Below are 72,089 nucleotides of genomic sequence, written 5' to 3'. Positions count from 1 at the left end.
ATTTTTGAGGGTGTACTTCATAAGCAATATCACAATAGCAGCATAATTATTTTCCCAATGTCAGCCCTCAGTTCTGGTTTTCTTTATTTTTCCTTTTGAGCCTTATTGGCTGATAAGAGGTCTTAGAGTAATAACACTAATGAGAATCTTTGTCACAGTGTGAGTTCCCTAGTGCACGACCTCTTCCTTTGAGCTCATCAATAGTCCACAGAACTAGTACACCCACTTGACAAAGTGACTCATCATCATTTGCATTTTGCTTTGACAGATTGATCATTAATATAAAGCCACTCCTGCATGACTTTCTGAAGGACATATGAAGATGTTCATGGGCCATTAAGCTGTGAATTTCTCAGAGAATTTAAATTATTCTAAGTTAAACTTCTAGGTCCTGCAGTGTGATCTTTGGTTGTCTTAGCACATTTTCTCTCTATAACAGAGTACCACAGACTGGGTCACTTATACAGAAAAGGTCTGGAGTCTGGTAAGTCCAAGGCTGAGGGGTTGCATCTGGTGAGGGTCTTCTTTCTGCATCATAACATGGCAGAAGGCATCACATAATGAGAAGCACTTGCACAAGAGAGAAATTGGGCAGAACTCCTTTTTATCAGGAACTCACTTCCTATGATAACTAATCCATGCCTGTAATAATAGCGTTAATCTCAGGGGTGATAATGGATTACCTTTAATCCCCTCTTAAAGGTTTTACCTTTTATACTATCATATGGCAATGAAATTTCAACATGAGTTTTGGAAGGGACATTCAACCATAGCATTGGTTAACTGCAAAAACAATTGGGAAAACGAGCCCTATAAAACAACTCAATTTCAATCTACTTGAGAAAGGACTCAAATAGGTAAGGAATTATTAACTGTGGTGCAACTTGCATTTAGGCAGCCTCAAGGTTTTGAGAAATTTTGGAAAATACGAATCAGCAGAAGGCATTTATTTATTTATTCAGTAAGTATTTATTGAGCCCCTATTAAGTTCTAGGACTGTTCTAGATGCTGTGTATATGGAAATAAACTAGATAAACAAGGTACTTGCTCTTACGGAGTTTATTTCCCAGAATATATACTTAGATGAGGGTAAGACAGGTAATAAAAATGTAATCTAACAAGTGAGTAATTTGAGATAGTGATGAGTTATGAAGAACATATAATGGAGCATTGGGACAGAAAGTACACTGAGAATGGGGCTGCTTTACATAAGTTGTTCTTAAGAGATGATGCTTGAGCTGAGCCATGAATAATGACAGTTGCAAGAAAATTTAGTAGAAGACCATGTCAGACAAAGGAAAAGCAAGTTTAAAGGCCAAACAATGGAAATGAGCTTGGTTTATATGGGGACATGGCATCCTTTCAACCTGTTAGATATTTGCTGATTCACAATGACCAGTCAAAAAACTGAAAAGATAATTGGAGTTTTTAGCCTTCTGAAATAAAGATTGAGATTTAAAAAATTGGAATTCAAAACTAGGATGACTGTCCAGTTTTCATGGGACTGAGGGGTTTCTCAGGATTTGGGGCTTTTAGTACTACAATTGGGAAAGTCTTAGATAAACTGGAAGAATTTTGTCAATCTTTCAAGGCCTAGCAAGATGAGTCCTCCTTAATAACCTGAGCTTTCATTTTGGACCCCTCAAAAGCTATATATAGTCTTTGTTGTCATGAAGGCTGAAACCTAGTCTTAAATAACATCCATCCCTATTCGGATTGCAGTAGTCTGCTTCTAGCCTAAACTGCAGCCTGGAAGGCTGAAAAGTGAGCACACCTTACAGCAGATTCATGCAGTTGGGGAAGATAAAAATTGGAGTCCTGGGATTTCCAAGGAATACTAGCCTTGATAAACCAAGGCTTCTGGCTGGGACCCCTGAAAAACTACAATCAGGAAGATGTGCAAAGTGAAAAATAGACCAGCTCTCATAAAGACTAAAACCATGCCTCAAGTCACTCCAACTCCTGATTGGATTGGAGCGATATGCTACTGCCTAACTGCCTTACAGAAACAGAAGTAAATTATTTCTGAAAGAAGATAACATCATTCACATCCTCAAATTATTTCTATAATTTTTCAAACACTATTCCAACATTCAATCAAAAATTATAAGGCAAATGTAGAGATAAGCCCATCAAAAAAAATCAAACAACATAAATAAATTCACAGGCAATCCAGACACTGGAGTTAACAAACTGGGGCTTAAAAATACCTGTGAAAGTTACGTTTTTTAAAAAATCAAGAATTAGATTCAGAATCCTAACAGAGAACAAGAAGCTACACGAAAGAATCAAATGGCTATTCTAGAACTAAAAAATTCAGTAAGAGAAATTAAAATCCCAGTATATTTAACAGTGGATTAGTCACAACAATAAAGAGAGCATTAGTGAACTAAAATATACCTCAGTAGAAAATTGTCATGAACTCTGAGTGTTCTGAGATTTTAGCCTACTTGCAAGCTAAGTTAGGCTGTCACAATTTCACAGATGCTGAAAGAAAGCATCAGACTGCTGTGTCAGAGACAAAGATACTACTCAAGGCTTTAGTTCCCCTGTAACCCACTCCCCATCCCCAGTCCCATGGGAGTGATACAGAGGTGAGTCTAAGTAGAGTCTGTGGACATAATAGATCTGTGTCACTGCTGAGGAGTCTCAGGCTTAGGAAATCCCCAATCTTATGCGGGACTTCTAGCAAACCTGACCAATCTTTGTCTCAGAGGAGGACATTATCTTTATGATGCTGATGAAACAAAGTTACCCTCCACCCTAGAAGGAAACACTACTTCTATCTTGCTTTGCTATACAAACATCCTTGAAAAGATCTACAAAATATATAGAAATGTCATGGAGAATAGTCCCTCAATAAAAATATATGAACTAAAAAACAGAAAGTAAAAAGACAGTCTCTAGAAATGAAAGAGAAGAAGCAATATTTGAAGAGACAATGGCAGAAAATCTTCTAAAGCTGAAGACATCAAATTTCAGATTTCAGAAGTACCACACATCTCCTACAGAACTAGAAAAAATACCCTATGTATAAAATAAACTATTGAAAACTAAAGACAAAGAGAACAACATAAAAGCAGTGTGAAACAAAAGATGTATTACCTACAAAGGAGCAATTTTAGGACTGACAGCTAACTTCTCAACAGAAACAATGGAAACCAAAAGACAAAAAAAATAAAGTTTAAAGTGGTACAGAAAACAACTGCAAACCTAGACTTTAAAAAAAAGTTGTGAGAAGATACACATAACTAAAATTTACCATTTTAACCATTTTAAGAGTAAAGTTAGGCAGTATTAAATATATGTACATTATTGTGCAACCAATCTCTAGAACTTGTTTGTGTTGCAAAACAGAAACTCTACCCCTATTTGTTTTAATTCAGGCTGCAATAGCAAGATATCATAGACTGGGTGGCTTAAACTACAAACATGTATTTCTCACAGTTCTGGAGGTTAAGAAGACCAAGATTAGAGTGCCAGCAGATTTGGTGTCTGGTGTGAGTCCTCTTGGTTTGCAAATAGCTGCCTTCTTGCTGCATCCTCACATGGTGGTGAGAGAGAGATCATCTTTCTTATGTCTCCTCTTATAAAGGGCACACTGGTACTACTCATGAGAGCTCTACCTTTGTGACCTAACTACCTCCCAAAGGTCCCACTTGCAACTACCAGCACAATGGGAATTAGGGTGTTAACATGGATTTGGGGTGAACATAGCATTCAGTACATATAATTAAACAACCCCTTTTCTTCTTTCTCCTCCCCCCAGTGACCTGGCAATCACCATTCTACTTTCTGTTTCTATGTATTTCACTGCCTTAGATATCTCATATAAGTGTAATCATGTACTATTTGTCTTTTTGTGACTGGTATATTTCACTTAGCACAATGTCCTCAAAATTCATCTATGTTGCAATGTGTCAATTTTCTTCTATTTAAAGGTTGAATGATATTCTATTGTATATACATAAATAAAATTTTTAAACTATTTATTAATGTGTACTTGGATTCAAACCTAGAATTTTATACATTGTAAAAATATCCTTCAAAAGGGAATGTTAAATAAAGAAATTACCAAACAAGAACTAAGAGAATTTGTCATCAGCTTACCCATACTAAAGAAAATACTAAAAGGAGTTATTCAGTTAGAAGGAAAATAATTCCAGATGAAAATTCAAGAAAGAATAAAGAGTAATGAAAAGGGTAAATAAATATGTAGATAGAGCTAAATAAACAATAACTGTATAAAACAATAATAATGTATTGCTTAAAATACAGACAGAAGGGTTTAAAATATATAATTAAATGTTAACATATAAGGCAGGAGAAAGATAAATGGAAATAAAGGTGCTTGCATTATCTTGAAATAGTAAACATAAGTACTAATTTATATTAGATTTTAATAAGTTAAGGATTCCTGTTATATATTCTAGGTTAAACAGTAAAAGAATAGTAAAATACTATATAATTAACAAGCAAATGTAAGAGCAAAACAAAATTTTTTAAAGAAATCCAGAAAGGAGAGAAAAGGAACACCATAGAACAGATGAAACAAATAGAAAACAAAACATAAGTGGTAGATTTAAAACCAAATATATCAGTGATTACATTAGATGTAAATGGAACCAATGTGCAAATAAAGACAAAGATTACCAGATTGTATACAAAAGCAAAGCCTAAACTGTATGCTGCTTAGAGGAGATGACTTTCAGTATAATGATATAGAAAGTTTAAAAATAAAATTGCAGAAAAATATATCCCACAGAAACAAACAAAATGGTATAAAAGCTATAATAATTAAAATACATAAAATAATTAAAATACATATAAATATAATAGTTAAAATACAATACAAAACAAACATGTAGCTGTATAAATATCTGACAAAGTAGACTTTAAGAAGACAAGAAAGGGCTAAGAGCCAAGATGGCTGACTAGACACAGCCAAGAAAAGCTTCTCCCACCAAGAGAGCCCATTTTGGTCTCCCAACAAGACCATCAGGTAAACTGGCACGCTCTTTGGAAAGAGGGCATTGAGAGTGAACAGAAAGAGGACACAGACCGCAGAGTGAAAGGGGAGGGAGGATTAGTGGGGCATGCCTGTAATCTGTCTATTCAGGAGGCTGAGGCAGGAGAATCGCTTGAACCCGGGAGATAGAGGTTGCAATGAGCCAAGATCGTACCATTGCACTCCAGCCTGGGCAACAAGAGTGAAACTCTGTCTCAGAAAAAAACAAAACAAAACAAAACAAAACAAAAAAATTTAAAAAGAAAGGAAGGAAGTTGGGAACCCTGCATGGGGTTGCTGAGCCTCAGGACTTGTTCTTGGCCCTGAGCAGCCCCTAGGGAAGGAACGAGTGAAGTAGACATGGAGTGGCCCACTCTCACCATCAACCTCTAGAATCCTAAGCTGCAGGAGACCCCACACCCCCATGGACATCTGAGCTGGCAGAGAGAACTACCCAGAGAGTTGAAACAGACAGCACTCCAGCCTGTGCAGAGCCCAGATTTGGCATGGGAACAGCTGCAATGGAGCACAGCCATAGGTGTCAATCCACCAATGATAGCCATACTCCTGAAGGTGACTTTAGCCTTTGTTAACTCTCAGACCTGGACAGAGCAGGGCACCTGTGGTGCTAAAAGTTACAATAGGTGATTACGTTTGAAGAGAAAGGGGCTAGTGACTAGAAGGTGGTATGAGGGGGGCCTTCGGGAGTGCTGTTGAGATTCAGTTTCTTAATCTGCGTTGTTATAGGGTGAGGTCAATTTGTAAAAGTTTGTACATTAATGTTTCCTGCACTTTTCTGTATGTATTTTATCTTCAATTAAAAAGTATATTATATGAAAAAAGGAAGCACATCAAAGCATGACACTTACATAGTAGGACAGATGTAAATTGGGGTAAAATTATCAGAAAAACAGTTTAAATGGTATAAAAGCTATAATAGTTAAAATGCAATACATTATTAGTAAAACAGACAAAGGAATCAACAAAAAGACCATTAGGAGATAGAGATGTTCTTAACAAAGTTCTGAGAGTTAGAAGTGCCACCTCAGTGTTGACCCCCTGTAATATAATTGAAGGGTGTAGAACCAGAGCAATAGAGTAGAACCTTTATCCTTCTACATACCCACTACCATCCTGTCCTCCTCGTATGCCTAGGAGTCTATTTTCCCCAATGTATCTAAAACCACAGTGGGGAGAAATTTACAAAGCAAATAGCCACAGAGCTTCAAGGCAGCAAAAGCAGCAGTTTGGTCATAGCAAATTTTCTAAGCCATCATTATCTCCATATGTTCATGAACCTGAATTATGCTTGATTTGAGCTTCGAATTGAAAAATACCTGGAGATTGTTTAATCAGAATTCTAGGAATGTGGAAAATTTTAAAATCATTAGATCATAATGGGAAAATTTTTGTCTATGAAAATTTTTACCAAATATAAAAGAAAGGAAATGACAGACAATATGACTGAATAAAGAGCCAAATTGTAAAAATAAGTCTAAGTGGCTAGAAATTCAAAAAATTTAACTTGTTTTGTAATTTAAAAATTAAAAAATGACATTTGTACATACTTAATTGAAGTAACATATAACATTACAAGGAACTTCAAGACTTTGTTTCCTAATATGGGTTCAAGAAGTATCACAAGAGAAGATGGAATATTAAAATAATCTTTAGCTGAGTAAGAATTTTCTGTCATTTTTGCATTTAAAGCAAAAGAAGGAAGGGACAAGTAAAATGAATACCTATATAATTTCATATCAAGGTTCAAATAAGAAAGATGCTGATTGATTTTTGATGCTTACAATTTTACAATTTTAACTTTTCATTTTACTATCAAAAACCAACAGCTTCTGAGCAACTTTTGAAATTATTATATTACCATTTGAGATTGCAAGAGGAATTTTTTTTTTCAGTCTTCAAAAACAAGTCCTCAGTTTAGAGAAGGAAATTGAGGGTAGTCCATTCCCTTATGTGTTTTCTTTTGAGACACACCCTGCATTGTATTTAGCCTCTCTAAAAAGCTTTGAATGTGAACAACTGTAGGGTGAGGACTTGTCCCGGAAACTCTTTTTTTCTTTTTTTAAATATTTATTATACTTTAAGTTCTAGGGTACATGTGCAAAATGTGTAGGTTTGATACATAGGTATACGTGTGTCATGCTGGTTTGCTGCACCCATAAACTCATCATTTACATTAGGTATTTCTCCTAATGTTATCCCTCCCCTAGCCCCCCACCCCCCAACAGGCCCCAGTGTCTGACGTTCCCCTCCCTGTGTCCAAGTGTTCTCATCATTCAATTTCCGCCTATGAGTGAGAACATGCGGTGTTTCATTTTCTGTCCTTGTAATATTTTGCTGAGAATGATGGTTTCCAGCTTCATCTATGTCCCTGCAAAGGACATTAACTCATCCTTTTTTGTGGCTGCATAGTATTCCATGGTGTATATGTGCCACATTATCTTAATCCAGTCTATCATTGATGGGCATTTGGGTTGGTTCCAAGTCTTTGCTATTGTGAATAGTGCCACAATAAACATATGTGTGCATGTGTCTTTAGAGTAGCATGATTTATAATCCTTTGGGTATATACCCAGTAATGGGATTGCTGGGTCAAATGGTATTTCTAGTTCTAGATCCTTGAGGAATCCTGGCTCTACTTTGCATAGATTATTCCATGATGCCAAGCAAAACACAGTTAGGAGAAATCCTGGTAGTAGAAATTCTTTATAATTCTGAGAGTCTGTAGTTCATTTTTTTATCTGAAGGGCTAAGGGTTTTAGAATTTGTATTCCATAGAATTCTTACCCTTTGATGCACAAAAGTTTATTATAGTTTCCAAACTTTATTTGGATAACCCTATTTCAAACAAAATTTGGTAGAACTTTTGTATAATAATAGCTAACAATTATTTAGAGCTTACCATGTGTCAGACTGTTCACAAAGCATTTGACACTGGCTATCTCATTTCATCGCATACAAATTCTGTGACTTAGGTAATGCTATTATCCCAATTTTATAGATAGAGAAACTGAAGCAGGAGGATTAATTAACTTGCCACATAATAGAAATGAGTTGGTTTAGTTGTGGCCTGCAATTTGGGCTGCTCAGTCATGGGAGCTGGTCCTAAGGCCCTTGGTGAGAAAACCATGATGAAGAAGGAAGTGCACAGGCCAAGAAGTCACCGTGCCTGATTTGATCAGAGAACCTGTGAGCCAGCTCAGGGAATTTAATCTATTTTTCCCCCCTAGAGTCAGGGTCTCACTCTGTCACCTAGCCTGGAGCACAGTGGCTAGATATAGCTCACTGCAGCCTCGAACTCCTACGTTCAAGTGATCCTCCTGCCTCAGCCTCCTGAGTAGCTGGGTCTATAGGTGAGTGCCACCATACCTGGCTAGTTTATTTTTTGTAGAGACAGTCTTACTGTGTGGCCCAGGCTAGTCTCAAGCTCTTGGCCTCACGTGATCTTCCCACTTTGACCTCCTGAAGTGATGGTGACAGGTGTGAGCCACCATGCCAGGCCTCTCAGAGTCATTTTTAGGGAAAATGCAGATGATTACTATTCTTATCCACTTCCAGAAGTGCCATGGTGGCACCTGATTTGATCTACCTAAAAGTACTTTTTAAAGTGCTTGGAGACTAGGTACCCCACAGGTATCACTTTCACTGGGAGTCATATGTAAACCCACTGACATTTCTATATTCCAAAGCTCAAGTTGCCTCAGTTCTTCCTTTTTAAGAACAAGCAGTACTCTGTGACACCCTGTGAGCAACTTTTCTTACCACAGTATATCCCATACATAGGAAATCCTCCAGTTTCATAGTTGGCAATTCTCCATCTACCCTGCCTGGCTACAAAGGTGTCAAAGGTGTGGCAGTCATAGATCCATTGACGTGTGTGCTTTTTGCTAAAACTTTGTTTGGTGGGTTCCCCTAGCTCCCACACTCTACCACATTATAGTGGATATAAGAGGATTACTCCAGGTAAGGGATATTCAGAATGAATGCCCCTGAAATAGGGAGAATCCATGTAGTAGTATAACATTTGTTGGAAGGGTTGATTATCAAACAAAACAAGTGTTTCCATGTGACAGACAGAATTCTGACTGTTGTAGATGTAATAGCAGCTAATAGAATCATCTTGAAGTAGGTGTAATCATTATCCCCTTGTCATATGAAGCAAATGAAGCATGGAAAATTAAAGAAGAGCTTGCCCAAGTTTTGATTGTAAGTGATGCCTCCAATCTGGGGCCCAGAATCCATTCCACCTCTTGTTTGTTTGTAGGTCTTAAAAACAATGAATTTGAGATTCCTAATAAGCAAGTAACCATTCATGCACTCTACCCATGTTTACTGAGTGCCCAAGAATGTCATGCATGATGCTAAGAACTAGAGACAATGCTAATTATTAGGGATTCAAATATGAAAGTGATATAGTTTCTGTCCTCAAGGACTTTATAGTGTAATGAAGGGAAACATAAGTAAATGGGTACTATAAAACATAAGGGAAACATAAGTAAATGGATGATTGTAAGTATAAGTACTGTCATATAGCTATTAAGTATAACATCCATGGCATATGTTAGATGAACTGAAAGGGACAATGAATCTATACTGGGGTCAACAGAGAAGGCTGAAGGAATGTACCTAACCTGAGCCTTAGAGGAGAAACAGTAGTTAGCATGGTGGGGAATGGAAGGGCATTCCAGGCAGGGAGGGTAATATGAGGAAAGAGGGAGTTTGTAGTTGAATGTGCGGGGAAAGTTTGTGCAGAATGGCTAAATCACTGGATTGGATTATAGAGTAGGGAGCTGAATGGCAATAGATGGGACTGGAGAGGTAGACAGAACCAGGTCATGGAGGGCCTCATGCACAAAATAATAGGTGGTTGGACTTCCTCATATAGGTAATGGAGAGCCATGTGCAAGACACACACCCAGGGGAAAAGTATTTGGATTAGATTTTGAAGAAGGATATGGGATGGGGTTCAGGGTGGGCAAATGGAGACTTGGCTAGTTAGTTGAGACCACTTCGCTTAGAATGATGAGAGGGCAAACTAATGTAGTACAAGGAAGGAAGGGAGGAGAGGAAACTGTTTAGAACAGGGTTTCTGCACATTTCGGGCCACATATTTCTTTGTGGTGAAGGGCTGTCCTGTGCACTGTAGGGGCACTGTAGGATGTTTAGTAGCATCCTCAGCCTCCATCCACTAGATGCCAAGAGCAGGCCCTCCTCCATTTGTGATCACCAAAATGTCTCCTGCATGGCAAAATTACCCCCATTTGAGATCTACTGGTTTAGACACACTGGTATTAGAATAGAATCAATTGGATTTGGATGGAGAAGGTGGAAAATCACAGTCAAGGTTAACTTTAGGGTTTCTGTATTGACAAAATAGGTGAGAAATAGATGAGAGAACAGGTTTGATCTTTGAACAAATTAAATTTGAGATACTTGTGGGATATCCTAAAAAGAGATCCAAGAGATAGCTGGATAGATGGATCTGTGCTCAGAGAATTCTCAGCTGGAGATACAGATTTGGGGATTATTTGCATATGGATGGAAAAACATACCATAGGGGTGAATGAGTTCACTCGGGCAGACTCATGAAGTAAGAAGAGAACCAGGCAGGAACTCTATGGACAACCAAGAGTTAAGGGTGATAGAGCATTGTTTAAATCACAGTTTAATTCTTGCCAATGAAAGGGAAAAGAGAAGTATGTATCATTATGTCATTTTTAATCAGTAATGAAGACCTTGGTATCCCATGACTCAAATAGAAGGTAAGATCTCTTAAAAAAATGTGTGGGAGTAATCGGGGAAATGTTCACAAGATGGTCAGTCTTAAATTAAATGCAGTATTTGTTGAATTTATTTTTCCCTGTGCTTTCAGTGCAAAACTAAACAAAACCTTAAAAAGCCTCATAGTTTCAGTGTGGTGAATGAATACCTAGAAATGCAAGGTTAAATTGAAAAACCCATTATATATTTATTAGCAGTGTTGTTTCACTACCTTGTCATCAATGTTCAAAAACAGTACTGCAATGGAAAGCTCAAGGGAAATGCAGGAGCTTTATATGAAGACATATTCTTTAGCCTTTGATAAGGTTCTACAGTGATAATTCTGGAAAAAGTAAAATGTCATGAAGCAATGAACAAAAAGAGCTTACAGGATAGAAAGCAAACCAATAACAAGAACTAGTATCATTTTTGGCAGGCAGGTCAGTGAAGTAGGAAGATAATTTCCTACCGGTGACATGATTTCCACGAAGCTAATTGCCTACAATGCCAATTATGGTGAGAAGCCTTAGACTAGGGCAATCGCGACCTGTGAAAAAGGAATTCAATACTGAAAAGACCAGATGCTTTAGGTAAGTAAGTGATTACCTGAATATAAGTTAGATACCCTTGTGAGAAACATTAACTCTTCAGGCCAACAACGTACCACCAGAGGTCCACTCCCAAATAACTCTCTGTGTCTTCCAAAGGGACTTACAACCAAACCAGCACACCTATCCAAAACGCAGCTTCCACACACCATGGCTCTGTGTGTTGAAAGAAAGACAAACCGAATGAAGTTCATAAAATAAATTCCCCATCTCACTCATTTGTCAGAGGGAATATCTGCCAGTATTCTCTGCAATACAGGACACTGTGCTTACCCGATTTCTACAGGGAGCTCTGGACTGTCTTCCTGATTCCAGACTCTGTCAACCTTTTCTCTCCCTCCCTTTGCCAACATTAAAAAAGAAGTTAACAAATGGGTCTAATTACCACAGTGGTTTCAGGCTTCTCAACAACGTTTTTATTTTTCCCTTCCAGCTGTAAAGATGTCCTCAGACAGAGCTTTCACATTCAGAACTGCTGTCAAACTCTCACTTTAATGGGCACTTAAATTTAATGTCAAGCTGATGCCTGTGGAAGACCTTGATTAAATTTGCAGAGTAGACTCTAACTGAAACAGAACTTTAGAATTGTCTCATTTCACCTTTCAAGCTTAAATCCCAGAAGTTTTCTTCTCTTCTTTGTAAAGAATTACAGAAGTTTGCTTGCAAAGACCCTGAGTATTAATAAGACAGCAAAGTGTAACAAGCAAAACACCCTGCATGCTTTTAGAGAGAGAAGAATTCCCTTAGCTTATTAAAATTCTATGTGAATTAAAGATCTTTCCCATTGCTTTATTCCATTCCCAGCTCATTTGAAATCTATAACTATTCACTTTTATGACTCTACAATATTATAAGCAGTCCTAAAAAGTTTACTTAAAACCTTCCTAGTGTTCTTTTATGCACATGGCAATTAAGTTTTGTACTGTATGGACAGAGTGAAAAACATTATGGAAAAACAACTTGAAAGAAATATGACAGAATTTCTACTAACAATGTCATTGCTTCAACCAGCTACAAATTTCCAACCTAGTTTCTTTCTTTTGCTGTTTCTTCTTTTGTCTTTGATACAATCATACAGCCTCTCTTCCTTGAAGAGATAATAAAAGACTAACAGTTAAAAGATCTGGAAGACTCATATTCTTTTTCACTGGCTACGGTTTTGAAAAGAGGCTGTTGGCTTTTGATTTTTTCTTTTGGGTTCTTTACATCGCCCAATTCAAACAGGTCTGCTCTCAAAGAAAACAAATCAAAATTGTGAAGACCTGTGAAGCATGAAAAATAATAAATTGCTTCTTCCAACTCCAAAAAGCACCAGAAAAGCATTAATTTTGATCTTCTTTTATAAACCTCTATCCCCTATGCTCTAATCTATAGATTTCACAGAATATTTATATATTCTTCTGTATAATACATGACAGGAGATCAAACCTTATTATGAATAAATTGAATTGAACCTGTAATACAACTAATATTTAAACTAGTGTTATTTTGGAGTTCAACTAGACACATATAAAACATTCAAGTAAGATGACACAAATTCCTGGGGCTGCCAGTATAAAATAAACAGTCCAGTAAGCTGCATCTACCATGCCGTTAATGACTCTGTCCTTTTAGCTGGTGGGAGCACAGGCTTCATAAAAGAAGGAGAACTTGAAGCAGTAGAAAAAGACAGCCTTGCAAAATGCTGCCAGATACAAAACATTCTATCAGAAAATTTCTCATTGAACTACAGTGGCGAGAATGCTTCTAATATCTCCCTTTTAACACAAAGAAGACCTACATTTCTATGCTCGGCTTTCTAAAGCTAACTTAATCTGTGGTTAAAACAGCTCCAGGTAGCACTTGTTCTTTTTTTTTTTTTTTTAAAGGACTTGTGGTTTTGCAGTCCATGGATAAAGTGGTAGGCAATCATCAGATTCCTGTTGAGAATGACAAATGATGAAGGTAGTAGCAGATGGCTTCAGAAGGCAGAGATTTATAGAGGTAATTTGTAGTGGAATAATAAATACTATTTTCTGCACTAGGTAATAATAATTCACCAAGACAAGTAAAAGTTTAGATAGTATCTCATTTAATTATATGTTGCTAAATATTCCAAGAAATCTTTGACTCAGAAGCCTAAAATGAAAACTCAATTAGTTGACATTTTTAGTTTCTGATGATCTGATCCTGTTTAATCCTTTTCATCGTGATGCAGTTTATCACATGATTAAAAATATGGTGCTGCTAAAAGTCTAGTTTTCTGAATACAATGTGCTCTTTTCAATTTAGTTAGTATCTGATTCAAAAGGATAAAAGTATCCCTCTTTACCAGGAAAAGAAGACAGAAATAGACTAATACTTTTCACATATTCCAAGGTAATAGATGAGGAAGAACTATGTTTCAGACAGGGTTTCCTGAGCACCCCAAATCCTATTGGTGAGTGAGTAGAGCCCCAGGAGGAAATCACTATTTAGACGAGGGTATCCACAATGGCACTGCTCCACAAGGCATACGTGCCAGGGATCATCAACTTCACCTTACTCCCTTGACAAAAGCAGGCAGAGAGAACAGGGCATTGATCTCGTATGTCTGTAATCATCCACAACATTTATTAAATTCTATTGCTGGCACTGAAAGGAGGGGGTTACTATAAGTAAGTATCACTATTCATTGCTGAAGTTAATTAATTTACCAAATCTATTTGGTAATTCACAACAACTACAGAAGTAATAAGGTATGGAAGTTGGAGGGTAAAATAAACACTTTATTTTATATGTACAACCTTCTTGCTTGGTAATTGTCTATTCTTCATGAACCTGTCCCCAGAGTAATGGCAGCAGATAAGACGTGCCATTATTTTACATAATAAAATATCCCTATTATTCCTTAATAAATATAACTGGCTATACTTTATTTTAATTCCCAAGTCACAGTTCACTCAGGAGAGTCTGGTGCCTGATGTAGAATAACCACAAATAGGTCAACTCTTAAAAAAAAGGTAAAGAAAAGTTTAAAATCTTCATTAGTGATCAGCAGTATGTTGGATACTTCAAATTACCACTTTAAAACTGAAGTAATGTCCAATCTGTTACGACATAAGACTCTCCCAATTATACACAGACACTGTCATGTACACTTTGATATTTATTAACAAAAATGGTCCAGGAAAGGATTGAGTCAAAATTACAAAGCGATTAAGAGTTAAAACAGAAGTTGTTCTTTATTGTAGTTTCTGGGGGACTTTAACCAGTCCCCAAAGCTGTTTTTATCTCCTAAAATAGGACTTAAATGACATCACTCAAGTGACAGATTTTGATAGAAACTCTTCCTCTTTCCTTCTGTCAAAGTAAAATATAGTGAAAGTCTCTGTTGTTACCTCAAACCTGCTTTCCTATTAAGTGTGCATGCCTGTAGATGGATTGGGTTGCAGTGAAGAGAGAAGTTAAACAAAGATGTTAAAAAAAGAAAGGCCAGGCACAGTGGCTCACAACTGTAATCCCAGCACTCTGGGAGGCTGAGGTGTGAGGATCGCTTGAGCCCAGGAGTTTGAGATCTGCCTGGGCAACATAGGGAGACCCCCACCTCTACAAAAAAAAAATTGAAAAAAATTAGCTGGATATGGGGTGCACACCTGTGGTCCCAACTACTTGGGAGGCTGAGGTAGCAGGATCACTTGAGCTGGGAAGGTCGAGGCTGCAATCAGCTGTAATTGTGTCTCTGTACTAAGCCTTGGTGACAGAGTGAAACCCTTTTTCAACAACAAAGGCAAAATCTTAAAAACAGGAAACAGGCTATTGAGGAAAAAGGGTTACAAAACTGCCTAAGAATCTTCACTAAAGTAATCTTCTAGTCCTTCCATATCCATTTCCAGAGAGGAATTTAAAGAGGCCAGAGCAGATGATGCATCCTTGGTTTTCTGGACACTTGTTTTGGGTTGAGGAGTTTCTGGTTGGAAAGTTTCCTTCTTTATGCCTTTACCACCATTTAGAATACGTTGGCTCTCACAAAAGAACTGATTAGGATGATTCAAAGAAAAGCCACAATCAACCACCTGTAAAGGAAGGAAATTTATATTGCATTAATACATGGCAAAGCTATAAATATATGAGTTTCAAAAGCTGTTTTAGTACTTGTTTAAAACTTAATACCTGAAACATGGATTCTAGCTGTATGCATTCTAACACTTAATCAGCTACTTACACAATTTCATTCAAAGAGAGCTTCAACCACTACCCAAACCTAAATGGCTCCCACATTTATATTTCTAGTCTGAGCCTCTGTGTTTGGCTCCAGTTCCCTATCTAGTTTCAGTCCCATATCCAACACCTACTCAACATCTAAGATGGCTCAAAGGCAGCTCAAACCCAACAGGAAACATATCCTTTCCCCTCTCCCCATCCTTTGCTCTCAGTGACTGGTATCACGATTCATCCTTGGGGCATACTAGACACCTTTCTCTCACCTCCCCAGCCCCCAACTCCCACCTGCCACCTCCCATCTACACCAAGCCCTCAATTCTGGCAATACCCAAAACATTACCAATTCTGATTGACAATTACGTCAAAACAAAAAATTAGAAAACTATAAAAATATGTTTGGAATACAAACCTCTGTGAGTGTGTGTGTGTGTGTGTGTGTGTCTCTGTGGGTGTGTGTGTGTGTGAATGACATTGTATGTTAGTGAGGCACAGGTTAGGGACCTGTGTGATTCATTATTGTATCCCCAGTTCCAAGCAAAAGGCCTACCACATTGTAGGCCAATAAATATTTGTGGGTTTTTAATTGATCGTAAAATCATTTTTGATCACTTTGATACTGGTCCCTGATACCACTTGTGTTTTACAGCTGACTTGTAAGTCTGGCATATGCACTCATTTAGTATGATATAAACTGAAAAAGCAACCTAAGTCAATGTAATTGTTCATTCTAATCTTGGCCTTTCCTTGGTCTTTTTACAGAAAATCTCTTCTTGTAAATTTCACTGTGACTGAATACAAACATGCCTGGTTCATAACTTATGTTATTTTTTCTCAAATACTATCATTAAACTTTAATTTTGAGTATCACTTCAAATTATGCACTCTAGTAATCTCTCCTTATATTCAGTTTCACTTTCCACAGTCTCAAATCCCTGCCTTCTCGCCTTCTGCAGTTGGAGTTGACAACAAAAATATCATTTTGCTTGAGTGAGTGACTGTTGGTTTCTTGGGTGGTATTTTCATTTATCAAGTTTTTGGAAACTGAGAAGTGATTCCATTTCTTTTGTTCATCTGTCTTGTATTAACTAATCCTTTTATGTCTCACCCTTCGTACTGAAGTGACTTGCACACTGTAGGTATCTAATAAATATTTGGTGAAGTGAACCCAGAAATAGTGTATACCAGTGATAATTTTGCATATTTAATTAAAGCCTTACTATATAAAAGACTGTGTTATAAACTATTTGCTATTCAGCATACAGGAATACATTTGACTAACTCAAATTTCCAACCCAGTAAGTCATATACTTAAGAACCTCTACCAAGAATGGAGAACTGATGAGGGTCACAGATGAAGGCCTATTACACTCCGCAGTAGAGAGAAATTTTGGCTGAGGAGATCAAGGAAGGCTTTGTAAGAGGAGTGCTATTTGAGTTGCATCTGGAAAGATGGAGAGAGTGAAAAGCTGGGATGATGAGGGGAAAGGCAATATTTGCAGCAGGACCACATGAGCAAGGTAAAGAGGGAATGTCCTGGGAAAGCAAATATTAAATAGTTCACATAGCCTACTATGAAAGGCACATACAAGGAAACAATAAGGAATGAGGTTGGAAAGACAGGCAGGGGCCAGCCTGAGAGAGCCTTGAAAATCAGGGTAAGTGGTCAAGACCTAATTCTCTAGGCAACATAGAGTCACCAAAAACCCTTAAAAAGAGACGTGGTGTGATTAAAGCTATGTATAATCTTTTAGTAGATTAAAATGAATTGGCCAGGGAAAAAGGGGTTGCTGCCATGGTCTAGAATGAACCCTACTGATGGACGGACCAGCAGACAGAAACATGAGTCTTTTCTGGTAATACTTATTTAAGCACCCTAGGAATCTCTGATTCTCTTTTGCTAGTTGTTAATACATGTTAGGCTAATTTTATAGTAATTCCAGTGTGTAACAGATGGATAGTATACAGACTGATTTTAAGAGTTATAGATCATTAAGAACAAATTTTTATCTTTGCTTTATTTTTTTAACTTAGCTGCTTGATTTCAAAATGTTTCTGAAGTGTTTTATAATTTTTATTAACAATGGAATCATTTATGAACTTTTTTATTACATTCAATTTTCACCCAATTCATTAAAAACTGGGAAATCCAATATAAATTTTGCATTTTGCAGTGTATTTCACAAAAAGTATGCTTATTGTCTAATACATTTTAATCAGAAGGCTTTATAGTTTGTGAAATAGTTTGTAAACAGAAAATTAGAGATTAGAAAGACCTTGGGGAATCCATTAAATTCAATCTCCTCCATGTACAGAGGCCTAAGGAGAATAGATAGTTTATTCAAGGTCATAGAATTAGTAACTGGTTTTGTCTGAATTAAAATTCAAGCCTTCTGACTAGATCATTAGTTGTTCTGAAATCTGTTTTAAGAGATTGTATGCAAAATCATACTGATAATGATATCTCCATTATAAATTTTATTTCTAGAGATAAACTTGGCTACAAAGATTATAAAAACATAGTTGTATTATTTCATGCAAAAATAACCTAGTATCTTATGCTATAATAATATCTTGGCATTTTCTATACCTCGCTTCAAGTTGTCAGTTATCAATACATTTATTAGACTTCAATGTGCACAAAATAGGGTAATCTTTTTAAAGTCTGAGTTTCTCCATCTATGAAATGGAGATAACAGTGTTAGGTCATAGGGTTGCTATGGGAAAAGTAAATAAAAATGAATGTAAAAAAAAGAGTTGTTCTATGAAATCTAAATAAAATGTTTTTAAAGAGTCAAGAAAAGCAAGTCACTTAAAAAAAGGTGGGAGTCACAGAAGGAGAGGGAGAAAGATCCTATTGCTTTGCATATATCAAGTTCCTTTTCTACTTTAAGGAATCCAAACTGGAAATTGCTGATGCTGTATTATGGGTATAGTTTATAAAAGAAAGATAAAATCAAATTCCAAACACTAAACGATACTCAAAAGACCCTGCCCTAACTAATAAATGGCATTTAAATGTCTTAACTTTAAGATATAATATTTAAGGTATGTGCATATTGTTAATGAATCCTCATTTTAATTAATATTTTTTAAATTATACTTAAAGTTCTGGAGTCCATGTGCAGAACATGCAGGTTACATAGGTATACACATGCCATGGTGGTTTGCTGCGCCCACCAACCTGTTATCTACATTAGGGACTTCTACTAATGCCATCCCTCCCCTAGCACCTCCCGCAACAAACAGACCCTGGTGTGTGATATTTCCGTCCCTGTGTCCATGTGTTCTCATTGTCCAACTCCCACTTATGAGTGAGAACTTGCAGTGTTTGGTTTCTGCTCTCGTGTTAGTTTGCTGAGAATGATGGTTTCCAGCTTCATCCATGTCCCTGCAAAGGACATGAACTCATCCTTTTTAATGGCTGCATAGTATTCCATGGTGTATATGTGCCACATATTCTTTACCCAGTCTATCATTGGTGGGCATTTGGGTTGGTTCCAAGTCTTTGCTATTGTGAACAATGCCACAATAAACATACCTGTGCATGTGTCTTTACAGTAGCATGATTTATAATCCTTTGGGTACAACCCAGTAATGGGATTGCTGGGTCAAATGATTATTTCTGGTTCTAGATCCTTGAGGAATCGCCACACTGTCTTCCACAATGGTAGAACTAATTTACACTCCCACCAACAGTGTAAAAGCATTCCTATTTCTTCACATCCTCTCCAGCATCTGTTGTTTCCTGACTTTTTAAGGATTGTCATTCTAACTGTCATGAGATGATATCTCATTGCAGTTTTGATTTGCATTTCTCTGATGATCAGTGATGATGAGCATTTTTTCATATGTTTGTTGGCCACATAAATGTCTTCTTTTGCAAAGTGTCTGTTCATATCCTTCGCCCACTTTTTGATGGGATTCTTTGTTTCTTGTAAATTTGTTTAAGTTCTTTGTAGATTCTGGATATTAGTCCTTTGTCAGATGGATAGATTGCAAAAATTTTCTCCCATTCTGTAGGTTGCCTGTTCACTCTGATGATAGTTTCTTTTGCTGTGCAAAAGCTCTTTAGTTTAATTAGATCTCATTTATCAATTTTGGCTTTTGTTGTCATTGCTTTTGGTGTTTTAGTCATGAAGTCTTTGCCCATGCCTATGTCCTGATTGGTTTTGCCTAGGTTTTCTTCTAGTGTTTTTATGGTTTTAGGTCTTATGTTTAAGTCTTTAATCCAACTTGAGTTAATTTTTGTATAAGGTGTAAGGAAGGGGTCCAGTTTCAGTTTTCTGCATATGGCTAGCCAGTTTTTTCAAAACTATTCATTAAATAGAGAATCTTTTCCACATTGATTGTTTTTGTCAGGTTTGTCAACAATCAGAAGGTTGTAGATCTGTGGCATTATTTCTGAGGCCTCTGTTCTGTTCCATTGGTCTATATATCTGTTTTGGTACCAGTACCATGCTGTTGTGGTTACTGTAGCCTTGTAGTATAGTTTGAAGTCAGGTAGCCTGATGTCTCTAGCGTTGTTTTTTTTTTTTTTTTTTTTTTTTTTTTGTTGCTTAGGATTGTCTTGGCTGTGTGGGCTCTTTTTTGGTCCCATATGAAATTTAAAGTAGTTTTTTCTAATTCTGTGTAGAAAGTCAGTGGTACCTTGATGGGGATAGCATTGAATCTGTAAATTACTTTGTGCATTATGGCCATTTTCACGATATTGATTCTTCCTATCCATGAGCATGGAATGTTTTCCCATTTGTTTGTGTCCTCTCTTATTTCCTTGAGCAGTGGTTTGTAGTTCTCCTTCAAGAGGTCCTTCACATTCCCTTGGAAGTTGTATTCCTAGGTATTTAATTCTCTTTGTAGCAGTTGTGAATGGAAGTTTACTCATGATTTGGGTCTCTGTCTATTAGTGGTGTATAGGAATGCTTGTGATTTTGCACAGAGATTTTGTATTCTGAGACTTTGCTGAAGTTGCTGATCAGCTTGTGAAGTTTTTGGGCTGAGATAACGGGGTTTTCTAAATGTAAAATCATGTCATCTGCAAACAGAGACAATTTGACTCCCTCTCTTCCTATTTGAATACCCTTTATTTCTTTCTCTTGCCTGATTGCCCTGGCTGGAACTTCCAATGTTGTGTTGAATAGGAGTGGTGAGAGAGGGCATCCTTGTCTTGTGCCGGTTTTCAAAGGGAATGCTTCCAGTTTTTGCCCATTCAGTATGATATTGGCTGTGGGTTTGTCAAAAAATAACTCTTACTATTTTGAGATATGTGCCATCAATACCTAGTTTATTGAGAGTTTTTAGCATGAAGGGATGTTGAATTTTGTTGAAGGTCTTTTCTGCATCTATTGAGATAATCATGTGGTTTTTGTCATTGGTTCTGTTTATGCACTGGATTATGTTTATTGATTTGCGTATGTTGAACCAGCCTTGCATCCCAGGGATGAAGCAGACTTGATCATGTTAGATAAGCTTTTTGATGTGTTGCTGGATTCAGTTTGCCAGTATTTTATTGAGGATTTTTTGCATCGATGTTCACCAGGGATATTGGCCAGAAATTTTCTTTTTTTGTTGTGTCTCTGCCAGGTTTCAGAATCAGGATGATGCTGGCCTCATAAAATGAGTTAGAGAGGACTCCCTCTTCTTCTGTTGTTTAGAATCGTTTCAGAAAGAATGGTACCAGCTCTGCTTTGTACCTCTGGTGGAATTTGTCTGTGAATCTGTCTGGTTCTGGGCTTTTTTTTGGTTGATAGGCTATTACTGCCTCAATTTCAGAACTTGTTATTAGTCTCTTTAGGGATTTGACTTCTTCCTGGTTTAGTCTTGGGAGGGTGTATGTGTCCAGAAATGTATTCATTTCTTCTAAACTTTCTAGTTTATTTGTGTAGAGGTGTTTACAGTATTCTCTGATGGTAGTCTGTATTTCTGTGGGATCAGTGGTGATATCCCCTTTATCATTTATTATTGCATCTATTAGATTCGTCTCTCTTTTCTTCTTTGTTAGTCTGGCTAGCAGTCTACTTTTTTGATCTTTTCAAAAAACCAGCTTCTGGATTCATTGATTTTCTGAAGGGTTTTTTGTGTCTCTATCTCATTCAGTTCTGCTCAGATCTTAGTTATTTCTTGCCATCTGGTAGCTTTTGAATTTGTGTGCTCTTGCTTCTCTAGTTCTTTTAATTGTGATGCTAGGGTGTCGACTTTAGATCTTTCTTGCTTTCTCTTGTGGGCATTTAGGGCTATAAATTTCCCTCTAAACACTGCTTTAGCTATGTCCCAGAGATTCTGGTACTTTGTGTCTTTGTTCTCAATGGTTTCAAGAACTTATTTATTTCTGCCTTAATTTTATTATTTACCCTGTAGTAATTCAGGAGCAGACTGTTTGGTTTCCATGTAGTTGTGCGGTTTTGAGTGAGTTTCTTAATCTTGAGTTCTAATTTGATTGCACTGTGGTCTGAGAGACTGTTAAGATTTCCATTCTTTTACATATGTTGAGTGTTTTACTTCTAATTATGTGGTCAATTTTAGAATAAGTGCAATGTGGTGCTGAGAAGAATGTATATTCCGTTGATTTGGGGTGGAGAGTTCTGTAGATGTCTATTAGGTCCACTTGGTCCAGAGCTGAGTTGAAGTCCAGAATATTCTTGTTAAATTTCTGTCTCATTGATCTAATATTGACAGTGGGGTGTTAAAGTCTCCCACTATTATTGTGCAAGAGTCTACGTCTCTTTGTACATCTCTAAGAACTCGCTTTATGAATCTGGGCACTCCTGTATTGGGTGTGTATATATTTAGGATAGTCAGCTCTTCTTTTTGCATTGATCCATTTACCATTATGTAATGCCCTTCTCTCTTTTGATCTTTGTTGGTTTTAAGTCTGTTTTATCAGAGACTAGGATTGCAATCCCTGCTTTTTTTTTTTTTTTTGCTTTCTGTTTGCTTGATAAATATTCCTCCATCCCTTTATTTTGAGCCTATGTGTGTCTTTGCCTGTGAGATGGTCTCCTGAATACAGCACACCAATGTGTCTTGACTCTTCATCCAATTTGCCAGTCTGTGTCTTTTAACTGGGGCATTTAGCCTGTTTACATTTCAAGTTAATATTGTTATGTGTGAATCTGACCCTGTCCTTATGATGCTAGCTGGTTATTTTGCCCGTTAGTTGATGCAATTTCTTTATAGTGTCGATAGTCTTTAGAATTTGATATGTTATTGCAGTTGCTGGTACCAGTTGTTCCTTTCCATGTTTAGTGCCTCCATTAGGAGCTCTTGTAAGGCAGGCCTAGTGGTGATAAAATCTCTCAGCATTTGCTTGTCTGTAAAGGATTTTATTTCTCCTTCACTTATGAAGGTTAGTTTGGCTGCATATGAAATTCTGGGTTGAAAATTCTTTTCTTTAAGAATGTTGTATATTGGTTCCCACTCTATTCTGGCTTGTAGGGTTTCTGCAGAGAGATTCGTTGTTAGTCTGATGGGTTTCCCTTTGTGGGTAACCTGACCTTTCTCTCTGGCTGCCCTTAACATTTTTTCCTTCATTTCAACCTTGGCGCATATGACAATTATGTGTCTTGGGGTTGTTCTTCTCGAGGAGTATCTTTGTGGTGTTCTCTGCATTTCCTGAATTTGAATGTTGGCCTGTCTTGCTAGGTTGGGGAAGTTCTCCTGGATTATATCCTGAAGTGTTTTCCAACTTGGTTCCATTCTCCTGGTCACTTTCAGGTACACCAATCAAACGTAGATTTGGTCTTTTCACATAGTCCCATATTTCTTGGAGGCTTTGTTCATTCCTTTTCACTCTTTTTTCTCTAATCTTGTCTTCTTGCTTTATTTCATTAAGTTAATCTTCAATCTCTGATATCTGTTCTTCCGCTTGATCAATTCAGCTATGGATACTTGTGTATGCTTCATGAAGTTCTCTTGCTGTGTTATTCAGTTCCATCAGGTCATTTATGTTCTCTAAACTGGTTATTCTAGTTAGCATTTCCTCCAACTTTTTTTCAATCGTTCTTAGCTTCCTTGCATTGGGTTAGAACATGCTCCTTTAGCTCGGAGGAAGTTGTTATTACCCACCTTCTGAAGCCTACTTCTGGCAATTTGTCAAACTCATTCTCCATCCAGTTTTATTCCCTTGCTGGTGAGGAGTTGTGATCCTTTGGAGAAGAAGAGATATTCTGGTTTTTGGAATTTTCAGCCTTTTTGCGCTGGTTTCTCCCAGTCTTTGTGGATTTATCTACCTTTGGTCTTTGATGTTGGTGAACTTTGCATGGGGTTTCTGAGTAGATGTCCTTTCAATTGATGTTGAAGGTATTCCTTTCTGTTTGTTAATTTTCCTTCTAACAGTTAGACCCCTCTGCTGCAGGTCTGCTGGAGTTTGTTGGAGGTCCACTCCAGACCCTGTTTGCCTGTGTATCACCAGTGGAGGCTGCAGAACAGCAAAGACTGTGCCCTGTTCCTTCCTCTGGAAGCTTCGTCCCAGAGGGGCACCCACCAGATGCCAGCCGGAGCTCTCCTGTATGAGGTGTCTGTCGGCCCCTGCTGGGAGGTGTCTCCCAGTCAGGAGACATGGTGGTCAGGGACCCACTTGAGGAGGCAGTCCCTTAACAGAGCTCGAATGCAATGCTGGGAGATCTGCTGGTCTCTTTAGAGCTGGCAGGCAGGAACGTTTAAGTCTGCTGAAGCTGCACCCACAGCTGCCCCTTCCCACATGTGCTCCATCCCAGGGAGATGGGGATTTTATCTATAAGCCCCTGACTGGGGCTCCTGCCTTTTTTTCAGAGATAATTAATCTTTTTTTTATTAACCACTAAAACAGTGCCAAGGGCCTTGAAGTGAGGATTCGTGCCATGGCTCTGTGATGTTGTTTCTCCTTTTTCTTGATCTGCAATTGTCCTTAACTCATTTTGTGATGTTCTTTGTGATCTACTAAGTTGCTTGATAGCAAAATGAAATTATGAAGTTTCCTTTTTATAGAATTCTATTTTCTTCTAGGATGAGTTCTTTGTGTTCTGTTTCTTTCACTTTCATTTTTAAAGGAAGTGTACATGGCTGTTTCCTTTTGTCTTGTTTAGGAAAATAAACTTAGGGTTTTTTTTTTTGTATGTAGGGGGAAGGGGAAGAGCATAAACTAAACAGAATGGAAATCTTCACTTTAAAATTAAATTAGGAAAAGGAATAGAGAAATAGAGGTATCCACATCTAAATCCTCCATTTCACTTATTTCTTCTCAAGTCAGCAGCTATTTCCTTTACTCTGTTTGGAAATATTAAGTAAGCATTTTCATGACTTTGTCTACTGTGACTCTTTTGTTTCTTTCCTTGCCTGTTTTCTTTTTTGGTTACTATTGCTGATGTTTTTCTTTGTGGTTGATGATTTAAAACATTATGTTTTGTGCATTATTTTATGTATTGAGATGGGAAAATTCTGTGAAGCATTTGCATTCTACCATACTAGCTTGGTCCTAGTGTTTCAGGTCCAAAGTCCTGTAAAGGATCTGAAACAAATTTAGGAGTCTAGAGGAAGGTGGGTGGAGTGGAGGCCTTTAGAGGATACATTATAAATTTTAGATTTCATCTTAAGAGAAATAGGCAGCCATTGAAGGTTTTAAAAAGCAGGTTCCTGAAATGATCAGATTCCTCTATTTTAAAGGTCACTCCAGCAGCTGTGTAGAGGAGAAAGAATTGGAATGGGGCAGGTGTAGATGCTGGGAAACGAGTTAGGAAGCTATTGCAGTGATCCAAGTGAGATGATGGTGGCTTCTAGTCCAGCATTCTAACTGATATCCATAATGATGACCCTGAGTTATTATAAAAGGGCTTAATTGTATCATATATATCCTGTTTAAAATTGCAGGAAAATGTGTGATAAGTTTTAATAAGATTTATCTAGAGATTTATATGGTGGGGAAAAATTATGCTCAGCCATTTGGAAAATAGTACCCACAGTTACTCAGTGTCCAAAGAGGTCTACCTCTGAAAACATTATTTTCTATTAAAATTCTGTGGTTAATCTACACATGACCTAGTGTTTTCATTTATACATGGAACATGCAGAAAGTAAAGAATATACTATTGGTATAAAATTATTTTAAACATTGACCCTAAAAATACAGAGGAAAACAGGTTTCAAGCAGGCCAGCTTTTAACATCTACTAAATGAATCTCTCTCAAACATTTGCTTGGAATCAGCACATTTTGCACACAATGACCTTCACACAAACATGGGTCTCATATTTCTGCCACTGCAAATGTAGAGTTTGAAGGAATGAAAGCAATATTGTTTTACCTATGGGATATTTGGGTTTTAATCAAGAGGTTTTGCAATGACAGCTTATAATGAGGCAGCTGGTATTACCAAAAAAGCCATATAGAACTATCATAGTGCTGCTGCAAATGGTATCAATTAACTGGTTTATTTTCAAAACTTCTATTTAAGTAAGTTTGATCACAGAGGCCTTGGGAAAATAAACATAGGATTTTATTTGGGGGAGGGGTAGGATGGCAGAAACCTGACAATAAAAATAGATTCTATTTTTAAATTAAATTGGAAGAAATATAAATGAAGGAGGATATTCACATCTAAAAGTCCACAGTGAGAGATCTAGTGAATACAAACAGCCTTTTTATTTTGTTGATTTAAGTGTGGTTTAAGTTAGACTATTTTTATATGTGAGGGGATTTAGACATATGTCTTTCCAAAATCTTCATTAATCTAAAACAAGTTTTAAAAATTGGCAATAGTGGCAATACTTGAGGGAATAATCAATAGGAGAGATATTACAAAAGCAGATTTGAGAAATAAAAACCACTCCTTAGTTTTTGGTGATTATGCCACAAACTCAATATTTAAATCTAATTTTCATATCTTATTTTTATAAAAAGAGGTTGGATAACAGACCTCACTTGTGAAAATTCTGAGGCCTCTTAATTAAAAGCATCCACAAATGATTAAAGAACAATAGGAAATTAAAACTCTCAAGCGGAGCAACCAAATTAAAGAATGCAGTCTCCGAGAGAGTGAGTCATATAAACCTGGTGTTGCCAAACATGGCTTATCTGGCGAGATTCCTATTGTGATAAAACTAATGAGATTTTGTTGTTGCTATTTTCTTGATGTTTACTCCTTGAGTTTTGTTTTAAAAAAAGCTTTTAAATAAGAATAATACTTTCAAAAGTTAGGTATAGAAGAATGAGGACAGGACCCACAACAGACTGGGGCTCTAGCTCCAGATCTTCCATTAATCAATTACAGCATGTAAGGCAAGTTAGAGTCCCTACCTGTTTACCATGGTATGAAGATAAACAGGAAAATGCCAATTACCTCTGCTGTCATTATCACAAATTTAATACCAAATATCATAGGACAGTACAGTTATAGTTATGCTCACAAGCTTTAGATGAGTTACACAGCTTGAATTTAAATCTAAGTTCTATCCCCTATAAGTAGTGTGACCCCACACAGATTGTTTAACTTCTCTAAGTTTTATTCATAGACAGGGAAATATACACATAGTATCTTGCTGTAATGTCAATCAAAAGAGCTAATGCGTTCAAAAATTTTAGTGCTGTGCCTGGTATACATTAAGGCAGGGGTTCCCAACCCACTCCGCGGCCCGTTAGGAATTGGGCCTCACAGCAGGAGGTGAGCAGTGGGTGAGGGAGTGGAGCTTCATCTGTATTTACAGCCATTCCCCATCACTTGCATCACTGCCTGAGTTCCACCTCCTGTCAGATCAGCAGTGGCCTTACATTCTCATGGGGGTGTGAACCCTATTGTGAACCCCGCATGCAAGGGATCTAGGTTACGTGCTTCTGGTGATTACCTAATGTGCGCTCCCACCAGCCCCTGTTTAACCATGGAAAAACTGTCTTCCATGAAACTGGTCCCTGGTGCCAAAAAGGTTGGGGACCACTGCATTAAGGGTTCCATAGATATTGGCTGGTATTACCATTATTATTTTAATTATTATTGGTAATATTATAAAATATCTTTTTCCTATGAGATATTTTATCAAGTAAGAAATTCTGCAATTATATAACCATAATAGAAAAACTACTTCGTAACAACCAAATAAAAAACATAAAAATCATTGTAAAACTTTAGCATGGTAGCTGATGATGATTTCAACAAATGCAACTTCCTTTTTGGGAGGGCATGGATCTTTAATAAGTAACATGGACTCTGGAAAAATACACATATGTACTTAGAGACAAAATGTTTCAAGAAGTACAAGGATCTCCAAAGTCCGTTCTTGGATGTCTTTCCCAGGTTAGAAATCCAGGCTCAGGATCAGTGGATGCAAACTAGGGGCCAGAGGACTGAATTGGACTTGGAGATGTGTTTTGTTGGCCTGCAGAGGGCCTCACAATTTGTCAGTGTGCATGCCTCTAATAGGGCAAACATGTTTAGTGCACCATAATTCTGCCATACTCTATGGTACTAATCTCAGGCAGCTTCACTTTTTTGGGCTATATGCCCAATCTCTGTAGGCCTCTGAGTTTGTGACATTGGCTTTACACACTTCAAAATCTATTCTGTGCCAGACTGGGTCATTCCACTCTTACTCTAATAATCAAGCAGGCTTTTTTGTACTAAGGAAGCTGGCAAGATAAAAACCAAACACATTTCCCTGACTCGTGTATAGTTAGGGGTTCACATGCAATCTAGGTTTTGCCATGCAGATAAGTATGAGACTTGGGAAGTGGATTACAGTAACATCAGGTGGCAGCCACAAGTACAAGGATCAGATTTTCTGCATGGAAGATGGCAAAAGCCTTGGTTCTTCTAGGCAGCTGTGGCAAAGATTCCAGATCTAGTCTAGAGGTTCGCAAATCAAGGCCCGTGGGTCAAACTGGGTCTACTACCTAATTTTATCAATAGAGTTCTATTGGATCAACAGTCATACCTGTTCATTTGCATATTTTCTACAGCTGCTTTTGCACTGCAACAGTAGAGTTGAGTAGCTGTGACACAGACCATATGGATCATGAATCCTACAATTTTTACACTCTGGCTCTTTACAGAAAAACTTTATTGACCCTTGGGCTCATCCCTAGATATGGAGTGGTGGGTGACAACTGTAGTAAAGATTTTCTCATGATGTAGCTTCTCCTAGTTACAAAATATTCCTGGTTCTGCAGCATCCAAGCTTAGTTTGTCTGGTCATTCAATAAATGCTGTAAGTTACTTAATACCGTGCAATCCCCTTTTCTGCTGAAAATAGCTAGAGTGGTTTCCATTGCTGCAACTAAAAACCCTGAATGTGACACAGTAACAAAAGACAAATAATTAGGATATAAAGTTAAAAAAAATACTTACATTGTGTATCATCTCAAAGTATTTTTGACAGGCTACCTGGTAATGTGTCCCCCTTACTAAATCCAAAATCTAAAATGAATGAGGAAAAAGACAAATAAAAATTAGAAATTAAGTTTTCTTCTAAACCACTGTAGCTCACAGTTATTGGCCTTTTCATAATCTTCATTCCAGACAGGAAATGCAATAAATCATGTAGCATGTTGTACTTCTGCAGCCTGGACACTGTGATAATTCTGACATTATACAGTAGTGGTTTAGGTCAGCATTAAACCACAGATGACAAGAGATAGTGATCTTTCTGACCTACCAACTGTACATTTTAATAACTTTACCTCAACAACAAGATGAAAATGGATCCTGGTATGATGACTTTGACAGTTATTGTCAGAACATCATATTGCAACATCTCTCCGAAAACTGTAGATAGAAATCTAGTAATCTAATGGTTGGTGCATGAAGCAATCAAGTGTACTATTTAGATATTTATTTTCCACGTTAATGGTTTATACAGATACAGCATAAAATACTGCTGTGTGCCCATCAGGAAAATTTAATGTAAACCCTTTTGGACAAGTATCTGTGAAGAGGGAATGCTTTTACCTTCAGTCAGATTTGTCCTTTTTGAAATGAAGTTATTTCTAGCAAAGCTCAGCAGAATATGAGAGTGAATAGCCTATTCTGAACACCTATTAGGAACATCATCCTATCTTTTGTAAATACAATTTGCTTTCCAATTCTACTTCATGTAATCTCTTCAGAGCGGTGCAAACTCCCATCCTTATCAGCAGACTGCAATGCCAGTTGAAATTTGTAAAGTTTCATTGCCTCCCCCAAGCCCTCAAATAAATAAAACACATATTTGGCCTATTTATCAAATGTAGTAAAATGCCGGAATTAAGAGATAACCTCAAATGAATGGAAACATAATTCTGGAGAAATGTTAATTTCTATTCCTTTTTTATGTTTTAAAAGGCTGATCTTCCTGTCACAAAAAGAAATGAACATGGGGTCTCAAATTCTTGCTGTCCTCATTATTGAATATAGCTTAATGTCATTTGACAGATACACACAAAAAAATTACAGTTACAGAACAGGCATTATGCAATACTGACAAGAATGTGCTTCAAAAATTGTTTTCCTCTGATTGTCTTATAGATTACATTTCTGAATTTCGTGTCACCTTTTATTAAATCATATATGAAAGACCTGTGTAAATGCCAGCCAACCACAGAAGCCAGGTTTCTGCCAGTCTGCCTATCTGGCCTGTCTACTTTTCTTGAATTATTACAGCAAAATATGAAAAATCAAATTAAAATGAGACTTGCTTCATTTCTAAATTTATTCTGCAAGTTTTCCAAGTAACGCTAACACTGAGTTCATGTTGTCTGATGCTCTTCACACAGATTTTCAAATTGTGATGAGATAAACTTGCAAATAATTACTGACAAACATTTATAATAATATATTAATATCTGAATTAGAATTTTGGAGAAGTAAAGACTTCAAACATAAATTTAAGCTTTAGATGATCCCATAAATTACCTGAAGAGGAAATGGATTCACAGAAACAAAGAAGCTCAACCATATAAAAAGTAAATATGTAACATGATATACATACATACATACAATCTAGTATGTATATGTTTGGGAAACATGCTATAAAGAAATAATAAATCATATTAATAAAAAATTTAGTTGGGTAATCCACATGTGTAAAAAACTTACTAAAGAAAACTGACATAAAAGCCACAGAATGTGAGAAAAACAGATGTATTGCAAATTTTAGGTTCAATTTTTAGGGTCCATAAAAAAAATTAAATTTAAATTAATCACACTACAATCTTCCCCTGACCTGACCCCACTTGCAGAGAGGGCTCTTCCTTAACAAAAATAATTTACTTTTATTTTTGTTTTATTTTATTAGGATGAATTTTTATTTAAAATCTGCTTGCAAATCTATAAACAAGTCATTCAACTATGATCAGGATAGATTAAAGAACTTTAATCATGTCCCAGCATATTTGAGATAAGTGAAGGTTTCTATAAATAAGTAAAGGTGTGATGAGAAAAAAAGGCAATAGAGGTTTTTGAGGTAAACAAGTATTATTGGTAGATACTTTTATCTTCACTTCAGAAATTAGGAAATATACTAAAATTGGAGTATCTGTCTCCTGAGGGTGAGGGCCATTAACCGCAGAAAGAATTTTAAAAATCACATACAAATTAATAATCTTTCTTTTAAAGGAAGATAACTTACATGCTTTTAAAATTAAGGTAGAAAATATAAAACATTACTCCAAAAAATCCAACTAATATATATATAGTTTCATTTCAGATTATGATCTATATTACAGAGATATAGGAAAAGAAAAGATGGACCAAGGAATGAAGTTTGACTTTTTCTCTGAGTAAAATGGGGAGTTAATACAATACTCTATGTGCAGGACTAAAGTGAACTGACATTTACAGAGGGTTCATTTTTGCCTGCTGTGCTGGGAACAGATTGGAAAGGACAGAGGTAGAAACAGAGAGCTCATTACAGGAATTCAGGGAATAGATGGTAGATCCATGGACCAGGGTGGCAATATCAGCGGCGATGGTAAGTGGTCAGATTTGGAGACAGGAGCATTTCCCACTTAATGGCTATAAAATATTTCTAAAATCAGATGTTCTGCATGAAAATACTCAAGAGGAACCTGTCCTCCAATGTCTTAAAATAATGCATGAGCTACCACTCAATCCCTTTCCCTGCCAACTGATTTCCTAAATAACTAGTTCTAAAACTCGGGAAAATGCCAATATGAAAAACAAACCTATCATATAAAATAAATGTAAAATACCCAAAATATCATGTAGTAGCCACTAAACAATATGATTAACAAACAGATATTTTCTGTGTAGAAACAGGAGCATGATACCTCATGTCTCTTAGAGTTAGGACTTCTTAGATGCACACTTTGCTGACGTCAAAATCTTCCCAAGTGATTCTGATGTTCTAGAATTTGTATATGGACTGCAACCTGAAACTTCTTCTGCACTTTGTTTTGTTAAATTTTTCCAATATGAACATCACCACTAAGCACTGTATTAAGATATTCTGCAGGTAACTCTATTTTGATGTTGATACTAATACAACTTGCTGAGGGGGTTGGATGACTCCAAGGCAGGAAATACAAACTAAAAATCAGGTGAAGGAAATGAAGCATTAAGGTATGACCAAGACACTAAAATTCAGCTTATGATATAGGATCAAAATTATAAACCTGGCAAACACCAAAATCCAAGAACAGATGCCTAAGGTACACTGCATGAAACAGAATTTAGGATCAAATTTCCACAAGATACTTATACACCATGGAGTACTATGCAGCCACAAAAAAAGAACAAAATCATGTCCTGTTTGGCAACACAGATGCAGCTGAAGGCCATTATCCTAAGCAAATTAATGCAGAAAAAAATTCAAATACCACATGTTCTCACTTAAAGTGGGAGCTAAACATTGGTTATACATGGACACAAAAAAGGCAACAATAAACACTGGGGATTCTAAAACTGGGGGGAGGGAGACAAGAGTTGAAAAACTACCTATCAGGTACTATGTTCACTACTTGGGCAATGGGATCATTAGAAGCCCAAGCCTCAGCATCATGCAGTATACCCATATAATAAACCTGCACATGTGCCCCCCTGAATCTAAAATAAAAATTTTAAAAAACGCATTAAGAAAAAACTGAAATACTCCACAAAGTAATGCAGATGTTGTTAGGCAAGAGTACTTTTTGCCTGTGTTTGTTTCTGCAGCATAGCTTCTGAAAGCCCAGACCTCCATCCTCACAAGCTGGTCTTGGCTCCTAAAAAGATAGCTTCCCAAGATGGCAGGCCAGGACTGCCCAGAGTGAGGGTCAGAAATAGAATAGGTCAGGAAAACACATACTACATAGAGATGGAAACCCATCAAGAGGAAGAAATATGATGAAGAGACAAAAAACAAGAATAGGAAGAAAAATGTGGAAAGCCAGAGAAATGGGATAAGTAAATGGAGTCCATGGCTTGCTATTTATGTGGCTTGTAAGCATCAAAGTCTAACCCACAGCTCACAAAAGATGTTTCAACGAGCAGTGACACTAACTCTCCAGTTTTCATGTTCCATTCTGAAAGAACCAGAGCACCTTATGAGGTCCTCTTGCATATTGCAATAATAACAAAGAACAGTTTTCCGAAGGTCAGAGGAAACCAAATCAAGGGTCCATTCTGATGCTGGGGCCAGAAGTTTCCTAAATCTGTTTTAGAAAAATATCAAACATTTTGAACAGTCATATCAAAGACATTTAAAAACACAATTTTTATTTGAAGAAGAAACTCATATAAATATCTAAGAATATTATACAAATGGCAGCATGACTTAGTTTTTAATGCCAGTATTTCCAGATAAAGTACAAAATGTCAAGTGTAACAATCCACTTACTGTTCTAATCTAGTTCCTCAGTAATCAAAAGGCTAAGAAAAAGTGAGTAGTGGACGGGCACGGTGGCTCACGCCTGTAATCCCAGCACTTTGGGAGTCCAAGACAGGTGGATCATGAGGTCAGGAGTTCAAGACTAGTCTGGCCAACATGGGGAAACCCCATGTCTACTAAAAATGCAAAAATTAGCTGGGTGTGGTGGTGCGTGTCTGTAATCCCAGCTACTCAGGAGGCTGAGGCAGGAGAATCACTTGAACCCGGGATGTGGAGGTTACAGTGAGCCAAGATTGCAACCCTACACTCCAGTCTTGGTGACAGAGCAAGACTCCATCTCAGAAAAAAACAAAACAAAGAAAGAAAAAGTGAGTAGTAGTGACATCAAACTACAATATTTTGGTAATTCGTATTTTTAAACTCTATATCTTTTTAAACTTTTTTTTTTTTTTTTTTTTTTTTTTTGGAGACAGAGTCTCACTCTGTCACCCAGGCTGGAGGGCAGTGGCACAATCTCACCTCACTACAACCTCCACCTCCCAGTTTCAAGTGATTCTCCTGCCTCAGCTCTCAAGTAGCCAGGATTACAGATGCGCACCATAACACCCAGCTAATTTTTGAATTTTTAATAGAGATGGGGTTTTGCCATGTTGGCCAGACTGTTCTTAAACTCCTGGCCTCAAGCAACCCACCAGCCTCGGTCTCCAAAAGTGCTAGGATTAGAGGTGTGAGCCACCATGCCTGGCCTCTCTTTATTTTTAACTATTCTCTATCAGTTGAATAAAGTCCACCATTAAGAATATTACAGTTTTTAAAAACAGGCTGAGTGTGGTGGCTCACACCTGTAATCCCAGCACTTTGGGAGGCCAGGGCAGGTGGATTGCTTAAGTCCAGGAGTTCAAGACCAGCCTAGGCAACACGGAGAAACCCTGTCTCTAATAAAAATACAAAAAATTAGCCAGGCATGGCGGCACATGCCTGTAGTCCCAGGTACTTGGGGAACTGAGGTGGGAGGTTCTCTTGAGTCGGGGAGGTCAAGGCTGCAGTGAGTCCTGACCATGCCACTGCACTCCAGCCTGGGTGACAGAATGAGACCCTGTCTTAAAAAAAAAAAAAAAAAAAAAAGCAATGCAGTTTTCATCTTCACAAAAAGTTCATATTTGTATTTGCTAAGTTTGCTAGAAGCATTAATTATACTTCATCTACTATTTCATCCTCAAGATGAATTACTGATTTTTTTTTTTCTGTAAGAGAATTCGAGTAAAGCACCTCACCAAAGACATCTTTGCAGTTGAGGAGCAAAAAGCAAATAAGGTGATATTTTTCTGATTTAATCAGTGATGGAACATAGATGATACAGAACACTGGTGGGAAAGGCTATAGGTATGTCTATTTATAACACATACATATACAAAAATAGAACTCTTGTTTTTATACACACACAACATTTCATAACTTTGAGCCACACTTCCTCCCTCTTGCTAATACTCTTAATATTTCTAGTCAGCTGCAAATTCCTCTCTCTCTTTTGCTTCAACATCTGCCAACGAGGTTCAGATGATTACCTGGCAGCAGAATGCAGCCACCTGCCCATCTTTGGCTTTGGTGAGCAGAGCGCTGTACAGCTAGGTATGCTGCACTCACCAATTAGATATGTGGCTGATCTAATTCAAGGTCATGTTTTGTCTTATTTAAAAGTGATAACAAGCTTGCTTCTTCCTAAAAAACTCAATCTTTCAAAACTAGACTGGGCTGATATTTTTCCACTCCATTTCTAACCTTCCCATATTTCAAAGGTGAAAGAAAAATGTGGTGGAGATGCCAAGTCTTGCACATTTTTGAACATACGACTTTGCTCTCATTTCTCACACACTCAGCACAGCTTAGCCTGCTGCTGCCTTGCTGTGACCTTCACTTAATGGCAGATCAGGGCCAAGTTTCCCTCTCTTGAAGATGTACTTTCATTTCTTTAAAACATTATATGGCAAGAATTTTTCTGGCTCTTTATTATCTATAAACAAAGTTATCTGAGTCAATTCTACCTCCAAATGTCATTAAAATCTACCCTTTTCTCTCCGTTTTTGAAGTCTTTATCACTCTCTTTTTTATTGGAAAGCTTCTTGATTTCTATTTTCTTCACTCAAGATAGCTGCCACATTGCCACGAGAGTACCTTTTCTAAAAGCCAAATCTAATCCTGGCATGGCTGGGGCACAAACTTTTCATCATGATTCAAAGGCTCCTACCCTGTCCTACCTGGCCACTGGATCCTCCTACTCTGGTCCAGCTTCTCCTGCAATGTTCTCTTTGGAACTTTAGGTCACGAAATCCTAGTGATGATCGGGGGTTTTTCTTGTCTAATAACTTGTTTAACTGGCTTTAATCCACAATTACCTAAGTTTCTTTACGGCAGAACTTAATAGGGTAACGTTTCTCAAACTAATCTGTCCCCAGAATCCATTTTTCATAGATCTCTCAGGACTAGGGTTCCTCAAAAAAAACACCAAACAACCTTATTTAAATTAATAGAGTCACCTCCACAAGTCTCATTCTTCTCTCTTATCCTGCCATAGTTTTATTTCACTACACTTACTTGTTTATCTGCGATATATGGTTTGGCTCTATCCTGACCCAAATCTCATCTTGAACTGTAGCTCCCATAATTCCCACGTGTCATGGGAGGGACCTGGTGGGAGATAATTGAATCATGTGGGCGGTTTCCCCCATACTGTTCACGTGGTAGTGAGTAAGTCTCACGAGATCTGATGATGGTTTTGTAGGGGAAACCCCTTTCACTTGGATCTCATTGTCTCTCTTGTCTGCTGCTATGTAAGACGTGCCTCTCACCTTCCACCATGATTGTGGGGCCTCCTATGCCACATGGAACTATGAGTCCATTAAACCTTTTTTTCCTTATAAAGTACCAAGTCTTGGGCATGTCTTTATCAGCAGCATGAAAACAGACTAATACAGTCTGTCTCCCCACTGGAATATCAGCTCCATGAAGGTAGAAGTCTCACTAGTTTTAGTCATCATTATATTCCCAATGTCTTGAACAGTAAATGGAATACAATCCTCACGCAATTATTATTTGTTGATGTTGAATGAATGCTGCTCTTTTTGCCTAATCTGCCTTACATCAGGCACAGGGGAAACTCCTACTCAACTTTCAAACCCAATTAAAATGTCACTTCTTATATGAAGCATTCTCTTCTGCTCCCTCTTCAACAGAAGATCTTTCCCCTCTGGCACTTTGAATATATTTTTATAAAAGCATTTAGCATACTTTATAATAGTTAATTATTAAAGCACTTATCATACTCTATTGTAGTTAGGTACCACTAAAAGGATTGTTGAGAAGCAATTTAAACTGCTACCCAAAATACTGATTTTCTTAGTGCACATTAATACCAACATTTTGGATTAAAGGATTTAAGCTCTTAGGGAACATTAACAACTAAGTAAACTTAGAAAGCAAGGAGGGAAGGAAAGAGAAGGAAGAAGAGAGGAAAGATAATGAGGGGGAAGGGAGGACAAACGAGAAGACACATGTAAAGCCTGCTTAGAGATACGGAGAAACGTATTGTCAAACCTCAGTTCCATGGTTCAGTCACTAGTTATTACTGTGCTTTGAGTATTCTATTTTTTGGCCTAATATAAAAGCAAGCCACTTCACAATCACTATGCTCTATGATCTTTATGAAAATAATGAAAGATATTCATACTGATTATGTAATTACTTTAGAAGATTATGCTAAGTTAGAATAGTTTTATGACTATAGGTAGTTAAGTTTGACTTTACAAAAATATCCTAAGTGACAGTATCATATGTGACTGAATAAAATTCTTCCATAGGTATCAGTAATTTTTCATGTAATGAATACATAATAAATATAGAAAGATGTGTAACTATATAAACAGAGTATTAAATTTTAAGAAAGGATGTTTTCCATTTGAATGCAATTTTAATGAAGTTTTAATTAATAGGCTTAGCTAACAATGACATATGTTACTTGACTTTCAAAGTGATTTTTCTTTGAACCACTTTGAACATTAAATCTTCAAGCAACCATTTATCTTCAGCCTATAAGAAAGGAAGGATATACACAGAAATCAAGTATTAAAGCCAAAAGTACAACCATGGCCTGGTGAAACCAATTCTAATGCTCAACTTCCCATCTTTTCCTTAATGCAGTTCTGAGTTTTACCAAGAACGTTACACATCTTCAACTACAACACTAAGAAAAGCAAAGCTAAGTGCAGCAATCAAACTACTGTTCTCAAAAATCAGAAGAGATACTCCTGAAGATGAAATAGATACAAAAGCTGCCCTTACAAGCAGTTAATTTCCATAAAGTAATAGACAGCCTGAATACTATCATCCACTGCTAAGTCCCCCTTACCTAAGAAAATCATAGGAGTTTTTAGGTAGCTCAGATTTTTAGGAACATTAAGTAAAGAGTCATTGAAATTTATCTTTGTCATAAAATCTTCTTGACAAAGAGTTACTTTTAAGTCTTTTAAACTGTCCCTTTTGAAAGATTTCTTCATTAAAAGGCATTTGCCAGTTTTAGATTTAATATAGTCACTAACTTCTTGAGAATTTTTGACTGTGAAAAACAGAGGTTAACCAACCTCTCAAGAAGCAATAAGAGCATATATTTTTTCATATTTCATGGTTTTAATTCACTCTTAAGTTTCTTAGAAGCACCAATTAGATTTGTTTTAAAAATCATTAATATTGGCTGTGGGTTTGTCATAGATAGCTCTTATTATTTTGAAATACATCCCATCAATACCTAATTTATTGAGAGTTTTTCGCATAAAGGGTTGTTGAATTTTGTCAAAGGCCTTTTCTGCATCTATTGAGATAATCATGTGGTTTTAGTCTTTGGCTCTATTTATATGCTGGATTACATTTATTGATTTGCATATATTGAACCAGCCTTGCATCCCAGGGATGAAGCCCACTTGATCATGGTGGATAAGCTTTTTGATGTGCTGCTGGATTCGTTTTGCCAGTATTTTATTGAGAATTTTTGCATCAGTGTTCATCAAGGATATTGGTCTAAAATTCTCTTTTTTGGTTGTGTCTCCACCGGGCTTTGGTATCGGGATGATGCTGGCCTCATAAAATGAGTTATGGAGGATTCCCTCTTTTTCCATTGATTGGAATAGTTTCAGAAGGAATGGTACCAGTTCCTCCTTGTACCTCTGGTAGAATTTGGCTGTGAATCCGTCTGGTTCTGGACTCTTTTGGTTGGTAAGCTATTGATTATTGCCACAATTTCAGATCCTGTTATTGGTCTATTCAGAGATTCAACTTCTTCCTGGTTTAGTCTTGGGAGAGTGTATGTGTCGAGGAATTTATCCATTTCTTCTAGATTTTCTAGTTTATTTGCATAGAGGTGTTTGTAGTATTCTCTGATGTTAGTTTGTATTTCTGTGGGTTACACTGTTGGTGGGACTGTAAACTAGTTCAACCATTGTGGAAGTCAGTGTGGCGATTCCTCAGGGATCTAGAACTAGAAATACTATTTGACCCAGCCATCCCATTACTGGGTATATACCCAAAGGATTATAAATCATGCTGCTATAAAGACACATGCACACGTATGTTTATTGCGGCATTATTCACAATAGCAAAGACTTGGAACCAACCCAAATGTCCAACAATGATAGACTGGATTAAGAAAATGTGGCACATATACACCATGGAATACTATGCAGCCATAAAAAATGATGACATGGATGTAATTGGAAATCATCATTCTCAGTAAACTATCGCAAGAACAAAAACCAAACACTGCATATTCTCACTCATAGGTGGGAATTGAACAATGAGATCACATGGACACAAGAAGGGGAACATCACACTCTGGGAACTGTTGTGGGGTGGGGGTGGGGGGAGGGATAGCATTGGGAGATATACCTAATGCTAGACGACGAGTTAGTGGGTGCAGTGCACCAGCATAGCACATGTATACATATGTAACTAACCTGCACAATGTGCACGTGTACCCTAAAACTTAAAGTATAATAATAAAAGAAAAAAAACTTTAAAAAAAATCATTAATAGTTGAGTGAAAATTCTAAAACACATTTCCTTCCTCTATTAAAAAAACTAAAATGAGAAATAAAGAGAGAGTTTTAAAAGCATTAGTGCAGAAATACATTTGTAAATAATGTATCATTTCAATCAATATCTTGAAAAATGAATAGCCTTATGTATACTTACTTATGGGCCAACATGTAAAAGTGAGTATTGGTTGTAATAGGTCTAACACAATTGTACAGCAGAAGCAAACATTAAAATACACTGTAGAAACAGAACCTAATCACTCAAATACTCAACATTCTCAAGTGCTCGATACTTAAAGCAGTGCTCTCAACAGAAATATGACATATCTGTAATTTTAGATTTTCTATAACCACAGTTAAAACAGTAAAAATAAGCAATTACTTTCAGTAATATATTTTATTCAAAGCAATATATCTAAAATATTGTCATTTCAAAATGTAATCAATATAAAAATATTACTGAGATATTTTGTAATGCTTTTTTTCGATACTATTATTACTCTGTGAAACTTGGTATACATTTTACTACAGCCAGTGGTATACTGGAGCTAACACAAACTGGCTGTAATCCCAGCTACTTGGGAGGCTTAGGCAGGAAAATTGCTTGAACCCAGGAGGCAGAGGTTGCAGTGAGCCGAGATCGTGCCACTGCACTCCAGCCTGGGCGACAGAGTGAGACTCCATCTCAAAAAAGAAAGAAAGAAAAAAAAAAACTGTCATCCAAGATTCATAAGGAAAAAGTAAGACATTCCCAGATAAACAAATGCTGAGGGAGTCTGTTGTTAGTAGACCTGCCCAACAAGAAATGCTAGAGTAAATCCTTCAGGCAGAAAGAAAAGATCACTACAAAGTAACTCAAAGCCATTCAAAAAGAATGAACACGAGCTAAGGTAACCATATAGGTATTAAAAATCCAGTATTATTGTGTTTTTGATTTGTAACTCTTCTTTTTTCTCAAATGATTTAAAAGACAGATGCATAAAACGTAATTATAAGTTAATGGGCACACAATGTATGAAGATGTAATTTGTGACAACAGTATAAGGGGGAGGGACAGAGCTATATAGAAGTGGAGTTTTTGTATATAATAGATGCTAAGTTGATATTAAAAATTGTTATACATATAAAAGGTTACAGTCTCCAGGATAATGACTAAGCAAATAATGAGAAAAAAATACATCAAAAAAAAAGTGATCGGAATAAAAATTGTACTATGGTACTGTGGTCTGAATCTGTCCCCTCCAAAGTTCAGGTGCTGCAAATCTGCTAGTATTAAGAGGTGGAACCTTTAATACATGATGAGGCCATAGAGGGCTCATTCCTCATTAATAGAACTAAGGCCCTTATAAAGAAAAAAAGCAGCAGCAGCTTCAGGTGACATTTGGCTAGCTTGTTCTCTTGTCCTTCTGCAATGTGAAGACTGAACAAGAAAGTCTTCATCAGATCAGAAATAGGCTCCTCAACGTTGGACTTCTCAGCCTCTATAATTGTGAGAAATAAATTTCTTTCATTTATAAATTAGCTGGTCTGTGGTATCCTGTTACAGCAGCACAAAACAGACTAAGTACACTACCAAAAAAAAATTTAATGCAAAAGAAGGCACTAATGGAGAAACTGAGGGACAAAAAAGACATGACATCATTGAAAGCAATGAGCAAAATGCCTGGCATGGCAGCTCCTGCCTGTAATGCTGTTACTTTAAAGTTTGTTTCATCTGATATAAGAACATCTACCCCTGCTTGCTTTCAGTGTCCATTTGCATGAAATGCCTTTTTCCACACCTTTAGTTTAAGTTTATGTGAGTCCTTATGTGTTAGGTTAGTCTCCTGAAGGCAGCAGATTGTTGGTTGATGAGTTCTTATGCATTCTGCAGTTCCGTACCTTTTAAGTGGAGCATTTAGGCCATTTACATTCAATGTTAGTATTGAAATGTGAGGTGCCTTTGCATTCATCATGCTCTTGGTTGCCTGCATACTTGGGTTTTTTGTTTTTGTTTTTTAACTTGTATTTTTATTTTACAGGTCCTGTGAGATTTATGCTTTAAAGATATTCTGTTTTGATGTGTTTCCTGGATTTGTTTGAAGATTTAGAGCTCCTTTTAGCAGTTCTTCTAGTGGTGGCTTAGTAATGGCGAATTCTCTCAGCATTTGTTTGTCTGAAAATGACTGTTATCTTTCCCTCATATGTGGTGCTTAGTTTCACTGGATACAAAATTCTTGGCTGATGTTTGCTTTGTTTGAGGAGGCTGTAGATAGGGCCCTAATCGCTTCTAGCTTGTAGGGTTTCTGCTGAGAAATCTGTTGTTAATCTGTTAGGTTTTCCTTTATAGGTTACCTGGTGCTTCTGTCTCACGCTCTTAAGATTCATTCCTTCATCTTAACTTTGGATAACCTGATGACAATGTGCCTAGGCGAAGATCTTTTTGTAATGAATTTCTTGGGTGTTCTTTGTCTTTTTTTTGAGATGGAGTCTCACTCTATCACCCAAGTTGGAGTGCAGTGGCATGATCTTGGTTCACTGCAACCTCAGCCTCCCAGGTTCAAGCGATTCTCCTGCCTCAGCCTCCCAAGTAGCTGGGACTATAGGTGTGTGCCACCACGCCCAGCTAATTTTTTGCATTTTTAGTAGAGATGGGGTTTCACTGTGTTAGCCAGAATGGTCTTGATCTCCTGACCTCATGATCTGCCTGCCTCAGCCTCCCAAAGTGCTGGGATTACAGGGGTGACCCACCGCACCTGGCCCTGTGCTTCTTATATTTGCATGTCTAGGTCTCTAGCAAGGCTGGGGAAGTTTTCCTCAATTATTCCCCCAAATATGTTTTCCAAGCTTTTAGAATTGTCTTCTTCCACAGGAATACCAATTATTCTTAGGTTTGGTAGTTTAACATAATCCCAAACTTCTTAGAGGCTTTGTTCATATTTTCTTATTCTTTTTTGTCTTTGTTGGATTGGGTTAATTCGAACAACTTGTCTTCAAGCTCTGAATTTCTTCCTTCTACATGTTCAATTCTATTGCTGAGACTTTCCAGAGCATTTTGCGTTTCTAAAAGTGTATCCAAAGTTTCCTGAATTTTGTATTGTTTTTTCTTTTAGCTATCTATTTCATTGAATCTTTCTCTCTTCACTTCCTGTGTCACTTTTTGAATTTCCTTGCATTGGGCTTTGCCTTTCCCTGGTTCTCCCTGATTAGCTTAATAACTAACCTATTGAATTCCTTTTTCAGTTATATCAGGGATTTCTTCTTGGTTTGGATCGATTGCTGGTGAACTAGTATGATTTTTAGGGGGTGTTGATGAGCCTTGTTTTGTCATATTACCAGGGGTGGTTTTCTGGTTCCATCACGTTTGGGTAGGCTCTGTCAGAGGGAAGGTCTAGGGCTGAATGCTGTTGTTCAGATTCTAGTACACAGGGTGTTCCCTTGATGTAGTACTCTCCCCTTTTCCTGTGGTTGTGGCTTTCTGTGAGCCAAACTGCAATGATTGTTGTCTCTCTTCTGGGTTTAACCATCCAGTGAGTCTACCTGGCACCATGCTAGTACTGGGGGTTTCTGCACAGTCCTGTGATATGAACCGTCTATGGGTCTCTCAACCACGGATACCAGTGCCTGTTCCATTGGAGGTGGCAGAAGGTGCAATGAACTCCATGAGGGTTCTTAGTTTTGGTTATTTAATGCTCTATTTTTGTGCTGGTTGGCCTCCTGCCAAGAGGTGGCGCTTTCCAGAGAGCATCAGCAGTAGCAGTGCAGAGGGATCGGCAGTGGTTGGGGCCCTAGAATTCCCAAGATTATATGTCCTTTGTCTTCTGCTACCTGGGTGGGTAGGGAAGGACTGTCAGGTGGGGGGCAGGGCTAGGCATGTCCGAGCTCAGACTCTCCTTTGGAGGGTCTTGCTTTGGCTGCTGTGGGGGATGGGGTGAGATTCCCAGGTCACTGGAGTTGTGCACCTAGGAGGATTATGGCTGCCTCTGCTGAGTCATGCAGGTTGTCAAGGAAGTGGGGGAAAGCCAGCAGTCACAGGCCTCACCCAGCTCCCATGCAAACTGAAGGGCTGGTCTCACTCCCACCATGCCCCCCACAACAGCCCCAGACCTGTTTCCAGGTGGAAGGTGGGCTTGAAAACTTGCCTGAGGCTTTCACCTGCCAGAGTATTTGGGGTGTCTCCCGGGTCCTGCAGGAGCAGTCTGCTTCCTTCAGAGAGTCTGAGGGTCCTCTCAGGATTGCTGGTTTGTTCTTGCAGTCGATCTGGAGCTAAAATTCACAATTTAAGCCTCCACATGCTCCTCTGTCAGGAGCTGCAATCTAGCCCTGCCTCCCATCTGCCATGATCCCTCTTTATACACAATCTACAGATTCAATGCAATCCGTATCAAAGTTCTAATGGCTGTTTTTGCAGAAATAAAAAAGTTGATCCTCAAATTCATATGGAATTGCAAGGAGCTCCAGATAGCCAAAATAATATTGAAAAAGAACAAAATTGGAAGATTCCATGCTTCCTGATTTCAAAACTCAATACAAGGTACAGAAATCAAAACAGCGTGGTACTGGCTGGCATAAGGACAGACATATAGACCAATACAGTAGAAATTGAGATTCCAGAAATTATCCCATACATCTATGTCCAATTGAGTTTTGACAAGGGTGCAAGACCATCAATGGGGAAATTGTCTCTTCAAGAAATAGTGTCAGAAAACTGGATATTCACAAGCAAAAGAATGAAGATAAACCCCTACATCATACCATCTACAAAAATTAACTCAAAATGGATCAATCACCTAAATATAAAAGCTAGAGCTATAATACCTGTATACAAAGCCATAGATGTCAATATTCACAACCTTGAATTTGACTATAGATAATTATGACACTAAAAGCACAAGTAACAAAAGAAAACAAACTACATCAAAATTAAAATTTTTGTCCACCAATAGACATTAAGAAGTTGTTGACAAGAAAACCTACAGAATAAGAGAACATATTTGCAAATCATATATCTATCTAATAAGAGTCTTGTATCCAAAATATATTAAGAACTCATGTTTAATATTTAAGTTTATGAGGGGGTAGGGGGATGGGAATAAACTTGTCGAATATAGAGTGTATCTAGGACACCCAAAGCGACATCAGAGAGGTAAGGTAATGATTTTTTTAAAAAAACACAAACAAAACCACGACAACAACAACAACACTGACCTAGGAGTCAGGAAAACTGGTAGCCACAAATCACAAACAGAAAAAATTCTGTCCTTCCTCTGAACCTGACTTTGCCCATGACACACTTAGGGCACAGACACAGATTGCTTCATATTTCAACATCCCTAGAGGATCCTAAGTTCTTTAAGGAAACATGCCATGTCTTTTATGTTTGTATATATCATAAAACCTAACATAGTGTTTTGCACATGTTAGGCACTCAATAAAAATGTGATAAATGTGCAAAAGAATGAATGGTTCCATTTTACCCATAGTCTAGCTATGCAACTTTGGAAAATCCTTGACATGCTCTGGGCCTATTATGTCCTGTATTAGCGAGGGGCAGGACGTTGGCTGTGGCAGTCAAAACCATGCTGGGAGTTTGACAAGTGAAATGCACAAGCTAGAAAACAGTCATTATTCTGGTATATGCACACGATGAAATATCATTCAGCAGTAAAAAAGAATGGAGTACTGACATATGCTACAAAATGGTTGAACCTTAAAAACATGCTACCTGAAAGAAACCAGTCACAACAGACCACATATGATTCCATTTATATGAAATGTCCAAAATACGCAAATCTATGGAGTGGGAAAGTAGATTAGTGTTTGTCTAGGTCTGGGAGGATGGGTAGATTGGGGATGAAAGCTAATAGTTACAGGGTTTCTTTTGGGGGTGATGAAAATGTTTTGAAATTGAAGTGATGGTTGCACAACTCTGAATACGTAAAAACCATAGAATTATATACTTTAAATGAGTAATTGTATGATATGTGAGTTATACTTGGAAGCTGATTACAAAAAAGCTGTAGGGGGAGGAAGGGAGGAGGCTAAAAGAAAATACAGTCACCAATCAAACTGTATTTATATCTGTGAGGGGAAACATATTAATTGTTCTCCATAGGCCCTTCTGGCTCTCCCTTCATGACGGAGCCTCAAAGCATGCCTGCATTCCTCAGTGCCTAGTCCACTGCGTGCAAATAAACGATGCCCAGAGCAGCCGATTGCCTAATGCTCAATATTGGGAGGAAAGAAACAAAGAATCTAAAGCAAATCAAGTCAATATGCTCCCCTGGAAAAAAAAGAGTATGCTACCAGGAGTTCTATGCCAGTGTCAGCATTGAAGTGCACAGAGGTAGGAGAAAAGGCTGAACAGCATGGGTTAAAACTTGGCTCTGGTGTCTGGCAAACCTGGGCTCTCTCACACACTAGCCTCCACTTTCTTCTCACCTATTAAATAGGGATCATAAACTGAGTACACCTCTTTAATCACCTCTTAAAGGACCCCACCTCTTAATAGTCTCACACTGGCAACACCTGGATTTGGGAGAGGCCACATTCAAACAGCAGCAGCAGCAGCAACAGTAGTAGTATTCTCCCTGCTTAACTTCTTGCAACATCATTTAGGAATACCCGCCACAAGTAGAGTATTATTTCCAAATATATTCAAATTAAAAACGGCAGGTATACACCTACTATGTACACATAAAAATGAAAAAAAAATTTAAATGTTTTTAAAGATAGCAGAGTAAGCTGGGCGCGGTGGCTCACGCCTGTAATCCCAGCACTTTGGGAGGCTGAGGCGGGCAGATCACGAGGTCAGGAGATAGAGACCATCCTGGCTAACAAGGTGAAACCCTGTCTCTACTAATAAAAACAAAAAATTAGCCTGGCATGGTGGCAGGTGCCTGTAGTCTCAGCTACTCAGAGGCTGAGGCAGGAGAATGACATGAACCCCGGGAGGCGGAGCTTGCAGTAAGCCAAGATGGCGCCACTGCACTCCAGCCTGGGTGACAGAGCGAGACTCCGACTCAAAAAAAAAAAAAATAGCAGAATTGCAGAAAAAGTAGATAGCAAACACAGACATTTTTCAAATGGACAAACTGATGCTTTGGAAGATTAGTCTATACTTAATCATGCTTCCTTTCCTTAAAAAATGGATGGGTAATATTACAAATTCCTCAAGCATGTGAAATCTAAACAAAATGAAGTTTAATGAGTAATTTGCACAAGAAAAGATGTAATGAAAAACACTATCATCCTAATTTCAAAACTTTTCTAAGTCGAAATGTGATTTTAAATATTCACAGAGAAAAAAAATAAAACAGTAGAGCCCCACTGAAAAGCAGGTCTCTGGCAAAGTTATTCAAGTTTAGCAAAGAGACCTTAGACTTAGACTAGATATTCTTCAGATAGGGCGCAGGGGTGGTGGAAGGTAAAGTTACAAAACTTAAGAGGGTTGCCAGGGAAATATTTGTCCCCCAAATATAGAATGAAACTATCACAGAAGCTCAGGAAAAAATAATGCAACACGGTTTTGTTCATTTGTTTTGCTTGGTCACATCATTTACTTCTGGAAGGAATAAGAAGCTGAAAACAAAGGGAAGGGGAAATCTAACTTTTCAAGTAAAAAGCCGCTATGAAGGACTGAATAGACTTCTGTTTTCAGTCTTGACTGCACATTAGATTCAACAAGGGGCCCTTTACAAACATCCATGCCTAGTATTTAATTCTTCTGGGGTGAAAACAGAGCACTTTTTAAAAAAAGTTTTCCAGGTGAATCTAAAGAACAGCTGGGGTTAAGAACCACTGAAGTAGCTGGAAAGTGTGTACATCAGATACAGTACAAAGTCTGGCATGGTGCTATAAGGATGATAAACATCTGGTGCATAAATACTTTTTGATTAATGCTTTGAATCATGTTGTGTGCCGCCTCCCCATCACAAGACCAGAATCTCTTCCAGTTATCTCATCACCCTACAATGTTAAACAGCTTCAGCAAAGCCCATTTAAAGCCAACTGAGAAGTTCTTGCTGCATCAAGTACCCTTGATGAGATTCTAAAAGACAGGATTCACTAGTTAGCATAAGACCTAATGTAAGCAATTCTTCTTCAAAGGGAGAATTTAGGTTTACTGAAGCAGAAAACTAAAAGCCTTTAATACAAAGCTGTAATTAATAGGTATTATAAATCATAGCAGTACATCTCTGATATCAGGTTTGTGGGATGCACCACATGTAACACACACTAATTCAACAAAAAGTGGCCTCCTGCATATAATTGCCTTTCCTGGAGAAAACCAATTTGATCCCAAAGAGGTTGGAAAGGAATGCAGATAATTATACATACTTACAATACAATTGCTTCCTGCTCTCCAAAGCAAACTTTTAAAAGAATGTTTTTATTTTAAGCAAAATAATTTTTCTTCAGCTGTCCCTTTTTATATTCAATCTAATAGACCAGTAAGGCCAACTTTCACAATGGCCTAATATATATTTAATTAGTTATTCTGAGATATGAACATTCCAAGATTTCATGCTGATTAAATTCCTCTATTCTATGAATGGAATAATATGTTAGGTAAAATTGCCCCACACAAAAATACAAATCAAGAAAAATTTAACGATACAAGTATCAAGTGTAGCCAGCTAGGAATCCATCAAGTGATAACTGAAGTGCTCCACACCAGACCTTCACTTACACAGGAAGGACCAATCCTAGGCAGAACTTCACTTTACACAGAAAGGCCCTCTTTAGGAGACTCGGTTTGCCCGTTTTGACAAACTGCATAGTTTCTTTTTTCTTTTTCTTTTTCTTTTTTTTTGACACATGCAATCTCAGTTCACTGCAACTTCCGCCTACCGGGTTCAAGCAATTCTCCTGCCTCAGCCTCCCGAGTAGCTGGGATTACAGGAGCCCACCACCACGCCCAGCTAATTTTTGTATTTTTAGTAGAGACAGGGTTTCACTGTGTTGGCCAGGCTGATGTTGAACTTCTGACCTCAGGTGATCCGCCCACCTTGGCCTCCCAAAGTGCGGGGATTACAAATGTGAGCCACCACGCCCAGCCAAAGTGCATAGTTTCAGGTATATCCTTGAGGTCTCTTCCTCTACCCTACATCAAAAATCATCTAAATAGCAGCTGACTTCTGAATAACTCCAAGTTAATGAAGGCCCTGTTTCTAGTTTTAAAATATTCCCTGGTCAGCAACAACAGTTCTCCAAAAAAAACCGCATATCTCAAAACAAGGGCTCCACAATAAATGTCACCAAAAGCTGCTTTATAATACCTTGAATCTTTTAAAAGTTTAGCTTAAGTTTTCTTTTTTCTCCTATCTTGAATGAAATATGTAAAATTCAACTTTTCATGTACTTAATAAAATGTTATTGCTACACAAATAAATTCGCTTTCCAAAGCATATACTTAATTTTTTTCAGAGGAAAACAAGGTGATTTGATGATTCACTTAATTCCGTTTAACTTCATGACTCTTTACAAAAGTAAAAAGATGCAAATCATTCATTGTTCATCCATTCACCTCCAGGAACTGTGAAGCATTAAATGCCACTTGATCGGCCCTATACTGCTGTGATTTCACCTTCAATATAAACAGACCATGTAGCTAACAGCAGTGACTACCACCAATGTTAGCAGAACACTGGATATGGAGTCAATCCATTTCTTTCTTCCTTCCTCACCATCTTTCTAACCTTCCTTTCCTCACCCTCCTCTACTCTCTACGTCCTACTCTCCTTTAACTGCTCTTTTATTACTAATTTTTCTGCCTTTGAATCCATTCTCCCTCCATCCTTTTATCACCATTTATTTTTCTCTACATTCTCTCTCCTCAATCTCCTCTTCCTTTTCACCACAACACCTTCTTCACCAACCACTCTTTTTTATTGTTCTTGCCTTATTAATCCCTCCCTTTGGCTCTCCTGCTCTTTCTGCCTTAGCCATCTCTCTCCTCTATTTGTTTAGTGCCTTGTGCTAGTATCTCTTCCACATGCCCATACCACAGCTCACAATCTTTGTACCTTTTCCAAACCAGATGGTCCCTGGAGAAAGGCAAGATCTAAAATTCCAAGGGACTCGGAAAATTAGACTTTGGATGGAAAAAAAAAAAAGTATCCCTAATATCTAACATTATAAATCTGTGTCACAAGGAGCCAACTCAGCTATTGCTATAATTATAATTTCCCACCAATGCTCTTTCAAAACTGGAGCAGAGATGAATACGATTTTAATACTGTAATTGTGCCTTAGAATCTACTATTCGGACTCATTCTAGCTTCCTCTTATTTAACTTCTGAAGTGTATATGTAGAGAGGGTAGTTGGCAGAGAGGGACAACTAAAGTGCCAAACACTGAGAAGAAAGCATGGTTTTCATGCAAATCTAGAATTCAGGCACTATTTGAACCATAAAAATAAAAACACAAGATGTAGGCTGAAACTAAAACTAGCTATAACTAGTAAGCTTTTAAAGGACAATGTGTTTTAATCCTACCAAATTAGAATATCTACCAACAAAAGGCTACATACAATTATTTAATACTTTTGATATAAATATCTCAACGTCATTTAAAGATTAAAACAATTTTGGGATTTGGGGTTTCTCAAAGTCATTCTGAAACATGAGAGTTCTCTCTACACATTATTCTACCTAAGCAGCAATGCTCTAGTCTTAAGCTTTGGGAGAAGCTAAGACTGCCTAAAGATTACTCTTTGCCAAAAAAAGAGGAAGAGGGAGAGAGGGTGAGAGGGGGAGAGGGGGAGAAGGAGAGGGGGAGAGGCCCCTCTTACTTAAAGCAGAACACTAAAAACCCAAGCCAACTAATTTGTGGTGGAATTTAAATGAAGAGCCAGCTGCAGAACACAGCACCAAGGAGAAAAGAAGGTCGCAAGGAGGAGAGGCTGCAAGTACAACAGGGTTATCCAGAGTGAGGAAATAATTGTTTTCAAATATTTGTAAGATGTGATTGAAGAGATTAGGGGAAAATTTAAATTGTTCTGATAAAATGCCACAATGCTCAAATACTTACTTACTCAAATACTACTTACATTATTCTTTTAGGAAGCAGAATTCATCCAACACCATTTGTCCAAAGATAATCTATGTTTCTTAAGGTGAACTTAAGTTAAAATGGAAAGACTGCTTTAACAGGTCAGGGTAACTCAGCCAACTGCATTTTTAGCCTCCAAAGTACTAGAAAATGGAGATAAAGCTCTAAATGAGTAGTTTTTTAAGTGAGCAAAGTTTACAGAGATGAGACTGCAGAAAAGAAGTATGTTCAAATGTAGGCAGCAGAAGTTTATAATTCTGTGTGGTGGAGATCTTTTAAATATTTAGAATAGTAGGCTTGGTTCTTAATAGCATTACATGTGTATTAATAAATTAATATGAGATAAAACATAAATTAAAATATAAATGCAAATAATACTGTTTTAAATATGTAGCTACATGTATGAGAAAATTGATGATCCCTTCTGTTAAAATATTGAAAATATATAGTACTTAACATAACTTCAAATTTACTGCATAAGACCTTGACTCTCATTGCTTATTCTGAATCAAGAGCGAAAACTTCTAGTATTTTCATATCTTGCATACAAATTAGCTTGTTTCTCCAAAAATCAATAAGTCAAATATTTGAGTGATCTCTATGGTCTGATTAGAGAATTCACATCGTAAGGTCGCAGTGTTCTACCTGCTTCTTCAAGTTTTCCACATTAACAATCAATATCAAGGGTTCAATTTTCTGAGATTTGAATGTCACTGTCTGTTCTCATTGTAATGGTTACAAAACCATAAATGTGATTCACTAGTGTTTTTATACTGAGGGTGCTAAGAATTTGCCTGCTGTGAAAATACCAACAGTTCACCTTGCATGACATTTTCCCATTTGAAAGTATCTGCTTTCACAGACTGAAAGCTAATGTGCCAGGAGGCACTGTGCTTCTCAGCAACATAAAGAGAGTTCCAGAGGGAAACTCAGGCCCTTCACTTGGGATGAGAAGTGAGTTAAACAGGCTCTTCATGCAGAATATCAATTATCATCAATATATGTATGCCAAGATAATCACAACAGTGATGATAAGGAAATCACTGCTTGACACCAGCCACTACATCCTAACATGAGAAGCTCTCTTCATAACCATTTCTCCCTCAGGGAGAATAGAATCGCTGTTTCAGGGCTTACAAACAAAAATTGCAACAAGCCTGGAGTCAAGGCCTAAGGTCTTCAATGAAATAAATCAACCTGAAATAAACTGAGAGCAAATGACTTGGGCATTCAATAAAAATAACATTAGCCTTGGCCCTGAACATACATGAAGAAATGGTTCTATAAATCCCCTCCTAAAAGGAAACCCATGATTATACTATATCCCACACATAGTTATTCACTAAGTATGGGCTGTATATATTAGTCAGGGTTCTAAGTTGTCAGTGACATACACCAACTAATAAATTTAATCAGACAAAATCTTTGCTAAAAATAGTAAGTTAAGGGGCCCCAAACACCTGGGCCATATTATGAGGCCAACATCATCCTGATACCAAAACCTGGCAGAGACAACAAAAAAAGAAAATTTCAGGCTAATATCCCTGATGAACATCGATGCAAAAATATTTAATAAAATACTGGCAAACCGAATCCAGCAGCACATCAAAAACCTTATACAGCACAATAAACTTGGCTTCATCCCTGGGATGCAAGGCTGGTTCAACACATGAAAATCAATAAACGTAATCCATCACACAAACACAAACAAAGACAAAAACCACAGAGTTATCTCAATAGATGCAGAAAAGGCTTTTGATAACATCCAACACTTCTTCATACTAAAAACTCTCAATAAACTAGGTATTGATGGAACGTATCGCAAAATAATAAGAGCTATTTATGACAAACCCACAGCCAATATCATACGGAATGGGCAAAAACTGTAAGCATTCCTTTTGTAAATCGGCACAAGACAAGGATGCCTTCTCTCACCATTCCTATTCAACATAGTATTGGAAGTTTTGGCTAGGGAAATCAGGCAAGAGAAAGAAATAAAGGGTATTCAAATAGGAAGAGAGGTAGTCAAATTTTCTCTGTTTGCAGATGACATAATTGTATATTTAGAAAACCCCATCATCATCTCAGCCCAAAATCTCCTTAAGCTGATGAGCAACTTCAGCAAAGTCTCAGGATACAAAATCAATGTGCAAAAATCACAAGCATTCCTATATACCAATAACAGAAAAACAGCCAAATCATGAGTGAACTTCCATTCACAACTGCTACAAAGAGAATTAAATACCTAGGAATACAACTTCCAAGGGAATGTGAAGGACCTCTTGAAGGAGAACTACAAACCACTGCTCAAGGAACTCAAGGAGGACACAAACAAATGGAAAAACATTCCATGCTCATAAATATGAAGAATACGAAGAATCAATGTCATGAAAATGGCCATGCTGCCCAAAGTAATTTATATATTCAATGCTATCCTCATCAAGCTGCCATTTACATTCTTCACAGAATTAGAAAAAAACTACTTTAAACTTCACATGGAACCAAAAAAGGGCCTGTACAGCCAAGACAATCCTAAGCAAAAAGAACAAAGCTGGAAGCATCATGCTACCTGACTTCAAACTATACTATAAGGCTACAGTAACCAAAACAGCATGGTATTGGTACCAAAACAGATATATAGACCAATGGAACAAAACAGAGGCCTCACAAATAACACCACACATCTATGAACATCTTGGCTTTGACAAACCTGACAAAAACAAGCAATGGGGAAAGGATTCCCTATTTAAAAAATAGTGTTGGAAAAACTAGCCAGCCATATGCAGAAAACTGAAACTGGACCCCTTCCTTACACCTTTCACAAAAATTAACTCAAGATGGATTAAAGACTTAAACATAAGACCTAAAACCATAAAACCCTAGAAGAAAACCTAGGCAATACCATTCAGGACATAGGCATGATGGGCAAAGACTTCATGACTGAAACAAAAGCAATGGCAACAAAAGCCAAAACTAACAAATGGGATCTTTTCTTCTTCTTCTTCTTTTTTTTTTTTTTTTTTGAGATGGAGTTTCACTCTTGTTGCCCAGGCTGGAGTGCAATGGCACAATCTTGGCTCACTGCAACCTCCGCTTCCCAGGTTCAAGCGATTCTCCTAGTAGCTGGGATTATACACATGTGCCACCATGCCTGGCTAATTTTGTATTTTAGGTAGAGACAGGGTTTCTCCATTTGGTCAGGCTGGTCTCTTAACTCCCAACCTGAGGTGATCAGCCCACCTCGGCCTGCCAAAGTGCTGGGATTACAGGTGTGAGCCACCACGCCCAGCCAACAAATGGGATCTAATTAAACTAAAGAGCTTCTGCACAGCAAAAGAAACTATCATCAGAGTGATCAGGCAACCTACAGAATGGGAGAAAATGTTTGCAATCTATCCATCTGACAAACAGCTAATATCCAGAATCTACAAAGAACTTAAGCAAATTTACAAGAAAAAAACAATCCCTTCAAAAAGTGGGCAAAGGATATGAACAGACACTTCTCAAAAGAAGGCATTTATGCAGCCAACATACATATGAAAAAAGCTCATCAGCACTGGTCATTAGAGAAATGCAAATCAAAACCACAATGGGATACCATCTCACACCAGTTAGAATGACAATCCTTAAAAAGTCAGGAAACAACAGATGCTGGAGAGGATGTGGAGAAATAGGAACGCTTTTACACTGTTTGTGGGAGTGTAAATTAGTTCAACCATTGTGGAAGACAGTGTGGCAATTCCTTATGGATCTAGAACCACAAATACCATTTGACCCAACAATCCCATTACTGGGTATATACCCAAAGGATTATAAATCATTCTACTCTAAAGACACATGCACATGTATGTTCATTGCAGAACTGTTCACAATAGCAAAGACTTGGAACCAACCCAAATGTCCATCAATGATAGACTTGATAAAGAAAATGTGGCACATATACACCATGGAATACTATGCAGTCATAGAAAAGGATGAGTTCATGTCCTTTGCAGGGAGATGGATGAAGCTGGAAACCATCATCCTCAACAAACTAACACAGGAACAGAAAACCAAACACCTCATGTTCTCACTCATAAGTGGGAACTGAACAATGAGAACACATGGACACAGGGAGGGGAACATCACACACCGGGGCCTGTCAGGGGGTGGGGAGCTGGGGGAGGGATAGCATTAGAAGAAATACCTAATGTAGATGACAGGGTGTTGGGTGCAGCAAACCACCATGACACGTGTATACCTATGTAACAAACCTGCACGTTCTGCACATGTATCCCAGAACTTAAAGTATAATAATAAAAAAAAATCATTATCAAGAAAAAAATGATAGAAAGCACTAATGTACATTACAATAAATATGCCAGACTCAGTCCTAAGAGTTTTACTTTAAATAAGTCACCTAATCCTCAAAGGAAGCCTATGAGGTACATGCTATTATTTCCCCTTCTTACATTTGAGGGACCTGAGGCACACAGAGGTTAACTAACCATCTCAAACAAGGTTACAAGACTGGTAAGTGGCAGAGCTGAGATAAAAGCTGGGATATGAACCCAGTCAGTCTAGCACGAGAGTCCATGCTTTATACTGCCTTTTGGACATCCAGATCTGGGACAAATTCCAAAATCATGCCTTAAAACAGGTTCCATGAAGAAACCACAACCCTAGAGTCTGTACCACTAACTCTGGGCCCTGGATGCTACCTCTAGGTTGGCTGACAGTCCTGTCTGGAAACCCAGTATAGCTGTTGCTCCTGCCTAACTTCAGCAGAATGGATTCTCTCCCTGGTAACTTCTTTGTGTCACTAGCTTCTGGTTCAGAAACTGGGGCAAATGCATCATACGTCCATACCCTAGCTACAAGAAAAGCTGAGAAAGCAAGTGTCTGACATTTTCAGCTTAATAGAAGGGAGGCTCTGTCTTCATGGAAGGGAGAAGGGATTTCCACACATAGGAATTTCCCAGGAAATTAGATGCTGGATAACATCTAATAAGTGACAAGATATCCACTACACTCTTACTGCAGTGGCGGACCTACATGAAATTACATTGTGTTACAATGATCAGAGTAGCAAACGTTACAGCAAGCTCCTGACTTTTTCCTATAATAATCCCAACTGTAAAGACATAGTTGCCAAGGATGTGAATACTAGGGACCTAGAATTCCTGAGTTAATAAGCCACTTATTAAATTTCTGAGTCTCAACTTCCTTATCTGAAAAAGAGGGACAGTAATAGTGCCTACCTTAAAGTGTACTGTTAAGATTAAATGTAATAACACATGAAGTACTCTGCACAGTAACTACTCAAAAAGAGGTGGTAATGGTGATTTTGGAAACGATGATGATGGAGAGGAGGAGAATAGTGCCTGGCACACAGGAAGTACATAATAAATATCTGCTGTTATTGTGGTGGTTGTTATCATTATTATCATAATTTATTCCAAGTCAAGAGGCTTTGGTAGCTGGCTTATTTATTCATTCAACCCATCTACACTGAGTACCTATTTGGTTCCAGTCACTGAGTTAGGCACCAGAAATACAAAAGGCAGGCCAGGCGTGGTGGCTCATGCCTGTAATCTCAACACATTGGGGGGTCGAGCTGGGCAGATCATGAGATCAGGAGTTCAAGACAAACTTGCCAACATGGTGAAACCCTATCTCTACTGAAAACATAAAAATTAGCCACGTGTGGTGGCACGTGCCTGTAATTCCAGCTACTTGGGAGGCTGAGGAAGGAGAATCTCTTGAACCTGGGAGACGGAGGTTGGAGTGAGCTGAGATCACGCCATTGCCCTCCAGCCTGGGTGACAGAGCAAGACTCCGTCTCGGGGGGAAAAGAAAAGGAAAAAAAGAAATACAAAAGACAGCAAAGCATGTGATTTGCATTCTCGGAGCTTACAGAATATCAGGGAAGGAACGGACTAATCAAGTAACCACACAAACAAACGTGACATTATTACATGGCACTGAGAGTGTGCATAATAAGGACAAGTGACCAAGTCAGGCAGATCAGGAGAATGGCCCTTTTGAGGGAAGACCCAGAGAGTGAGTAGGAGTTAGCTAACTGAGAGAGGTGCCACAACAAACAGCATTCGACTGAGGGAGGTGCAAATAGCATTCCTGGCAAAGACAGTAGCAAGGATAAAGAAGATCTTATGTCAGGAGGAAGCACTCAGCATTCCAGGAACTAAAAGAAGGCCAGCACAACTGGAGAGGAAGAGGCAGGGACTCGATCATAAAAAGACTTCCAAACCACACAAGGAATGCTGATTCAAGACCAGTGAGTAGGCCACATTTCTTTAACCAGCCAGCTAACCCACCCCAGGATGGTACCACCACCATCTGAAGATGGGAACCTGTGTGAGGAATATAGCTTGTGTGGGTTTGAGATACTGTTAATGCCTGGTACCCCCATGTGTTTCAGTGCCCTGATGTAAAGAAGGTCAGACCGGTTTGAAATCTCTGAAGATGCTTTAAAAGGCATTTGGTGGCATTTCTCCTTCCCTCCATCTCCTAAAAAACGGTTTTTTGAATTGTAGAACCAAATCAGGATAAATAATTAAAGATAGAAACAACCAGAGATATTATCTAGCCAATCTCCTTTATTTTCTTGGTTTTGTTTTGTTTTAGAGATGGGGGCTCGCTCTGTCACCCAGGCTGGGCTGCAGTAGTATAATCACAGCTCACTGCAGCCTTGATCTCCTAAGCTCAAGTGATCCTCCCAGCTCAGCCGCCTGAGTAGCTAGGACAACAGCTGCAGGCCACCACACCTGGCTAATTTTTTATTTTTTGTAGAGACGGGGGTCTCACCATGTTGCCCAAACTGGTATCAAACTCCTCGCCTCAAGCGATCCTCCTGCCTTGGCCTCCCAAAGCACTAGGATTATAGGCATGAGCAACCATGCCCAGCCTCTCCTCATTTTCTAGTTGTGGATATCACAGGCTGGTAGTCACCAACAAAAAACAGAACTAGAACTCAGTTCTAGATTTCTGAGCCAGTGCTTTTCCCACCACCCCTCTGCCACTTAGAAGATCCCATTTATTTAATCTGCCCAAAAGCCAAAACTGTCTTAACACCCTGAAACAGCTAGCTCACTTCTCACTGTTGAACACAAGCCTGCTCTGATATAAACAATACTAACATGTGACATAATGAACCAAAAACTAAAGAGTAGCACATAGCAGGGGATGTCCGACTACATTTGTTTAACAGCTCTCAGCTTCTCTACGAAGCAGTTAAATCTTGATTAACTGGAAGCTTCCTTTTTTTGTATTTGTTAAAGACTCTACTTTCAAGAGGAATCAGATAAAAACTGAAGAACTAACATCAGAGTTTTGTTAAAAATAATAGAAGGAATAAAAACTTCTACAGCAACCGGGTGACTCTCGCACATTAGCCATATCACAAAAAGAAGACACGGTCGAGACAGCAGCTCCAGGTAAGTGGGGTTCTCTTAAGCAACAAAGGAAATACTCCCTGCAACAGAGCTCTTCTACTATGGCAGCCTAAGACTAAGGTTACAGCCAGATCACAAAGAACCAAACTAAGAAAACAAACACCTACATAACCCCTGACCAAATCCAATATCACGGTTAGGCCAGACACGTGAAAGGATTCTTTATAGTTCTGACAACTGGTAACAAAGAGGCTAATTAATCTAATTTATCAAATGTCCATGGGACTTCTGTGAAATAGGATAAAACACTAGTACACAATTACAACATTAATTCAAAAGTTTCAGGACAATAGTTTTGCAAATCCAAAACCATATTCAAATGCATAAAACTGAAAATGCTAACAAATTATTCTGAAAGCCCACAAATTATCTTTTCTCCATTTCCTCGATTTTTGTAGAGATAGGATTTCTAATACCTTCATCTTTTTATACCTCCTTAGGTTTTATTTTAATCTTTTACCACACTCTCCTGTGATTTTTTGCCAAAATGGTTACAAACAATCTATGTTTATCCAGCTTTCTGCACTCATTTTGACTTACTTGAGCATGGAAAATGGAAGTCTCATCTTCATCACTATCATAAAGACAATCAACATGCATTGGACAGATACCTATGTCAGTCATCTTTTAACCTAATATCTCATTTAATCCTTTTGCCTGTATGTTACTACCCTTGGGTTGCAGAAAAAAAAAATGTTTGGAGTGCTTAAATAATAACGGCAAAGGGATCTAACTCCACATAGTCTGGTCCCAGAGCCAGGGCTTTTAACCACTGCTCTAGAGCTGTCTTTCATGTTAGACCAACATTTTAAATCCATAATGTTTTAATTTCTCAGTGATCATTTCTTATTTTCTAGCTACTAGGTATATTCTTTGATTACTATTATTTATATGCTCTTCCAGAACTAGCTAATTCGATTCTGGGAAGAAGTATCTGAAGTACACCAGCATCTGAGGTACAGCAACATTTACATATAAAAACCCTTTCTGGAGTTTCAAGATGAAACATGGATTTCCTATTACCTTATTAAAGATACATACATTGAAAATTAAACAAAGTTGATCATGACTTGCAAAAAACAACAGCCCATCTTTATTTCTAATATTTCTCCTGTTCTAAAAGTTGCACAGTGTATGGAGGGCTCTGCTATGCCTTCAGACACTCAGGAAACACTGAAAATGCACTTACACATCTGCCAGAAACTTCTGTTGCCAGAACTTGTCAGAGCGAGGATGATTTAGTACTAATTGCAGTGCCCTTGACAGTCCTGAACTACAAGGTTTATCCATCTCAGTAAGACAGAGCAGGTGAAGGAGCATGTGACAGCAGATATAGGAAGCAGCACAATCTTTTCTGACAGCTAAACAACAAGACAGCCAGTAACAGTGCTCATCTTTCCACTATGTCATCAAAGCCACTTACTTACCAAGGGTTCATGGAATAGGTTTTGCTGGCTGCTCAGATGACTGCCCATTTCTTCCCCACGAGTTATCTTCAAAACAGTATCTCTGCATGAGCTTTCTCTTTCCTTATCCCTCCTCTCATCTCCACATTGCTTAACTAAACCCTGACTTTTCCTTCTCTTTCATGGATTGTATCATCCTTAAATATAGACTTTCATCTGTTTTGAGATGAGATGAGGGACTTCTAGTTTCCTCGATTCTAATCCTCCTGTGACAAGGTACATCTTTCTTATCTGTGTCATTAATCAATAAAGAGCTGACAAGAGAGTCACTCAATATTATGAACCATTCAGTTAAGCTGGAGCATTGCTCAGGTAAAATTTAGAATAAGAAGTCATCAGGCTTCATAAAATTGATCTTACCCCAATAAAACTTGGTTAACAGTCCTTCTCCATTTGTCATAGGGAAAATCCAAAAGCAAGGAAAACACAGCTTAGAAGTAGTCTTATAAAATTAATGATATTACTTTTGCAGTAAATCAAATCCATAGAGATTTTAGAAGTTATAACTAGTGGTCAACCTGAAAGTTCAATTGAAAAGCTTTTTTTTTTTTTTTTTAAATCAGGATGACAGCCATAAGACAGGCCTATCAAAAGACTTAAATCAGTAAACTCTTAAAAAACATTCTTTAAAATGGCAGTCATTTAAAATTCAGTAGATATCATATTTAACTGGCTAAAGACAGAACTTACGAGCATTACAGAATAATATCCTTTTGATGGTTTTTGGAAGTACTGCCTTCTGTGGAATTGCAGAGACTCTTCAATTCTCTAAAGAGAAGCTTACTGAGACTCAGGCATATTCCTAAAATCCTAGTAAAGCTTTCCAAAAGCTCACCAAAAACTATCACTAAATTAAGCACTCCATCAAGTTAAACATGTACCTAACTTTTCTGTTGGTGGCAACTGGCCAACAGTAGAACATTTTTTCTAATTCAGTACACTCTCTGATATCTAACAAGCCACTTGTAGCTTTAAGTGTAAGTAAAATATTCTACTTTTCTTTCAAGTTTGAAAAAAAAAATAGAGCCCTGGTCTGTATGGAGACTGCAACAAAAACCATTCACACTGGCTTATATGCTCCTGCCCCCACCATACAACATCAAATGTACTGAAAAAGCATGGAGAACAAGGCCGCCACAACCTTTAATGCTTCATGACTAGGTGAAGCATGACTTCAATATTTCATGACCAGGAGGGGGCTCTGTGCCCCTCACACCCTCTTCTGCTGCAGGCAGTAACTTTTCACCTAGGGGTGCTTAATTTTTATGTGTCAGCTTGGCTATATGATGGTGCCTAGTTAGTTGGTCAAATACTAATCGAGGTGGCACTGTGAAGGTTTTGTAGAGATGATTAACAATTTACAATCAGCTGACTTTAAGTAAAGGGAAAGTACCCTGGATAACATGTCTGGCTCTCATCCCATCAGCTCAAGGCCTTAAAAGCAAAAACATGTTTTTGAAGAAGAAGGAATTCTGCCTCAATATTGTAATATAGAAATCCTGCTCAAGTTTCCTGCATGGAGGCTTTCCCTATGAATTTCAGACTCAAGATTATAACTTCAACTCTTACCTGAGTTTCCGGGCAGCCCTACAGACTTCAGCCCTCCCATTTCATAAGCCAGGTATGTTGTAGTGTGGTCTAGTTAGCTCAGTTTAAAAACCTAGTTTACCACTGTACAGGAACCTGCCATTTGTGAAAAAGATCAGTTATAAGAGCATCTTAGATTCTCTTCAAAAAGAAATTCTTAAATTTGGACTAAAAATGTCCACCTAAGATCATTTTATTCAATTCCTAATCTCACAGCTGATTCCTTTCTATGAGATTTTTAACAAGTAATCATGCACTTGAATAACTCTACCAACAGGGACAGCAAGGTAGAAAGGAAAGGAAAGGGAAATGACATTTAATGAATTCTTCTCCTAAGCATTTTACAAAAGTCATTCACTTTAATCCTCACATAATAACTGTGAGATAGGCATTATTAACATCATTTTACAGATAAAGAAACCCAGCCTCAGAGAACTTAAACTGATGCAAAATCACAAAACAAGCAGATTTAACACTCATCCCAGGTGGTCTTACTCCAAAACTCATTGTGTTAAGTCAGCTCTTGCTGATAATAATAATCCCAAAATCTCAGTGACTTACCACACCAAATAGTTATTTTTTTGTTCATACTAAACAAAAGTTAAGGGCTGAGTAAAGCACTGCTCAACGCCGCAGGTCCTCTTCACAGGTCTTCTCATTGTGGGATGCAAGCTAAAGGAGGAAGTTACCAGATGTCACCTGGCTAAGAGTACAAATACATAATTCCTCCCATACAATTTTTTTATGAAGACAAAGTATGTATTCTGGGTAGGAAACAAAAATGAAGTGAATGCCTAGTAGCTAGGGGGGCTAACTATAAGAGTCACTAGTGTTTTCATCAAATAATCATAGTTTTGTTTCTGTTTGTTTGTTTGTTTGTCTTTATTGAGACAGAGTTTCACTCTTGTTGCCCAGGCTGGAGTGCAATGGTGCAACCTCGGCTCACTGCAACTTCCACCTCCCCGGTTCAAGGAATTCGCCTTCCTCAGCCTCCAGAGTAGCTGGGATTACAGGTGCCCACCACCATGGCTGACTAATTTTTTGTATTTTTAGTAGAGACAGGGTTTTACCACGTTGGCCAGGCTGGTCTGGAACTCCTGACCTCAGGTGATCTGCCAACCTTGGCCTCCCAAAGTGCTGGGATTACAGGCGTGAGTCACCACACCCACTCTATAATCACAGTTCTTTTCCAGGGCATATGGAAGAACTATACTTCCTTACCTAATTAATGTCCTCTGTAGCCAGATAACTTGCTTTGATCAATGAAATATAAGCCAAGGTGATATGTAACTTTTGATTGAAAGCTGTACACATGCATGATGTTTTTTTCCTGCAATGCTTCAAATTATGACTGCAATCTAAATCCTGAATGAAGACAATATGGAACAGAGCCCCCAATCAACCCACGATGCACATGAAGCATGAATAAGAAATAATAATGTGGGTCATTTCTATTATTTCAACATCAGTTAGCTTATTTTGACTGATGCACAAGTCAAACAGATTCTCTCAGGAATGTGAACTAAGAAAATGAAAGAACTGTGTAATGAGCAAACCCTCAAGTGGGTCCCTGACCCCCAAGTAGCCTCACTGGGAGGCACCTCCCAGTAGGGGCAGACTGACACCTCACACAGCCGGCTACTCCTCTGAGACAAAACTTCCAGAGGAACAATCAGGCAGGAACATTTGCTGCTCACCAATATCTACTGTTCTGCAGCTTCCACTGCTGATACCAGGCAAACAGGGTCTGGAGTGGACCTCCAGCAAACTCCAACTGACCTGTAGCTGAGGGTCCTGACTGTTAGAAGGAAAACAAACAAACAGAAAGAACATCCACACCAAAACCCCATCTGTACGTCACCATCATCAAAGGCCAAAGGTAGATATAACCACAAAGATGGGGAAAAAACAGAGCAGAAAAACTGGAAACTCTAAAAATCAGAGTGCCTCTCCTCCTCCAAAGGAACACAGCTCCTCACCAGCAACGGAACAAAGCTGGATGGAGAATGACTTTGACGAGTTGAGAAAAGAACGCTTCAGATGATCAAATTACTCCGAGCTGAAGGAGGAAGTGTGAACCTATGGCAAAGAAGTTAAAAACCTTGAAAAAAAACTAGATGAATGGCTAACTGAATAACCAATGCAGAGAAGTCCCTAAAGGACCTGATGGAGGTGAAAACCAAGGCACGAGAACTACGTGATGAATGCACAAGCCTCAGTAGCCGATTCGATCAACTGGAAGAAAGGGTATCAGTGATGGAAAATCAAATGAATGAAATGAAGCAAGAAGAGAAGTTTAGAGAAAAAAGAATAAAAAGAAACGAACAAAGCCTCCAAGAAATATGGGACTATGTGAAAAGACCACGTCTACGTCTGATTGGTGTACCTGAAAGTGATGGGGAGAATGGAACCAAGTTGGAAAACACTCTGCAGGATATTATCCAGGAGAACTTCCCCAATCTAGCAAGGAAGGCCAACATTCAAATTCAGGAAACACAGAGAATGCCACAGAGATACTCCTCGAGAAGAGCAACTCCAAGACACATAATTGTCAGATTCACCAAAGTTGAAATGAAGGAAACAATGTTAAGGGCAGCCAGAGAGAAAGGTCGGGTTACCCACAAAGGGAAGCCCATCACACTAACAGCGGATCTCTCGGCAGAAACTCTACAAGCCAGAAGAGAGTGGGGGCCAGTATTCAATATTCTTAAAGAAAAGAATTTTCAACCCAGAATTTCATATCCAGCCAAACTAAGCTTCATAGTGAAGGAGAAATAAAATCCTTTACAGACAAGCAAATGCTGAGAGATTTTGTCACCACCAGGCCTGCCCTAAAAGAACTCCTGAAGGAAGCACTAAACATGGAAAGGAACAACCAGTACCAGCACTGCAAAAATATGCCAAATTGTGAAGACCATCCAGGCTAGGAAGAAACTGCATCAACTAAGGAGCAAAATAACCAGCTAACATCATAATGGCAGGATCAAATTCACACATAACAATATTAACTTTAAATGTAAATGGACTAAATGCTCCAATTAAAAGACACAGACTGGCAAATTGGATAAAGAGTCAAGACCAATCAATGTGCTGTATTCAGGAAACCCATCTCACATGCAGAGACACATATAGGCTCAAAATAAAGGGATGGAGGAAGATCTACCAAGGAAATGGAAAACAAAAAAAGGCAGGGGTTGCAGTCCTAGTCTCTGATAAAACAGACTTTAAACCAACAAAGATCAAAAGAGACAAAGCAGGCCATTACATAATGGTAAAGGGATCAATTCAACAAGAAGAGCTAACTATCCTAAATATATATGCACCCAATACAGGAGCACCCAGAATCCTAAAGCAAGTCCTTAGAGACCTACAAAGAGACTCAGACTACCACACAATAATAATGGGAGACTTTAACACCCCACTGTCAACATTAGACAGATCAACGAGGCAGAAAGTTAACAAGGATATCCAGGAATTGAACTCAGCTCTGCACCAAGTGGACCTAATAGACAACTACAGAACTCTCCACCCCAAATCAACAGAATATACATTCTTCTCAGCACTGCACCTCACTTATTCCAAAATGAACCACATAGTTGGAAGTAAAGCACCCCTCAGCAAATGTAAAAGAACAGAAATTATAACAAACTGTCTCTCAGACCACAGTGCAATCAAACTAGAACTCAGGATTGAGAAACTCACTCAAAACTGCTCAACGACATGGAAACTGAGCAACCTGCTCCTGAATGACTACTGGGTACATAATGAAATGAAGGCAGAAATAAAGATGGTCTTTGAAACCAATGAGAACAAAGACACAACATACCAGAATCTCTGGGACACATTCAAAGCAGTGTGTAGAGGGAAATTTATAGCACGAAATGCCAACATGACAAAGCAGGAAAGATCTAAAATGGACACCCTAATATCACAATTAAAAGAACTAGAGAAGCAAGAGCAAACACATTCAAAACCTAACAAAAGGCAAGAAGTAATTAAGATCAGAGCAGAACTGAAGGAAATAGAGACACAAAAAAACCCTTCAAAAAATCAAGGAATCCAGGAGCTGGTTTTTTGAAAAGATCAACAAAATTGATAGACCACTAGCAAGACTAATAAAGAAGAAAAGAGAGAAGAATGAAATAGACGCAATAAAAAATGATAAAGGGTATATCACCACCGATCCCACAGAAATACAAACTACCATCAGAGAATACTATAAACACCTCTACGCAAATAAACTAGAAAATCTAGAAGAAATGGATAAATTCCCGGACACATACACTCTCCCAAGACTAAACCAGGAAGAAGTTGAATCTCTGAATAGACCAATAACAGGCTCTGAAATTGAGGCAATAATTAATATCTTACCAACCAAAAAAAGTCCAGGACCAGATGGATTCACAGCCGAATTCTACCAGAGGTACAAGGAGGAGCTGGTACCATTCCTTATGAAACTATTCCAATCAGTAGAAAAAGAGGGAATCCTCCCTAACTCATTTTATGAGGCCAGCATCATCCTGATACCAAAGCCTAGCAGAGACACAACAAAAAAAGAGAATTTTAGACCGATATCCCTGATGAACATCAATGCAAAAATCCTCAAAAAAATACTGGCAAACCAAATCCAGCAGCACATCAAAAAGCTTATCCACCATGATCAAGTGGGCTTCATCCCTGGGATGCAAGGCTGGTTCAACACACGAAAATCAATAAATGTAATCCAGCATATAAACAGAACCAAAGACAAAAACCACATGATTATTTCAATAGATGCAGAAAAGGCCTTTGACAAAATTCAACAATGCTTCATGCTAGAAACTCTCAATAAATTAGGTATTGATGGGACATATCTCAAAATAATAAGAGCTATCTATGAAAAACCCACAGCCAATATCATACTGAATGGGCAAAAACTGGAAGCATTCCCTTTGAAAACTGGCACAAGACAGGGATACCCTCTCTCACCACTCCTATTCAACGTAGTGTTGGAAGTTCTGGCCAGAGCAATCAGGCAGGAGAAGGAAATAAAGGGTATTCAATTACAAAAAGAGGAAGTCAAATTGTCCCTGTTTGCAGATGACATGATTGTATATCTAGAAAACCCCATTGTCTCAGCCCAAAATCTCCTTAAGCTGATAAGTAACTTCAGCAACGTCTCAGGATACAAAATCAATGTGCAAAAATCACAAGCATTCTTATACACCAATAACAGACAAACAGAGAGCCAAATCATGAGTGAACTCCCATTCACAATTGCTTCAAAGAGAATACAATACCTAGGAATCCAACTTACAAGGGATATGAAGGACCTCTTCAAGAAGAACTGCAAACCACTACTCAATGAAATAAAAGAGGATACAAACAAATGGAAGAACATTCCATGCTCATGGGTAGGAAGAATCAATATCGTGAAAATGGCCATACTGCCCAAGGTAATTTATAGATTCAATGCCATCTCCATCAAGCTACCAATGCCTTTCTTCACAGAATTGAAAAAAAACTACCTTAAAGTTCATATGGAACCAAAAGAGAACCCGCATTGCAAAGTCAATCCTAAGCCAAAAGAACAAAGCTGGAGGCATCAGGCTGCCTGACTTCAAACTATGCTACAAGGCTACAGTAACCAAAACAGCATGGTATTTGTATCAAAACAGAGATACAGACCAACGGAACAGAACAGAGCCCTCAGAAATAGTGCCGCATATCTACAGCCATCTGATCTTTGACAAACCTGACAAAAACAATAAATGGGTAAAGGATTCCCTATTTAATAAATGGTGGTGGGAAAACTGGCTAGCCATATGTAGAAAGGTGAAACTGGATCCCTTCCTTACACCTTATACTAAAATTAATTCAAGATGGATTAAAGACTTAAATGTTAGATCTAAAACCATAAAAACCCTAGAAGAAAACCTAGGCAATACCATTAAGGACATAGGCAAGGGCAAGGACTTCATGTCTAAAACACCAAAAGCAATGGCAACAAAAGACAAAATTGACAAATGGGATCTAATTAAACTAAAGAGCTTCTGCACAGCAAAAGAAACTACCATCAGAGTGAACAGGAAACCTACAGAATGGGAGAAAATTTTTGCAATCTATTCATCTGACAAAGGGCTAATATCCAGAATCTACAATGAACTCAAACAAATTTACAAGAAAAAAACAAACAACCCCATCAACAAGTGGACAAAGGATATGAACAGACACTTCTCAAAAGAAGACATTTATGCAGCCAAAAGACACATGAAAAAATGCTCATCATCACTGGCCATCAGAGAAATGCAAATCAAAACAACAATGAGATTGCATCTCACACCAGTTAGAATGGTGATCATTAGAAAGTCAGGAAACAACAGGTGCTGGAGAGGATGTGGAGAAATAGGAACACTTTTACACTGTTGGTGGGACTGTAAACTAGTTCAACCATGTGGAAGTCAGTGTGGTGATTCCTCAGGGATCTAGAACTAGAAATACCATTTGACCCAGCCATCCCATTACTGGGTATATACCGAAAGGATTATAAATTATGCTGCTATAAAGACACATGCACACGTATGTTTATTGTGGCACTATTCACAATAGCAAAGACTTGGAACCAACCCAAATGTCCAACAATGATAGACTTGATAAAGATAATGTGGCACATATATACCAGGGAATACTATGCAGCCATAAAAATGATGAGTTCATGTCCTTTGTAGGGACATGGATGAAGCTGGAAACCATCATTCTCCGGAAACTATTGCAAGGACAAAAAACCAAACACCGCATGTTCTCACTCATAGGTGGGAATTGAACAATGAGAACACATGGACACAGGAAGGGGAACATCACACACCAGGGCCTGTTGTGGGGTGAGGGGATGGGGGAGGGATAGCATTTGGAGATATACCTAATGTTAAATGACGAGTTACTGGGTTCAACACACCAACATGGCACATGTATACATATGTAATTAACCTGCACGTAGTGCACATGTACCCTAAAACTTAAAGTATAATAAAAAAAAAGAAAGGAAATGAACAAGCCAGTATGTAGTTAGAAAAAAGCAGACACACACACACACACACAAAACAGATACATCAAAAGAGATCACGTGGCCTATGGATAAATTCATGAGAGTTTTCATACTCTAGCATTGCCTTCACTGCTACAGCTTTCTGGACCTATTAAGAATCTTTACAATTCTTTCCTTTTGTTTAAATGCTGGAATGAGCCTTAAATGAAAAAAATGGGACAAAATGAGATCTGTGAAATGTTCTAAGTCAATTCTTCAGAAAAATTTTATGGTGAATCCAATTATCGAATAAAGATTCACTTCCTAACATAAGTACTACAATGTTACTATATCAGGCTAGATGCAGTGGCTCACACCTGTAATCCCAGCACTTTGAGAGGCTGAGGTGGTAGATCACTTGAGGTCAGGGTTTCGAGACCAGCCTGGCCGACACAGTGAAATCTCATCTCTACTAAAAATACAAAAATTAGCCAAGCATGGTGGTGGGCACCTGTAATCCCAGCTACTCAGGAGGCTGAGGCAGGAGAATTGCTTGAACCCAGGAGGAGGAGGCTGCATTGAGCCGAGGTGAAACCATTGCATTCCAGCCTGGGCAACAGAGTGAGACTTTGTCTCAAAAAAATAATAATAATTAAAACAAAATTTTACTATATCAAGTTTAGTTATAAGGTAACATTCATGCATCGTCATAAACATTAAATATACCTAAACTCATTAAATAGCTCCTACTAAATATCATCAAGGTAAATTTCAGGAAAATAGAGAAATAAGGCAAGGATAAGAAAACATTTCCCAGAATCAAGAGGCTAAAACAAAAGAGGAAGAGAATCTTACCTTCCTAAAAAGTTTTCTTACTTGTAAAGCTAAGGAAAGAAACAATTCTTTTATAAACATATGCAGATTCTGTAATGAACTGAATGAAGTATAAAGTACAGTATACTAAAGTATAGTATATGCAAGCCTTAAGTACCTACTACAATACTGGACTCAGAACTAGAATTCAATAAATATTTGACTGATTGATCATATAAATCATTAGGGAAAGCACATGCTTTATAAATCACTTACTGCATGCATTCATGCTTCATATCACAAACAAAAAGCTACCAATGATGGCTAGCTTGGCTAATGGGCCAGATGTAGTAATTCTAAATCTAAAACCCAAATAGATATTAACACGTTAAATTAGCCATATGACAGGGGAAACTGAGAAGCTCAACAGCATACTGAACTTAATATTTGTTTAAACACATGCCAAGCCTTTTAGATAGAAATAGGAAGGACTTAACTGGAAAACTATTATGGTTGGCACTATGTTGGCATTATGCTAAGATTCTTCAGAGACAAGAATCAAAGAGCACTCAAAAAGTCCTTTATAAACTATGGTACAGTAGTGAAGCAATGAATTCTTTAGTAAATTCAATTTGGACAGTGGATATCAAACTACACAAAATTAGTTTCCAACAGGTTTCTGAGTATTAGACACCAAAAAGAACTATTAACTATTAAGCAGCAGTGGTCATTTCAACTGCATTTTTACAAATCTATAAAGTTGCTAGCTTTATGAGTGTTATGTTATAAAATCTGTATACGTTACTATTAACTTACTATTACTTAAATCTTGTTTTTGTATTTAATTCACCTGGGATGACAGATAATAAAGTAACAAAATTTAGATTTAGTTGGTTTTTTTAAAGATTGTATAAATTCTCACCTTTAAGTGACAGGCTCTCTAGAATAACAAGTAATGTGACAGGCAAAAGTAAATGAAACAAAACTGAGTTACCTTTGTCATTAATCTTGTTCCTTTGTGTAGTCAGTCTAGGTTGAGAGTGACACAGTCTGAATTTTACTATTCCAGCACTAAATGAATCTGTCTTCTCCACAATGGTAGTTCCACCACAACAGTGACACATATCCTCATTTTAATTAACCTAATGATCTATTCACCGATCATACTTGGAGGTCTATTTCATTACCGTAAATTAACATTTTCTTTTCATTAAAGTTACAGATAATAAAAAAGACATTGCTTTCATGTGTAGTTTACAACATATTTAATCTATAGTACTCCTTTGCTTAGTGATTACAAGCACTTAAATGCTTGAAAAGCACTTAAAGCTACTAGCGGTGAAATGATTTATTTATTCATACAGAGGGAAGGCCATTAAGAAGAATAAAAATGCAATACTTCAAGAATAAAAATACCTATTCATTAGCTTAATGAAATCAACTCTAAGAAAGGTGTTGATTGATCTCATTTTAAAAGGTATGATGAGTCTCCTCAAAGTAAATGGGATGTATTTACATAAAATAATTGAATAATCCTGACACATTTTGCCATTTTATTCTCCTTACAAGGAGAAGATTTAGTTTCTCAAGTTTAGAGTCAGGCCTAAGAACAACAATAAAGTAATTTTAATTGTTCAAGAGAAACGTTTAAAGACTTTTCCTAGCAAATGTTTGCCAATTTAATGAGAAATTATTTGATCATAATTCTTTGATTCAAATTCTGCACCTAGGGCTAAATAGTCATCTCTTAGATAGAAATTTACACGTATAGCAACCCTTTATTTTTACTTTCCAAATTAATCCCTGATCAAAATGAAACATAAACCTCAATTTGATTTAAAGATTGTTTTAAAAAAAAAATTCATACAATCCCAAGCTTATATTCTCACAAATGTTGTTAGGTAAAGTGCTGTAAGCTAAAAATCCTAAGCTCTGCATCTGTCTGAATAGACTCCCCCTTGGCCAAGAGGACCCCAGAGAAACCTAAAAAACTGAGTTCTTGGCCATCATGAGAAGGGAGGTCAGACACACTTCCTTACATCCCCTTCCTTTGATGTTTAGGCACAACTGACCAGCAGTAATGTTAAAACAGAGATCATAAAACTGACAAAACAGACTCTTTGTGGCAATAAGATACCAAATTATAAATAGGACCTAATGTCACACCAGACAAGGGCTAAGTTATGCACCCCTATAAGTCATGCTGACTGAATGTAATGGTTAAAAACTTCTTTATCTCAAACATTCCTTTCTGCCAACTCCAAATTTTTAGACAAAGCTTTACTCTTTAACTGATTGCAAATTTAAAAATCTCTGAACCCACCTATGACCTGTAAGTCCCTGCCTCAAGATATCCCACCTTTTGGGCCAAACCAATGTATAACCTCCATGTATCAATTTATGAATTTGCTTATTAACTCCTGTCTCCCTAAAATGTAAAAACTCAAACTATAATCTGACTGCCCTGTGTGCACTTTCTTAGGACCTCTTGAGACTGTGCTTCCCTGGGCCATGGTCACTCATATTGGCTCCGAATAAAGCTCTTTAAAATGTATTACAGAGTTTGGTTATTCCATTAACAATGCATTCCTTTGAACTGCCTGCCCCTGCCAATCCTACTCTCACCCTCAAAAACTATGTTGATGCTTCAAAAAACCTACAAACTTTAAAGGAATATTCCATTTTCATTACATTACTGTGAAATCCTTGCTGATTTGAAAATTAAAATATCTTATAAAAATGGTTGCATTTTAAATTAATCCATTTTGATTAAAATCACTTGTCAGGTACATGCCTTAATAACATTTCTCTGGAAAATGTTCTATACAATATTGTCTTAATAAATAGAGATTGGCACTGGAGAAAGTGCATGCTACACATTTGAAGGAAATATTTTTATATTCTTTCAAATTTACTTTCAAAAACTGAGAGATGATTTGGTTATTTCATTTTCCAGAAGTAAATAAAGCAAATACTCATAAACACTCCAAAATGAACTACCCTCAAATTTACCCTTGGAAGCCTGGGAATATTTTTCTCTCTATTAGGATAATACCAAAAACAAAAGGTTATGCATCCCAAATACAGAATTTTCCTTCAATTAATTATCAAAGCATATATACATGTTTTTGTGCTTTTGGTCATTTTGATAAGAAAGTAGAAGGTTTTCCTAATTCTCTAACATTTCTTCAATTTGGAATGAATCATGTGAAAGATAACTTCTTTCTATACTTAAAGAAACTATTGCTGACAAGCTTGATTTTAATAGTTCCACAAATACCATATTCCCAGTATACAAATTTACTCTGCCTCACT

This window comes from Pan paniscus, chromosome 5 (genome assembly GCF_029289425.2).
Source record: "Pan paniscus chromosome 5, NHGRI_mPanPan1-v2.0_pri, whole genome shotgun sequence".
Lineage (NCBI taxonomy): Eukaryota > Metazoa > Chordata > Mammalia > Primates > Hominidae > Pan > Pan paniscus.
Note: the sequence above shows the minus strand (reverse complement) of the source record.